The 68,824-nt window shown below is 38.9% G+C and overlaps 2 protein-coding genes and 1 long non-coding RNA gene across 3 annotated transcripts; 1 reads left to right on the top strand and 2 right to left on the bottom strand.

Moving 5' to 3' along the window:
- Positions 1-11,086: 11,086 nt before the first annotated feature.
- On the top strand, positions 11,087-14,829 carry LOC148700393 (uncharacterized). The gene is made up of 3 exons (XR_015971947.2): positions 11,087-11,624; positions 12,953-13,003; positions 14,659-14,829. It is a non-coding gene; the product is annotated as an uncharacterized LOC148700393 (long non-coding RNA).
- Positions 14,830-20,420: 5,591 nt separating this feature from the next.
- LOC103724257 (arogenate dehydratase 1-like) lies at positions 20,421-22,683 on the bottom strand. The gene has a single exon (XM_008815461.6). The coding sequence runs from the start codon at positions 22,260-22,262 to the stop codon at positions 20,847-20,849; it is 1,416 nt and encodes a 471-aa protein (XP_008813683.4). The 5' UTR covers positions 22,263-22,683; the 3' UTR covers positions 20,421-20,846.
- An 8,752-nt stretch (positions 22,684-31,435) lies between these two features.
- On the bottom strand, positions 31,436-66,867 carry LOC103718385 (pleiotropic drug resistance protein 2-like). Its single transcript, XM_039116559.3, has 21 exons — positions 66,456-66,867; positions 65,936-66,313; positions 65,682-65,802; positions 65,144-65,232; positions 64,390-64,474; positions 63,980-64,270; positions 63,785-63,875; positions 57,608-58,508; positions 57,301-57,461; positions 56,992-57,095; positions 56,652-56,817; positions 56,432-56,566; positions 55,587-55,735; positions 54,480-54,812; positions 52,828-53,118; positions 52,646-52,729; positions 51,279-51,412; positions 50,969-51,196; positions 50,071-50,242; positions 32,172-32,426; positions 31,436-32,088 (listed from the first exon to the last, which is right to left on the bottom strand). The coding sequence occupies exons 2-21, from the start codon at positions 66,289-66,291 to the stop codon at positions 31,819-31,821; spliced, it is 4,416 nt and encodes a 1,471-aa protein (XP_038972487.1). The 5' UTR covers positions 66,292-66,313; positions 66,456-66,867; the 3' UTR covers positions 31,436-31,818.
- Positions 66,868-68,824: the final 1,957 nt, after the last annotated feature.

Raw genomic sequence — 68,824 nt, 5'->3', positions numbered from 1 at the left:
TTCATCCAGATTGAGTCGGGCCCATATTGGGTCCAATCTAGTCTGCATCATGTTTTTTTTATTGCCTTATTAGTTGCTTTTGTTTGAGTCGATTTGGTTGTGTTTCTATTATTTTGGAGTCGATTTGGTTGTTGAGTCAAGTGATTGGATCAATTGGTCAATGTAATACCTAGTTATAAAGGTCCAATTTTCGGTATGATCAATTGGTTTAATGTTCTAATATTAGTAAGATTTAATTTGGTATGTAATCAATTAATTGACTTAGTCAATTAATTGAAGGGTCCAAGTTTGGTTAGTTGTTAAATATTTGACTTGGTCAATTCATAATGTAAGGCCTATATAAGGGCCACCCCCGCTTGTGAATTAGGAATGGAATGATTGAATCAAAAAAACCCTAGCCTTCTTTCTGATTCTTCTTCTTCTTCTTCTTCTTTCTCCTCTTCTCTTCTTCCTGCGTCTCTATTACCTCTTCTTCCTCTTCCTTCCCTTCTTCTTCCTCTTTCTCTCTTCTCCCTACAGTGGTCCGCCATCAGTAGATGCAGATGAAACAAGAGACTTGATTAGTTGCCTTAACTCATCCCGAACCTCCTTGAGCATTCCCTGAATCTCTGCTCCAATCCTCTGTGCTTGAGAAGTAAAAATGCTTGACGTCCTTCTCCACAGAGGTCTATAAGGTCCTCGTCTCCCTCTCAATATCTTCAATCTTTCTGAGTTGACTGGTCACCAAGAAGCGCAGGCCCGAGATGTGGTGCCTCAATTTTGCTACTATCTGTGTCAGTAAATATATTTGAGGCTCTAATCTCTATGTCTGAAGGCATCTCTGTGGAGGCAGATGGCTCGGTACACTCAACAATACTATAAACATAAGTTTTGAGTGTCATTTAAGTATCTTAGGATTCTTTAAACAACAATTAAGTGAGATTCATTTGGATTAGCTTGAAATCTAGCACATATGCAAACACTAAAGAGAAATAAGTAAAGTAACGAAAGAGATGCGCAATGCAAATAATCAAGGCACTACAAACACAAAAGATTTATAGTAGTTCGGTGCCGAACCTAGCATCTACTCCCCAAGCTTCCTACTTGAAAATTTCAAACCACTAGTTCCCAAATGATAGCACATCGGATACTACTGACCAATAACCCTAGCTTTTTCTAAGCTAGTCACTCATTTTTCAAGCACAAGAAAGCCTTGCACGCATTGTTTTGAGGTATGGATCAATCTTTTCCTAAGTTTCAGCACAACTAAAACTTGTTCCCCTAAATATAAAGAGATACAATTGATAAAATAGTGAATAACACAATAAAAAAGTCCTTAATGAGCAGAAATAAAATCAATTGAAACACTTTAGAATTTCTAGGAGAAGCATTTCGATGTCCACTTCAGCTGGAAATACTTAGTGAATACTCTTGGAGTAGATGTTGAAGTTGTATTGAATGTTTCTCACTCAATGAATGCTCTTCAGCTTTGAATGTGTTTTTCCCTCTTAATGTCTCTTATTCTTGTTCTTGTTTTCCACCTTTTGGAAGCCCATTTACGACAAAAAGTTTCTAGAGAATGATTACTAGCCGTTGGTGACTTTTGGAGAGTGGTTAGAAGTCATTAAATGCACCATCTTCATATCAAACAACTAGTCATTATAGCCTATGCAAATAGAGGGGTCGACCTATAGGTCTGACACCTATCTTAGGGGTTGACTGCAAGGTCGACTTCTAAAGAAGTCAGAAAGTGCATTGCTTTGTTTCTCGCCTGTGGTATGTTAGGGGTTGACCTGCAGGTCAACACATGGCCCAGGGGTTGACCTATAGGTTGACTCTAGGTTTGTGCCAAAAGTGCCACTCGGCTCCAGGGTGCAGGAGTCGACTTGGAGGTCACCGCCCAGACCCCTAAGGTTAACTCATGATGCCCAAAGTGCTAAATCTTCATTACCAGTGACACCATGAGATCGTTTCTTGGCCAACTAGAGTCCACTCTCATGCTTCAGAAACTTTTGAACACCTCAAAACCTATCTCTAACTTAAAAATTTTATCTTTTGAGCTTCTTTATGCTTTGCTGGATGCTCAAGCTTCTAAGACTTTCTTGAAAAACAACTTTAACTGCTCCAAAACATATAAGCATTAATAACCTACTCGAAGGTTTTGTCATCATCAAAATTAATCCCAAGGTCAACATATACTAACAAAAATGGGATTAGCCTCTACTTTGATATGTGGTTACTTACCATGCTAGCAACTCATACTGTTGATAGTGGTCAGTGTTGGTTTTCTCACCTCCGCTTTTTGATCATGGAGCGGCCTCTCTCTTATCACCACCAACACTCGTCATGACATTAAAAGTACTCTTGTCAACAGTGTACTGTGTAAGCTCATCATACCACACATAATCAAAGTGGTCACCCATTGCAAATTTTAAAATTAGTTTCTCTTGATTAGCTTAGATGTCTTCCAAAAAAATAGTGAGACCTCACATGTCATCAATGAAACATACGCTAAGAAAGTTTACTTTGACGAGTGATGTAAGATTCATCCTTCTATGGCAGAGTGTCAATATACTGGCAAATAATCTCCACTGGCAGGGTGTCGATGTACCAGCGAATAACTTTCACTATCAGGGTGTCGATATACTAACGAATAACCTTCATTAGTAGAGTATCGATACATAGTCTGGCTGCGAGTCTAAATTCATTTCAAATCAAAAACTCTTTTTTTTATATTCAGTATTCCAAATCATAAGATACATAAATTTATACGAAATCAAAATTAATCGAAAATAAACTATATCGAAATCAATACATTCAATTAATAATCATACAATATTCTAGAAAGAGGCACATATAATAATAAAATATTATACATCAACTTCATAAATCAAAAATAATTTGATTAAAAAAATATATATAATTTGTCAGGGATCTAAAAAAAAAGAGTTTCATTACTTATCTTGCGAATGCAATCCAACTAATAAATCCAATTAATTTCAAAAATCCTTCTCGGAGCCTAATTTTTCAAAATATATATTTTTCATTAAAATTTTATTATATTTTTTTTAAAAAAAATCTTAAATCCAACATTCTCACAGGGCTAACTAAGCAGGGGTGCCCGATGGGTCGATCCGATCAAAATGATTTCATCAAATCTTTCTTGGATTAGGGCACAAATAGTTCAACAGAGATGAAAGGTGATCAAATCTAATAATATCCAAAAAGGGCCAAGATGGGGTTGGCGAGCCACTCGCCGAACATAGATCAAAGCTCTTTATCAGAGTCGATCCAGAATCACGAAGAGGAGTATCATACTGGATCTATCATCTCTAGAGAGAGTAGAGAGAGAAAATTCAGTAGAGAGAAATAAAAGAGAGAAAGGATGAAAAAAGAGAAAAGAGAAAGGAAGCTTCTCTCTCTAACCAAGGAAGAGAAAAGGAAGAGGGTGGTTGCAGGTGATGCCTGGGGTCAGGAGACCCATGGCCAACCAACGGCAACTGGCGGCAACAAATCTATCAAAAAAAATAGAGATTCTGACCCCTTAAATGGCGGAAAAAAGCATCCCGACAGTTGGTACCTCAACCATGGCCATAAGCCACCACAGGGCACTAGAGAGAGCCCCCAGCGACAAGCGTAAGCGATGGAACCAGCCGAAAAATAGAAGAAAAAGACCGAGTTTTAAACAAAAATAGGGGAAATAGGGGCTTGGCCTTTTTTTGGCCAAATTCTGGTGATCATCGGTCGAAATCGGATTTCCAAGGGTCATGGAAGAGGGAGAAGAAGGTCGCTCTAATTATTCAAGTCCTTACATCAACCTAGATGGGCACTATGACTGCGATTTCGGCAAGCACAGTGACCTTAGGTAGACGACGCACAAGAAGAAGAAAGAGAGGAAAGAGGCGACGGTGGTCGGCAATCATCAGTGGTGCTTGAAGGGGAGTTGGGAGGACCTTATATAGAGCGGAGACTAGGATTTTCTAGTCTCCGGCAGAGTCCGAAGAGGATGAGGACTCGTCTTCCTCCACTATGCTCAACTAGGGCTCTGCCCTATTTTTGGTTTACATGGGCCTTCGAGCTGCGATTTGGATGCTGGCCATGCCACCAAGCCCGCCCAATGAGGTTGGGCTCACATTCTCCCCTACTTTAAAAATTTCGTGCCGCAAATTTTCTTAGTTGTGCCTGTAAAATGTTAGGGATACACAAGTCTGATCTCATCATCAAGTTTCTAATAATTTTATTTATCAATACAACTTCATCATTATAGATGATGCAAATCAAACTTCTCTCTTATAAATGAGAATCAATATGTTAATTCTGAATAAGAATATCAAGTTTCTTTGTCAACATATCAAGTGCTCTTGATTATTCGATCTACCATAATATTAGATTATAAACAACTCCAATCCACCCTTAGTAGAATATTTATTAAGGTCGATAGATAACCTCAATCTCTTTCAATCAAATTGAAGTAGTGTAAGCTTCAGATTTAGGAGGAAAAAGATATACACCAAAATATTTCAGATCCAAAATCCAAAATCTATGATCCATTAATTCTAGTCTCAAGATGCTAAGATAGCACAACGACATAAAATCGAAGAACCTAAGATAGCACAACAACATCTAAGAATCAAAATATTTTTCTTTCGTTTATCAAGAAAATCCTACTGTACAATGAAACAGATTGTCTTTTATTATTAAAACTTGTCGAATCAAAGATATAATATTTCTAACTAACTTAGAAAAATAATTTATACTACTATGTTTTCGCTACATACTCGAATTCAAACCACCAAAATTCTTTAGATTCACTAGTAACTTTTGATCAAAATACTACTTTATATTATAAATTAAAAATATCCAAAATTTTAATTTCCAGATAAAGCCTAAAAAGGAACCTTTGATTCCCGTCCCCTAATTTACTTCGGGCACATCCATCTAGATCGAGTCAATTAATACATTCAGAATCATCATATAGGCCAATTACTATAATTCAAACATAAATTTACCTTAATTCTCTTGGCAATTTAACTAAATGAGTCCAAATCAAACCCCTGTGAGGAAAAACAATCAGTAGAAATTTTCAATGCTCCACCAAGCTAGAAGGTTTGAAATCAATAGACATGAGTAAAACTGACTTAATCATCTCTCCTAGAGTTTTCTTCATCAAGATATTTAGCATATATCTAGAACTTCTATAATAATCATGTAAGCCTTGAAAATTCAAATTCTTAATGCAAAACTAGATTTCTCGAGGAATCTCAACAACATTGGTAAAAAAATCTCTAGATCAACTTATAAACCCAAACTTTGAAATGAAGTTTATTACACACCACGTAGTCTCTGATAGACATAAATCAGATCTATTATTTTGATCCAAAGATGGGGATAATGATTATTAATAATTCCACTAAGTTGAATACTTTATGATCTCAAAATAAAATCAATTCCTTAATAAGAAAATAACCTTTTTGCAGTATCACCTTGCATATTTTATTTCTACATGCTAGTTTTCATTCATAATTTACATATAGGTTCAAAGCTCAAAGAATATTCCAATCAAGTACCATAAAAATATTTCATAGACCAAATCTTAAACAACTTTGTATGAATAGAGCTTAATTTACCTCTAAAAATTATCTTCAAAATTAAGCAATATCACAGTATACCTCCCTATCAATTTTTGAGTTTCCAGGTTCACTTAAATAATAAATAATCACAATGCATGATAATATTTCATGGTCAATCATCTTATACTTAATTTAGATCCAATTCTAACTAATTATATATTGATTCCCAAATTTCTCAACCTTCCATTATGCATCAAACCTTATAAATAAATTTTATCATAATTCTCTAGTAACCTTTTCATACATAATCACAAAGGCTTAACAGAAAATCTTTAAAGTAGTTTACAATGCAATTGATAAAGATTTACATCCCAATATCTCTAGTGTCTACCCACCCACACTCATTGATGACAGACCACTGTAGGGAGAAGAAAGAAAGAGGAAGGAGAAGGAAATGAGGAAGAAGAGGCTATAGAGACGCAGGAAGAAGAGAAAAGAAGGAGGAAGAAGAAGAAGTAGAAAGGAGGCTAGGGTTTTTTTTTATTCAATCATTCTATTTCTAATTTATGAGAGGGGTGGCCTTTATATATGCCTTACATCAGGTCAAATAATTGACGACATACCAAAATTGGACCCTCAATCAGTTGATTAAGTCAATGAATTGATTACATACTAAAATCGATTCAATCACTCGATCCAATTACACGAGTTAACAGCTAACCCAATTAACTTGACTTAAACAAAAGCAGTTAACCAAACTGACTTGACCAATAACAAAAACAATTAACCAAATCGATTCGACTAATAATAAAAACAACTTATTGACTCCATCATCTGAATGAAGAGCTCTGATGTTCCCATCAACTCCTCACAGGTAGAAAAAACTCGATCCTGTCGAGTACAGGTCTGGTGATGAAAGATGAAGCCGGATGGTAGATGAAGCCGTGAAAATGCGTAAGGGTCGTGGACCTGAAGAGGGAGGGGAGGGGGGGGGGGGGGGGGGGATTGTGGATCTGTTGAAGAAGAGGGCCTGCTAGGCCTTGAATTGAAGAAGGGGTGATGTGGATCTGTATAACAGAAGGCCTATTGGGCCCTCAAATTAAAGAGGGGGACAAGGGGCGGATTGGGTCAGTGTCAAGGGTTGGTGGCGCGTGGGCATGGCCCGTGAGAAGGGAGGGTGGGGCGATCTGTTGTGTTGGGCCCGAGGGCCTGCAAATGAGAAGGAAGTGGCCTGGGGGGGGAGGAAGGGGAAGACGACAGTGGTAGCGCACGGCGGGGGGTGCGGAACGGGGGGAAGCGGGGCGCGGCGGAAGGGGGCGGGTCTGCGAAGGGTGGCGGAACTCGGCGGAGGCGGGAGGCGGCGAGGCGGAGCGGCAAGGGAAAAAGAACTAGGGCTTGGGCGGCTCGGCGGAAGCGGACACGAAAAAAAGGAGGAGAGGTGGTGGCGGAGCTCGGGCAGGCGGCTTGGCGACGGAGCTTCAGGACGGTGGTGAGGCAGAGGCAGTCGCGGCGAAGGCAGAGGCGGCGAGGGCGGAGCGGCGCCTGCGGTGGCGGCTGAATGCAGGGCGACGGGGCGCTCGGGAGCGGGTGGCGACATGGGACGGCAGCATGGCGTCGGGGGTGCTCGGGAGTGGCAGTGCTCCTCCCTCAGTTCTGAATGAAGGGCGGCGGAACATGGGTTCTCCCCTTCTCTTCCTTCTCGTGCGGTTCCAGCCAAGCGTTGTGCGGTGTTCTCGGTGGGGAGAAAAGGGCGCACGAACAGGGCAAACCGAGGAGGGGGAACGAAATCGAGTGGGAAGGGAAAAGGGGTGGAAGATGGCGGCGACGGGGATGCATGCGTGGGCACAGCCTAAGGGGCGGGGAAGATCCGGAGACCGGAGTAACAGCGGGAAGTGTAGGGCCACAAGATCAAAGAGCTTTGGCGACGGAGGCAAAGGCGTGGCTCTGATACCAAGCTGATGGAGGACCACTGTAAGAAAAAGAGAGAAAGAGAAAGAAGAAGGGAATGAGGAGGAAGAAGAGGTTATAAAGACGTAGGAAGAAGAGGTTATAGAGACGTAGGAAGAAGAAGAAGAAGTAAAAAAGAGGCTAGGTTTTTTTGATTTAATCATTCCATTCTTAATTCATAAGCGGAGTGACTCTTATATAGGCCTTACATAGGGATAGCAATCGGATCGGATCAGACATAAATGGGTCGGGTCAGATGCAGGTCGGGTTAGAAAATTATAAACCTGAATCCGACCTGTTTATTAAACAAATCAGAAAATTACAACCTAAATTCGACATGTTTATTAAACGGGTAATCCGACTCGACCTGTTTAACCTATTTAATAAAAAAAATAAAAGTTAATAAGGCAAAGAAGTCTCACCACTCAGATCGGAGGGCTGGGGGAGTTGGAGGAAGCGTTATCGACGACGCAGGGATCTCTACGGTGGCGGAAATCCGGAATGGCGGCCGCAGAAAAGTCGGTGGTGGTGGAATTGGGCGTGAGCCGAAGAAGTCAAGCCACGGAGCGCGGCCTTGTTGCGGTCCTTGAAGGGGCCGAGAGAGGAGCCCGCGAAGGAGGTGGCCTCGTCCTCGGCGATGGGTCGAATCCATCATTCCGATCTTCACCGCCATCTCAAAACAACGATCGCAGTGAAAGAAGACGAAAGGAATCACCGCGCGAGAGCAAGGGGTTGGGGATTTCTTTGGGGTAGGGTTTTGAAGATAGATTTCTTCGATTTAGGAGGAGGGCGCCGCAATAAAAAGAACTTTGGAGAGTTGTCGATTCAAGGTGCCAGCGAGAATGTGGCCGTAGTGTGGGAGGCCGGTGGCGAAGGGGGGGGGCGTCATAGAAGATGTACTCGAGCATGGACTCAGTGCGCTTCAGCTGGGTCTCGAAGGCGGCGACTTCCTTCCACCATTGGAGGATGCGCTCCTCCTAGTGAGGGAAGGAGAACTCCCTCCCCTCGCAGACGTCGTCCATGGTGGAGGGCAAGAGGATTTGGAGATTTTGATGGCTGGGGGTCCGGAGGAGGCCAGCGCGAGGAGCGAGGGGAACGAGGGGAGAAGCCGAGAAGGGTTTTATTTCCACCTAGGGTTTTGCCTTTGTTTTGGTTCTTCAAGGATCCGTTGGGCTGAGGGCATGAGGCATTTGTTCCCGGATAATAAAAAAAGCCTGGCCCATATATTAAACGGGTTAAATGGGTTAAACGGGCCAGACATTTAAAACCCGTATCCGACCCAATTAATAAACAGGTTAAACAGGTCGACCTGTTTACGACCCGAACCTGTTTAGGCCAAACCCAAACCTGTTTATGGCGGGTCGAACACGCGGGTCATATTTTGCCACCCCTAGTCTTATATCATAAAGTGACCAAGTCAAACAATTAACAACTAACCAAACTTGAACCCTTCAATTAATTGACTAAGTCAATTAATTGATTACATACCAAATTAAACCTTGCTAATATTAGACATTAAACTAATTGAACACACCCAAAATTGGACCTTTATAATTAGGTCTTACATTGATCAATTTATCCAATCACTTAACTCAACAACCAAATTGATTCTAAAATAACAGAAACACAACCAAATCGACTCAAATAAAAGCAACTAATAAGGCAATAAAAGAAACATGATGCGGACTAGATTGGACCCAATCTGGGGCCCGACTCAATCCGGATGAATAGATCTGATGTCCCCATCATCTACTCTCATTGAGATGATTAGTCTCTTCCTTAGGAAATGGGAGCCGGTTGACCCATTCATCCCTCATCTACTCAGCCTGGCCCCTCTAGACCATCTTCCTATAGATCAAGGCACTCTACTATTTACCATCCCTATCAAAGTTTATCTTCATCTTTATCTTCATCCTCTGATTAGTCACCTAGAAAACCTTCATCTTCTTGTTCTGTATAGATTCCAAGATATTTCAGATGTAGGACTTATTGATGTATCTTTAAATTCAGAATGCAATGAAGTTATCTTTTTTGTGTGTATGTCTCTTTGCATAGATTTACTTCAAGTACTTACTTTTCATCATCTTATCTTTTTGATTATGACAAAAAGGAGAAGAATTATGGTTATAATCAAATAAGAAAGAGCAAAAGTAAAATAACATGTAGATAAGAGTTTATATGAACACAATCAAAAAGATTAATAAGATACAAAGTTTTAAGGAAATACAAGTCAATAGAAATTGAAGCACTATTTATGCATGATTCAATTAAGGGTAAAAGTGACATTTCATAAATTACTTTAGTATCAAAAAAAATGTTATTTTTATCAATACTATTTTCTTTTGATACTCAAAGGTTTTGTCATCATCAAAAAGGAGGAGATTGTTGACACAAAATATTTGATTTTGATGATACAAAATATTTAAATTAAAAAATTTACTAATCACTTGTTTAGAGTGTACAAGAATGTCCGCAGGAAGCCAACAATATATCGGTTCAAACACTTGAAATGGAAGAATGAAACTCAAGTTTATGACGCTCTATAGTAGAGGAGTCAACCTCAAGAATGCCAGGAGCTGACCCCTAAATGTCTACGGGCTAAAACAGAAAACTTCAATTTTGGGCAATTTTAGGAGTCGACCCCAGGACAACACGAGTCCACCCCAAAACATTAACAAAGAATGGCACACTTCCTCGAGTCGCCCCTAGATCAGCCGAGTCAACCTGAGCACAGTTCAAACGAAAGATAGAAAGAGGTGAAACATTACATATTTTTGAGTCAATCCATGAAGACCATAAGTTGACTCATGTAGAACAAGAGTCAACCCCAAAATCTAACGAAACGACTTAATAATGGCCACAGACAAAAGACAAAAAGCAACCAAAATTAGCTTTTAACAAGTTGACCCTGGGGGACAATGAGTCAACCCCGGTCATGGACTAGTCGACCATAAAGACTAGAAGAGCTGATCCCACAGTGACCACAGGCAAAAGATAGAGCGTAACAAAAATAAGTGTTTTCTCGAGTCGACCCCTAAAGATCACGAGTCGACCCCTGAGGAAGCCGAGTCGACCCGTTTGCCCCTAACAATAGTAACAACTAATTTTTCTGCAAAATCAAAATGGTTGTTTCGCCTCATAATTGCTCTTTTAGTCTGTCTAATGGCTAAAAAAGTCTTCCAACTACTTTTTGAAGCTATAAATGCAAGGAAACACTTAAGGAAGACAAGGGACATACAAAGAAAAAGAAAAACAAGAAAAAATCAAGTCCATTAAGTGATAGGTTTGAAGATCATATCTTCTGCTATCAAGGAGAGCTAGTGTAAAGCATTCAAGTCAATTTAAGTCCAACCACTAATTCCAAGAGGTCCATCAATTCTTAGGCCCTATTTACGAGAACTTTTGGAGGGCTAAAAAATACTTTCTAGCCCTTCAAAAGTACTTTTAGATAAAATAGGGATGTTTGGTAAAAATTTCGAAAAGTTGTTTTAGCTTGCCTAGAAAGCTAAAAATAGTTTTTTGGAAAGCTAAAACGGCTTTTTGAGAGAAGCTTCATTTTGGAACTTTCCAGAAAAATACTTTTAGGGCCGGTCGGAAAGCTGTTTTTTAACCAAAATATCAATGATAAAATATAACAATTACACAAATTGTCCCTTTAATAATTGTTTAACCAATTTCATCACCTACCTAGAAAATTTGTTATATTGTAGAAAATTAATTTACGCCAATAATTATAATATTTTATATCTTTGTTATTGCATTTGACTATAAATATAATATTATATTACTATATTATAATAATATTATATTACATTACAATAATATTGTAATATCCGGGCCCAATCTGAGCCCAATATCCTTTTGGGCCCATGGTTGGCAGCCCATTTGAGGGCTGCCACCTCATTTAATTGAGAGGACAGAGGAGTCCAGCTGTCGGCACCGGGTGCAGCTGAAGCAGTGCTACTAAAACGGTGACTACCGCTTAAGAAATCCCAAAACCCCCCTGCCTTCTCTCCTCTTGATGTATTCGAGATAACAAAGAAAGAAAGAAACAAAGAGAGAAAGGAAAGGGAAGGAAGAAGACTCACCGCGTGCGGCCGCGAGCGTCGTCGGCGCCCTGGAAGCTAGGTAAGCCCCCTTCCTCCATGTCTTCTAATTTATTCAAAATTTAAAAGAAAGAAAGGAAGAAGAAGAGGGAGAGGGAAAGGGGAGGAACCAATGGAGTTGGAAAGAGAAGGGGAGGCACCTGTGGCCGTCGGCAGGCCATCGACCACAGGCATCACCGGCTCTCGGTGGCGGCCACCTTGAGGGCTGGAGAGCACTGCTGTCCTAGGTTTCTCTTCTCCATCCCGTAAGAAAACAGAGATGGAAGCCTCGGGATAACAAAGAAAAGAAGAAGAAAAGAAAGAAGGAAAGAAGGAAAGAAAGAAGAAAAGAGGAAGAGGGGACTCACCGGCTCATTGTCATGTGCAGTGGCCGCCGGCTTCGGCCGCGAGCACTGTCGGCACGAGCGTCGACCGCAGGCACGGCCGAGAGCGCCGCGGGCTCGGCCGGGGACGCCGCGGGGCTTGGCCGCGGGCATCGGCCGCAGGCGCGGCCGAAGGCGTCGCGGGCCTGGCCGCGGACGCCGCCGGTCGTGGCCCGGACCCCCTTCCGCTCGCCGTCCTTCCTTCGTCGGAGAAGAGAGGAGGAGAAAGGGTGAAGAGAGGAGGGAGTCAGGAAGGTTCCGGAGAAGAGAAGAAAAAGAAAAGAAAAGAGAGAGAAAGAAAAAGAAAAAGAAAAAAAAAGGAGAGGGAAAAGGAAAAGAAAAAAAAAAGAAGAGAAGAGACCCTTAACGGGTCCGGCCTAACGGGACGGATCCGGGTTCGGGTCCGAAATCCGTTAAGCCCAATAATTAGAAATTGGTTTAGCCAAGTGAACCTAAACCCGAGCACAATCAGATTGGGCTAAGTCTGGACGAGCCCAAACTGCAAATTAGGTCAAATCCAAACCGAATTAAGCCCAAATTAATTTGGGTCCGAATCCAATTAAGTTGAGTTAGTTCCAGCAGACCCAATTGAATATGAATCAGGCCCAATTTAGACTCAATTCAACTAATTTGAGGCCAAATTGACCCTGGGCTGACCTTGACTCAGGCCCAAATGAGCCACATTGGCCCTGAACCAAAATTAAACCCAAGTAAACTTAGGACTAAGCCTATTGACTAGATCAGAAGACCGAATTGGCTAGAAAAGGCTGGACTCAATCATGAACCAGGCCCAATCCTTTAATTAAAAATTAACCTATGTGGACCCAATCTGGTTTTAAATTGAGCCCCAAAGGCTCTAAATTGGATAAATTGGACTTAGGCTGGATCCTTGGATGGGATCCAAGCAAGTAAGTTTATAGTATGATGAACTAAGAAATTTTATAATAAATAAATGGAGAATAATGTGATCCCTATGATGTTGTTTTAGGTGATTAAAGATTTATCACCAGGACTTGAGGAATTTGGAAAGCGAATTGAGGTAAGTAATCTATTTTAATCTTATTGTGGATCTTGTGAGTACTAAGTTTATTAAGATTTTAAAGTGTTATTTGTATATATATTTCATGAATGGGTGTATTATAAAAAGTAAGTAACCTGTCCTAATCTTCTATGGATCACGCATGTAATTAACCTGTCCCAACTTTATTGTGAATTATGTATCTTGTGTTATGAATTATGCATCATGTATATGAGTGGTATGTTTTAGCCATATAATGTATGATTATGCATGTATTGAGCTTATGCAGATTTTATTATGCATGCAAGATGAATTGGGTTACATTGCTATGTAATTGTGATATCCATATGAAATAAGATGATGAACTGCATCTAGTTGTGTGCACTGCTTGCAAAGGGTACCTAAGGGTTCTTATTGGTACGGGCCGAATGCAACTGAGCCGGCCTTGCCAGTGGCCGATAATGACTGAGCCAGCCCCGTCAGTGGCCGACTAATAACTGAGCAGGCCTCGCCAGTGACCGATAATGAATTCGCCGTAGCATCCATGAGGTACTACCTACAAGAAGTAATGTTTACGGACTCTTAAGAGCTACTGATCGAATGCAACTGAGCCGGCCTTGCCAGTGGCCGAGAATGACTGAGCCAGCCCCGCCAGTAGCTGCCTAATAACTGAGCTGGCCCCGCCAGTGGCCGAGAATGACTTCGCAGTAGCATCTGAGAGTATGACCACGGCATGCCGGAGGCACGGTTATATATGTGCATTTCATGAAAATTCTTGATTGATATAAAACACTGAATTGTTTACTCAGCATGAATATTTTATCATGATGATTTGTTATATAGTATACATGTCAGCTTCTCAAACCCTATTAAGACATGTTTAGTATTTTTGCATGACCAAGCATATGCTAGTAGATGTGCATGATTTACCAAGGTTAGCATGGTTCAAGTGTATCATTATATATGGAACAACGGACATTTGATGTATAGGTTAGCCTCTCAAATCCTGCATAAACATGGCTATCATATTTGATGTAAGTGACCCTGCACAAATCTTATTGATTGCAAATTACTGTTTAAGTTATAAGTATGAAATGATGAAATAATATTTGATATGGTGTATTCTCAAAATTAGGATCAAGCATATGATTGTATGTGATTCATGAATTTGGTTAAATGGTATTTCTTTATGAATATATGATTGGGTATGAATTATGATTATGATATATTGCATGAAAATGATATTTGAAGCATGATCATGAGGCTCGATCCAGAGCCTGGGTATATGAGGCGGGTGTTTCCAAATCCTGCAGATGCATTTTGGGGAGAAGCAAAATCGGTGAGGGGTTAAGTGCGGCGCATGCGCGCACGTATGGACTCCGGAACCGGCCAACATCTGGCAGGGAAGCCCCATGTTTTCTCCTCATGTGGGCCCGATAGTCACGTGCCCTGCGCAGGCGGGCCGTGACATTTATGAACGTGCCTGGCCAAAGCATACATTATTTTACGACGGGTTTTTGAATATATCCTCTATGAAATGTTGTATTTTGCTATAACTGCTATCTCCTTTAAATGATGCTAATCGCATGAATTATTATGTTTGATCCAATAAGATTATGTATGATTACTTACTGAGCCGTGTAGCTCATATCCGTTCATTTACATTTTTCTTTTAGATCCTCACCACTGATAGGTGTCAGAGACACTTTAATTTGGTATCAGGGCTTCTTTCCTTTGGGGTAAAATAAGTATACTTTGTGTACATAAACTACATAGAAGCTCTGTATTTGGATACTGACCAGCATGTTGTACTAAGAATGCTTTCATATATAAAGGTTTGGTTGGTTTGACTACCCTGTTATCCATGTATGAGGCTTCGTGCTATTGTGGGCGATAGTCGGCAATAGCATAGCCGTGTCACAGATCCGAATCCGGGGTGTGACAAATATTACACTATATCATATATTTATGTATTAATATATATTATATTTTTTTGTGCTCTGTTGTATAATACTATGCAATGTTCTTTATGGTCATTTTGTCATACCAAAAGTACTTTCTTAATTTGTTTACCAAATACATGTTAAAGTGGCACAGCACTTTAGAAATGTAGTTACCAAATAACAAACAACTTTTCATAAAAGCTCTATTTCCAAAAGCTCTACTTCTAAAAGTTCTACTACCAACAGCTTCTTTAAACAGACCCTTAGTCAAATTGTTTTTAAGGAGCTTTAGTTTATTTTTATTGCAGATTTTTATACTTTGTTGTAACAAGTTTCAAAAGTTGAAACTTCAGAAAAAAAGTCCATCCAAAATTTGAAATGGACTATATCAAGCTTAGGGGAGGTGGTTTTGGTTGATTTTATGTAAAAAATCAATTAGGTTGATTGTGAACCGTTCAAAACAATCTTGTTGGGATCTTAAAGATATTATAGTGAAAATTTCCAATAAAAGTGTCTTGAGGAGTAGACGTAGGTATGAGTTTGTTGCTTGTAATTTTTGTCTTATTGTAGCATTCACATTTATCATTCACAATGCTAAACTCTATATCATCACCTTGTTTTTTTTTTTTTTTTTCATTGATGGAAGATTTTGGACCTGTTTTTATTATTTCGTATTAGTTAGACTTTTATAAAGATTGTTGTAGTTAGCTTTGCGTTATCATGGGTGATACCCTATGGTATCGTGGCTATGTCATGTTCTAGATTTGGAGAGTGATAGAACCAACAATCACCTCCCTAGTATGCAGGCTCCATATGTACCTGCAGCATACTGCATATGTATACCTGCAGTATAGCCCAAGTGATTAACGATGTTGTTTCGTGCTACATGTAGATAGTTTTTTGCCTACAAATATATGTATAAAATGTTGGAATTTCAATGAATTTTGAAAAGTTTTAAAGAGGTGTAAATTAAAAGATTTGTAACCCCCAAATTTGTAAAAGAGTTGTTGCAACCTTTAAGTATTTTAATTCCATTTGGAAGTTTCAAAACTTTCCATTATCTCTCATTATGGCCTTAATGAGGCCATAAGTATTCAATCATTATGGTTGAATTGCAAAAGGCCTATAAAGGAGCCATTCCTTGCATAACAACATATATACAATACAAGAGTCTTCTTCTTGCTCTCATTGTTTCTCTCTACCACTATTCTCTCTTTTACAATTTTCTATATTATTTTATATTTTTGGGCAACCGATATAGACTAGGTAATCTGCCTACTACAGACGTGCACTGTAGATTAGGCCCGCTGTGAGCCGTTTGGGTTGTATCTTGGAGCCGTCGTTGACCGCCAATACCTGCACGTGGGGAGGCAACAACGGCTTTAGGACAGTGCGTCTCTTGGCGTGCCTCTCACACCTCACAAGCCAGATATTTTCTTACCACTATTTTATTATAATTGTTAGATTTCCTTTTTTATGTGATTTAAATATTTTACAAAGTATCTTGGTAATTCAACATAAAACACATAATCCAACATGTTATTTTTGACTTGAAAACTTTGAAGTAGCCAGCCAGCCATTTTGAAGAGTTATTTTCCGCATTCTAGTAAATTAGCACATCAAGCTGGGTCAGACTAGGTGGGTTTGATGGTTTCAGTTACAAGTTTCTAAAGATTCTTCATTTAATTTTGAACCCTGAAGATTCTCAAACACTCATCCATGCTATTCGTTGGGAATTTAATTTAAAGTTCAGTAAGTTCACATAAGATTTAATATAATATAAAGGTGATTACCTTTATAACATAAAAATCTTTAATATAAAGGTTGGCAAAAAGGAGCACACGGGAACGGTTTTTTAATGAAGAAAGGAAACTGATGGTTGGTGATTGTCGGCATATATCTACTATATGCCGTTGCAACAGCATCGTGTCTAGACCTATTAGGCTAAGAGGGGCTCAACCAATGGTGTAATTGAAATTTGTCGGGCCTAGGCTTGGCCTTTAGGGCTAGTTTCCGAGCACAAGCCTGGTGCTTGGCGTTCAAGCTTTCGAGTCAGGCCTCTTCCAGGCTCTTTTTTTAGTTTCAAAACTATAAAAAGAAATAGTTGCAAAAATTAACAATTTGAATGGATTGATAAGGCGCATGGACTTTTGTTTATGATGGTTCATAAGGAATACTGTAGCATGGGAAAGAGCTATTAATATTTTTTTAGTTACCAAAACTGAATTTCTAAGGCATAAAAATAAATTATATATTTTATAAAATTCAGGTGGAATCAGGCTCGGTCTGGGCTGAAATAAACCCGAGCCCTAACTGTTTTACTAAGTAGGCTCATATTTCGCTACGCCAAAAAAGTAAATTTCCGACTCTTATCTTATTCCAAGCGTCGGCAAAAATTTTTCCCCCGTCAACATAAAAAACGTCGGCTAATGACGACGCTTAAATAACGACGCTTTTTAGCGTTGTTAAATAACGACGCTTTTAAGCGTCGTCGGAAGCCAAAAAACCACCTCATTTTAGTCCCACATCGGCGGATCTGAAAAAAAAAACTGTTTATATAGCCAAACCCAACCACTCTGCATGGATGGAATGAAGGTACCGATCGGGAAGGTTGTTTATATTTCTCTTTGTGTTCTATCAGCACCATGGAATGGAGGAGAAGATGCAGACCACCAATGGTAATTTTCTTGGCAAATGGTAATTAGCGACGCTTTAAAGCGTCGGGAAAGAGCGACGCTTAAAAGCGTCGCTAAATTGTAATTAGCGACGCTTTTGAAAGCGTCGGAAAATGTTTTTTCCACTGTAGCATAGGCGACGCTTTACCGACGCTTTGTAAAGCGTCAGAATGGTTTCTACCGACACTTAAAAGCGTCGCTAATAGCCAAAAAAAGCGTCGCTAATGTTCAAATTTCTTGTAGTGTTTCAAGCCTGTCCTGACCCACCAGGCTTAAAATCGGAGCTTATGGCCATTCGAAATGCTTTGGGCTCAAGTAGACCGTCTGACCCATAAATAGAAGTTTAATTGTATCTATTAAACTTCTTATCATAATGACACTAGATGATCAATTATAGCAAAAAAAAAGAATATAAAATACTGGACAAAGTTTAAATTGCCAGCATTTTTTACATATGCTGGTAAAACCCTGTTGTTGTTTCAATAAACCAGTGTAGTGTAAACAACTATGATAAAGGTTAACAAACTGATAAGGATTGATCATAAAAAGGCCTATTCAGAGTACAATTCTATTTATTTATACTAATACACAATAACTATCCATAAATACAAGAACTGTCCTCTTTAATAGTTGCTTCCCATGTTGGATCTCTGCCCCTAATAGTTATGGTAATTGCTGCCAATCGTCTTCTGACTACGAACAAGTAGGATCATTCTGCAGCTATTAAGCTAATAGTTGGCCTTTCACTTATCCTAATATAATTTGTGTTGGCTGTCTTCCTTCAGCCTACAATATAGTTTTTAGTTCTTGAAAATCTAAGACTGGTATATTCACTTCGGTCTTTTGTTAGACCGACTCAGGACTTAATCAGTCAGCCTAGTTTTCCACCTTATGACCAAATTTTATCTTTTCGGCCCCGGTCTTCACCCATATGTGATTTCACAAGCGAACTCTATTTAATCTTAACAAAAGTCATGCAATTTGCGCCTACTTTGATTCGATCAACCTAATCCACAAGGCACTTGTTCTTGACCGTTAGCTAGATTGTTAAAATGTGGTGTAAACAGTTGCTAGAACTACTAGAGGCGGAAGCCCAACATAGATAGAAACTATCAGAGTAGGCAATTATTATACTTTAGTATAAATAGATAGAATTATACTCTATGAATGACCTCACAACATCCAATTCAATGAATTTTATCTTATCTTAGTTTTGTCTACTTATAGGTTTACTCTAGGAGTAGTTGTAATTTAATTATTACTATCATATCCCAGTACGATACCTCTTCTCCAACTCCTTTAAAAAGTGGTTGATGGTAGCAAAAATTCTTAGACATTAAGGTATCTAAATCCATACTACTCTCTATCCTTTGTTTTCTATCATTATTTTTTCGGCTAATCCAATGCTAGTGACATAAATATACATACCTATTTTGGATGTTTGGCTTGTTACCGCTCTTCTCTTTTATTTGAGAATGGGATCCCACCAACAAGTTCTGTGATAATTAAAGAGCGCCAATAAGTTTCCTCAGAAATTGTTCTACACTTCGCAGCATGAACACCAGCTTGTGGGGTAACTAGACAGCTCTTGCAAAAAGTTAAAAAATTATAGAAATTGAAGGTATGTTCAACTTTACCCATACACAGCCCCATAGCATTACTCTGCAAACTTTAATGACTCACGCTTTGCCCACCAACGACGTACGGATAAAAATCAAAGTTATAATTACGTCACGTCTGACGTTGGCACCATACTTTTTATTATTTAGCTTTGGCAGGGTTTAATATAAGTACTCCTGTTGACTCTTGGGGTCATTTCCCCGGCCTACCTAACACCACGCGTTTATTGATGCAGAACCCACCGTTCCGTTCCCACTTCTTTTTCTCTTCTTCCTCAACTACCACCGACAAGGTTTTGCATTTAGGTAGGAATCAAATGCGTTAAGGAAACTTCACACCAAAACGTGCCACACCTACCCTGCAATGGTTCCAAAATAGATAGAAATGATGGTAAAATCTATCTCGAATCCCATCGAATATAAATCTTTTTGCAAATCTCTTTTACCAATGCAAGAAAAAAAATTATATAGAAAAATATTTTTATAGCTTTATCATATCCGATTTGTCCAACCAACTTGATCTAACACTACCAATCCCCTTTCGTTCGGAAACCCTAATCGCCCTACCCCACTCCGAGACAAATATAGCAAAGATATTCATAATGACCTATCCAACTTAACATATCTCCGAATCGGCCATGCCATAAGGTGAACCAACCAATAAAAGCTTGTCACCAAGTGATGGGGTGACCATTCAAAACTTGGCATATGGCCCATGCAAAGGGCGTGCGGAGAGTTCTCTGCATCTCAAACTCTTCTCACAATTAGTAACAACTCGATCATATAACTAGCTATTTTCTAACAAACACAGTATTGGTGATGGGTTCCGACCCAACCCTATGCTTTGGGAGATTAGGAGGTTCCAAAAGCTCTAATGACGGTCACCAACTTAATGCCTAGGTCATACCGATTTCCAGCAGCAACACAGTCCAAACACAATCGATTACTATTTTTATAAAGAAAAGATCCATGGACTCTCTCATTAGGTTAGTAGGCACAAAATATGCAAGTTTAGTTTTACATCACAAGGTTCACCAATTTTCCTGCATTCAGAGTTTAGGCGTCACGCTTGCATTCCCATAGACTGCATGCCTACAAACACGGTAAGTTGTGGGGTTTAATCTTTCGTCCACAATGTTTGTTTGTAAATGAGCTAAGAGAAGCATGCAACGAGATTGATAACTCTGGATCCTATGAAATCTAACGAAAAGTGTTTTTTTTTTTTTTTTAGCACCAGATCATACAATTATGCAAACTATACATCATGATAAACTGTACTATATAAAAAAAACACAGACGGTTGGTGATGATAATAACAGATCCGAGTATAAAAAAAACTAACGCATTTGCCAAATCCCGTTTGACCAATCTCACCCATTGTATTGGTGGATCAGTTTTGATTTGTTCATTCATCGCAGAAACAAAAAAAATAAAAGATTTTTTTTAAAAAAAAGATTCAGATGGGGAGGTAGTCCGGTGGAGCTAGCGCGACACGAGCAGCATGACTGGCCCACCACCAACCACGCCCACCAAAAGTCGAATTAATTGACTGATGATGGACCGGCGATCCAGTGGAGGAGCTAAATGGACGGACGGCGATCCGGCGACGAACCAATCAAACAATCAATCAATCCCGGCGAGGCGGAGAAGACGACGAGGAGGAGGAAGACGACGAGCAGGAGGTGGATGGGGGTGGCGAAGAGTTGGCGGTCCATGGAGTCATGTCCATGGGGTAGCTCCCCAGGACGCGGAGGAAGGAGGTGAATTCCTGGATCTCGGCGAGGGCGTTCTGTGCGCGGACCTCCGCCATGGAGGCCTCGAAGTCGACGTAGAACATGTACTCGAAGTGCTTGGCCGTGCCGACGTTGGCGTCGTCCACCAGCCGGATCGGGCGGTGGCGGTGCGGCCGGCTCTCGATCTTGGTCAGGCTGATGTCCCTGAAGGCAAAGGCCGAGAGCACCTTGAAGAGAACGGAGGTCCCTTCGCGGTCGTGGGCGAAGACGATGCTGGTCTTGAAGGGCCTGTCGGTCCTCGGGATGATGGGCTCCCGGGCCAGCATCACGAAGCGGGTCACGTTGCCGGAATCGTCCTGGATCCCGTCGGCGAGGATCTGGAGACCGTAAAGCTCGGCGGCACGGGCGGAGGCGATGGCGGCTGTGTCGCGGAGGCCGTTGGCGGCGACGTACTCGGCGGCGCCGGCGGTGTCGTCGAAGGCCTCGCGGGCGACGTTGAGGCCCATGCCCGTGAGAGTGAGCTCGCACTGGGAGAGGGCCTGGGGATGGCTGATGACGCGGGTGAGGTACTCCTTGCGGACGCCCGGGAGGGCGAGGAGGCAGTGGTGGACGGGGAGCTGGACCTCTCCGACGATGTGGAGGCGATGGCGGAGGAGGAGGTCGTAGTTCCGGTGGATGCTGCCGCCGAGGGAGTTCTCGACGGGGAGGACGGCGCGGTCCGCGATCCAGAGCTCCACCGCCTGGAAGGCCACCTCGAACTGGTCGCAGGGGATGGCCTCGCAGTTGGGGTAGGCCTTGCCAGCGGCCGCCTCGCTGTAGGCCCCCGGGACGCCCTGATAGGCCACGCGGAGCTGGGACCCGTGCATTGGCGCCGGGGAGAGGTCGGCGATGGTCAGCGGCCGTGGGAGATTAGCGATCGGGACCAGATCCAGTGTAGTCGAAGCATTGGTGGGCGGCTTGTGGCCGTTCACGGCGGCGGGGGCGGAGGACAGGTGATGCTTTCCATTGGCTTCCCCGGCGTCGGGAGCAGCATCGCCGCCGGAGACGGCGTCGGATGAGGGCTTGTTGTCGTCGGCAGCCTTGCTGGCGAGGATGGCGCAGGAGGTCTGCCAGTCGGAGCGGCTAGATCCGACGGCGCCGGGGAAGAAGGAGGCCGAAGGGTTGAAGCCGCCGGAGGCGTCGTGCCGGTAGACGGACCGGACCGTGCGGAGGGCAGCCGAGGGGATTCGGATGATCGGCGTGGCTACTCTGGATCCAATCTGGACCGTCGGATTGGTAGTTGGGGATAGAATAGCCGCCATGGAACACATTAGGTTAATCTAGTGTCCTTGGATACACTAATTATTTTAGATCCTAATCTTCTAGCCTCGCTAATGATAACAACTACAACTAATATAAGGATCGTAGAGGGAGAAGAAGGATAGAGATAAGAAGGGAGGGAAGAAGAGAGGGGATGGAGGGGATTCGGAGTACAGCTTGAGAAGAGAGATCCTTTCAAGCTGAGAAGAAAAGGGTGGGGGTGGGAAGGTGGGGATTTTATATGGTTGGGGTAAATGGAGGGGTTGGTGGGGACGAAGAGAAGAGAGGAGATGAGGGAAGAGAAGGAAGTGTTTGGTTTGGTCAATCTCGCACCTACCACAAAACTCACAGCCCCTTCCCTCCCCCCTTCTCCTTTCTCTCTCCTTTGCTCTTATTTTTGCCTTAATCCGGAGGAGGTTTAACCGACACTTCTCCTCTGGTCCTGCTGGCAGCGCACGGTCTTAGGAGTAGACCTCAAAAGGATGTGGAAAAGTATTATCTACGTGGATATTCAGCCCTGCTGCTGTACCAAACAAATAAAAATAAAAAATAATACGGGTGCTCATTGGCCGGCCTCGTAGTTACGGAATTCAAGTGCAGGCGCATATAATTTCTATACGGGCTATCGATGTTAGGGCTTGGACCCGTGATGATTCGCTACCGTCCCCCTGACAAGCGTAAACCCCCCTTCGTTTGGCAATTAAACCGTTTTCTTTGCGGCGACGTACAGCATTTGAGGGTAGAAAATGAAATTTTTTTGCATTAATATCCTTCTAAATATCAAATTTTATATAGATATCCTTCTAAAATTGATATTTACATATATACCCTCATAAAACTCTGTTATAGTACAAATATCCGTAATATAACGGTTGTTCTAACGGTATTAAAAAAAATCATATTTACATTAATTAAAAATAAAATAAAATTATAAAATTACGCTATTATTCCTGTCTTCTTTTTCTGCCATGGGATCGCGATCTATTTGCATGTCTGCCCGTTAAGAATATTTTAGTCATTTTAATTTGAAACCATTAATTTTTTAACGTCGTCAGATAGTATGGGTACATGTACAAAAATAAAAATAAAAAAAAGGTAGAATGGTAAAATAAGTGTTTTATGAGAGTATACATGCAAATATCAATTTTGGAAAGGTATTCATGCAAAATTTAATATTTAGGAGGATATTCATGTAAAAAATTTGTAGAAAATGTTTTGGTGAGATAGCCAACGAGAAAGAGTAAGCGAAGGGCAGAATCATGGCTGACCGAGTCCGAGTTGGGCGCCGGCACTCAACAAAGAGAAACAACCAGTCCACGCGGAGTAGTAGGTGGAAGGGATCGTGGTGGGATCTGCCGCGCTTCTTCGCACTTGTCCGCCGCAATTATTATTATTTGGAATGAGACACCCTTCTCCTCGGCAAGCGGTAGTAGGTGGAAGCGGTTTTGATTGCAATACTGCTATCGCCGGTCATTTGCCGCTCTCCTCTAACACCCATCAAGATTATGGAGTCAAATACACTTTTAGCTCTCGAAGGACTAACAAAAAGAGCCGTTCCGTTCACTATTAAATGCACCAAATGCTGAAGCATCGAAATCTTTTCTTTTTTTGATATCGTTATTATTAATTTTCTTGGTTGTACTTCTTCACAATTAGATACACCAAATGCTTCTGCGTTCGCCGGCTTCTAAGGTTTTACATAACCTTTTTTATAATTTGATACATACATAATCTTCCATTTCATCAAATAATTGCCCTCAATTTGAACCACTCCGTTTGTTAGGCCTCTGTGACCTAAAATGTTTTCAATTTAAATCTGGATGCATGGTAGAAAATAGAATAGAAGATGGTTGCGGTTATTGCAATATATTATGGTCTAAACATCTTCCTTGTTGGAAAAAAAAAATGGAGAGTTCAAGTACAACCAGAATAGCTCCATATATAACTTGATATCTAATTCAACTTAAAAGCTTAAGTTATAAAGTTTCAAACCCAATCATCAATTCATTTACCCTCCACTAATTAATTTATGTAAAACTAAACTTCACCATGCAAATCTTCAATATTCTCCTCCTTCACATGTGAGCCAATTTCAATTCTCCCTCGAGTGCAATCTTCCACTCCCCAATCAAGCTTTATATCCGATTACAATTCTTGAGTGCATAATATGTTACCATTCTAGCCAAAGCTCACTCTCCAAGAACCACATTTTCACCATACTCATATAAAAGTTTGTTCTTCAAAGAATCATACCCAAGCCTGTGCTTAAACCAAGCCAACATTGCTTCATCAAGTCCACTTGTCACACTACTCAGCACACCAACGGCCATCATATTAATTAATCTACACCGACTAAAACCTCATACATAATCCTCAATATTGTCCCTTCATGTGTGAGCCAATTTCAATTCCTTCTTAAATCCAATCCACCACTCTCTCGTCAAGCTTTGCATCCAATTCCCCTTCTTGACTATGCCACATGTTATCACTCCAGCCCAAAAACCTATTTTCCAAGAATCACACTTCATCGATGTATTAGCACTCAAGTCCAAAAGTCACCCATTCTCAAAGAGCCGTATTTTCACCAAATCCCGTATAAGAGTTCGCTCTTGTAAGAACTATGTCAAAGTTCGTGCTCAAACCTAGCATGCTTTACTCCATTGAATCTACTTGTCATACCATTCAACACATCCATGGACCCCTCGACTCCATTTATCATCTTATGTTACCACTCTTCACAAAAGTTACTGATGTGGCAGAAAATGAGCCTAGTGATTTGGCATGACTGGACTTATCAAACTCAGCTAATATAGCACTCTGCATAGTTAAACCAGGTCTACCTTGACCTATCTAGGAGTTGGGATAAGTGGATCAGAAGCAACTAACTTCCAACGTCATGCATTGCCCGGTGCAAAAATCTTGTAGTTCCAACAGATAGTTATTCATCTCGACATCCATTCCAAACATACCTGACTCCTTTTACCTCGAGTGATAGCTTTCCACTTTATATGGGAATGCACTCCTATCACGCCAAGAGATAAAAATTATCATAATGGCCCTAAAAGGCTACATCACGTCCTTGTATGATCACATCGAACCCTAAGATGGTTGTGGCACAATTACAGACGGTTATAACACGATCCTTAGGAGATTCTGGATCTTGTGGCCACATATAGACTCAGCATCCCTCCATGAAATGTACAATCCTACTAGACTGAGATTTTTATCCACCTCTTCTTCCACATCATTGCTATACTCTTTTTGGCTGAAGCATCGGAGGGCCTAACTGCCAGCTTCGACGAGTCCTCTAATTTGTTCCTGTTTTCCAAATCAACAAAGACTATCCACATCAGCAATTCAAGGATAGGCAAAAACAGCTACCTATTTCTATATCTTTATAGCTTTAAGATTGTCTAAGATCGTCAATTATCGACTCTACCAGGAAAAAAAAAGAAAGAAAATGGAGAGTTAAGTTCCTAATTATTGGATCCAATCATTTATATCAGTCAGTCCATCTGTCATTAATTATTCTATTTAGCTTAAATATCACGTGTGATTCCCATTACTCCCCTGTTCGATTTCCCAACTCCTAGAGTGGTTGGTAAAGGTTGGCCGCACCCAAAGGCCGCTGTCCTTCAAAACAAGAAACTCCAGATCTCCCTATGCGAGGTTGCGCACACCCACGAGCACTGGCCATTTTTGTTTTTGCCACGTGGCCATGAAGGTAGGTATAGAAACGCCACGTAGCAACCAAAGGCTGGTTTGGTGTTATTTATAATTGCCTCACGTCACATTACAGCTCCCACCTACCCAGCTAAATTTGACCAGGATGCGGGCTATGAAGCCCACCAACAACCATCAATAGTTTATTCCACACCGGTGTGAACACGCCTTTGCTTCCGTGAGAAAATTTACAAGGATAAATCTCGTCAGTCTGCGATCTTGGTCCTTTTTTTATAAATTTTCCTTCATGTATGATCACATCTCAAGAACAAGGAGAACTTTATCTTCCACACGAGTCCGGTATATATTTGGGTTTCAAAGTTGGTAATTATGGATTAATTAGGCTTCAAATGGCTTTAAATAGGTTCGAGTAATTCGTTTAGTTGAATTATGAGATTTTAAGGAGAAAAGAGACAAATAATCGTTATACTCTTTACTAGTCTTCAAACTACCGATCATTTTTGATGTTTTAAACTTTATAAAAATTATAAATGTTATGTGATATGAATGATTCTATATTTTTTAAAAATTAAGAATTGGGCATATGATATTGTGAAATCATATTTTATCATAAAAGAAATAGTTCCATGGATGATTTAATGTTAATGACTTGTTTATGGATATTTGTATCTGGTTATAAGTAGAAAGATTTCATGGCTATTTTACTGCTAATGACTTGTTTATGAATTATGAACTCTACAATACAATTTAGTACTTTTTAGCCAAATTATTTATGTATTTGAAAGAAAATATGATTTAAGAAAATTTGTTTTAAAAAAATATGGCTAAAGGCTCTTAGATAGCTATATACGACCCTGCCAGCGGGTGTGAAGTTGGCATACGAATTATAGCTATGGATTATGGCTATGAATTATGGCCCCGCGAGCGAGTATAATGTTGGCAAACAAATTATAGTTATGGATTACCACTATGGATTATGGCTATGAATTAGGGCCCCGTTGGCACATATACAGTTGGCATACGAACTATGGATCATAATTATGTCCCTATTGCAGATATAAAGTGACATTAGCATTTAGTTTGAAAGTAATATTTTCAAGCATAATGGCTAAATGGCAAATAATTTCTAACTTTATTAATGCCATACACTTAAAACCATAGTTATGAAATTTGCGTGATTTATGCATATTCAATAGCATGATTGGTTTTATGACTTGTTTTGTCGTACTGTACTATGAAATATTCTATTTTGCAATTGAAGTTATTTTTTCTAAATGATGCATTGATTCATATAAGAACTTATGCTTGTTCTGGTAAAGTGTAATGCTTACTTACTAAGTTATGTAGCTCACTTTTTTTAATTCTTTTCTGATAAATAAGGTTGCTAGGAGTAGGAAATAATTTATGCTCGGAGTACATGCTAAGAAATTTTTATGATAGAATTTTAATTTACTAGTTGACTATAGATTTGTAGTTGGTTAATTTATGGATTTTCGAAGTTAAGAACTTTTGAATATTTGAATTTTGGATTTAAAAGCTTCGTACCAGCACTTGTCTCTTTATTTAATTGATGGGAGACTTTGGACCCTTTTTCTTATATTTTATTTGAGATGGATTTTCATACAAAGTTATTATTGTTGGCTTCATATTATCATGAGTAGTACTCTTTGGTAGTATGGTGTATTATTTTCCAAATTTTTACTATTGTTGGCTTCATATTATTATGAGCGGGTACCCTTTAGTAGCATGGTCATATCATTTTCTAGATTAGGGGTGTGATATATGTAAATGTTAACCTTCGGGTAAAAAAGCTCAGCTCAAGTCCAGCCCCACTTGGCCAGCCAACCCTTCATAGAACATTTCATGGGCCTAATGAGCAGCTCTACTATTAGTTCCACTCCTTATCCCGTTCTCCTTAAAGAGGCACCTCATGAACTTGAGTCAAGCCTCACCATCGTGCCACATATATTATCGCCATTTATGGTGATCTCATTATATATAATTAGTGAAACTAAAACTATGCAATAATTACAGGCAATTAAAAGGGTGCTGAAGACTTAATTTTAAAAATCTTGCATGTCCTTGAAAACTGAAATCAAACCCTATATACAAGCAAAAAGGTCTAAAACTTCCATAATGTTTTCTTAAACATATTAATGAAATTGCAAGACTAGAATTGCATATTAAACAGCTTAAAAGGGATGCCCCAAAAGCGTTTCTTTCTCCCCTGAGAGAGAAAATGAGCCAGAGCACAAAGATTCATTTAAATAATTAAAGGATTTTTTACATGTATATCGTCCTAAATATATAAAATTGCATAAATATTCTTGTAAAATTACTATTAACATGTATATCTTTTTTTTTTTTACTTTTTATATATGTACTCATACCATCTAACGTTGTTAAAAAATAAATGGCTTAAAAACTAAAATAACTGAAATACCTTTACTGGTAGATATGCAAAAAAAAAAGTTATAAGGGTATACACGTAAATAGCAATTTTACGATAATATTCATGTAATTTCTCATATTTAAAAGAGTGTACACTCAAAAAATTTATCGAAAAAAAAACAAAATCCGGCTAGAACTTGCTACGTCTTTTATAATTGAGTTGGATCGACAAGTGAAAAAAAATTGAGCTACATTGTCAATTTTCTTTTTTAATATCATAACTCGGTCAAGTTAGAATATTAGGTGATCATTTTGGTAATGTTATTCTCTATTTAATTTTGATATAATTATCATTATTGAATTTATAACATCTATATATTCTTCATTATTTTTAAAAGATTAAAGCATATCAAATTTAAATTAATTATAGATGCTTAGATTAGTAAAATATTTTTTAGTGATTTATAAATGTTGAGTTGTTTGTTTTTGAGGCAAGAATTTTATAAAAGTAATATAATTCATTCTATAAGAGTTAATATTAACATGGGATCATGTGATATGATAATATTAATCTTTTTTTCTATTTTTTTATTAAAAACAACTAAATTATTATTACTGAATTTTGATCATTTTTTTATTGAATTTTTTTAAGTGTATACCCTCCTAAATATGCATAATTGCATAAATACTCTTGCAAAGATGCTATTTGCATGTATATATTTAGAAAGTTTGCCTTTTGCGACCTATCTGTAAGGGTATTTCAGTCATTTCAAATTTAAATTATTTATTTTTTAACGGCGTTAGTTGGTATAGGCATATATATATATAAAAAAAAAGAAATATATGGGTATACATGCAAAATAAGTATTTTATGAGAGTATATGTGCAAATAGTAATTTTACGAAGGTATTGATACAATTTTTTATATTTCGGAGGGTATACATAAAAAAGAACTCATAATAAAATGTGCATCCTCTAGACCAGAGGGTACATCCCATAATAAACCGATCAACATTACAAAAGATTCATCTAGATAAAAAATAGTTAACGGCTGCTCTCTGACCTTCTAAGAGCAGATGATGTCCAGTCTTTCATGAGGAAAAGGGCATTGAGTAAGAGGTCTTCATGCCAAGAATATTTATTAGAGACTATCCTACAGTTGGGTTCTAACCAGATCCATAGTCTTTGCTTCTGCACTGTAGAGGCAGCGTGATGTAGGACTTATGCACTCCATCTTTTTGAGATTTTCTCCTATAAGAATTCCATCCTTAATGGTGAGCTAAACAAAGATTAAAATTTTTGTAGGCAAGGGGCATTTCCATAAAAATTGTGTACCAAAGTTATCCTGCCGTTGTTAAACATCTTGTAAGCACAGGTACAATCACCAACCACCTAGTATGTTCAATGTTGTCTCTTGTAGAAATTATTTTAGAAAGCTAGGAATCTGCTCAAAGCTATACGAGATGATTTAAGGTGAGTGATCTGCCTCGCAAAATACAATCGTCATATTTTAGACTTTTCAAACATGTTTGGTTGGGAGGAGTTGAGCTCTGGAATGAGAATGAGTAATTCTTATTCCAACCATTTGGTTGGGAGGAATTCCATTCCTTTTCCGATTTCAGACGAGAATGGAAATACCCTAATCCTCAAAACCTTAATATTGACTCTCTTCTAGTATTCAGATCCCATTCCAATTCTGATTCTAGTCACGAACCAAATGCATCGGAGAATGTCGCTCTTTCGATTTTCATTCCAATCCATGCCTATTTCAATTTCGGTCGCGAACTAAACACGCTCCTAACCCCTCTAATGGTGTTGCGAGGACCCATACTCATTATGTCATTCAATCTCATGCTTTTCTCTATGAACCTCCACTTTAATATTTAATCCCCTTGCTTCCTTGATGTTGAATAGAAAACTTGAATCAACTCTCTGAAGCCTTTTTGAAATAAAGTTATACAAAATGCCCGTTTGGTTATGCTACTTGCAATGATTGAGGACTTGAGCTAGTATGAAGCTTTCATGAATCAACCTCCCTTTCATGAAAGCAGACTGAGAATCTCCAATCAAATGAGTTATCAAGAGAAGGCCTGGACCTGAGAAACTGTTCAACGAAATAGGTCCGAAGCCGGAAAGAGTTTCATTATTCTAGGAGTCCAGTCAATGTAGTGTTGCAGTACCCGGATTTAGATCCTCAAATGGCCAAATCTAGTCACCAGTGATGGCAGAGAATTAAACTTATTTTTGGATTGATACCTGGTTTTAGGATACTCCCCTTCTGCGCTGCTTTCCCAGTCATTTCGGGGCCTCTTTAGATCAGAAGGTTCTTGCGGAGCTCACTAACCCATGGAATCTTTCTAGCTAGAGGCCAAGGTTTAGCGATTCTACTGGTGCTATTCTACATGCATGATCAATTAATTTACTGAGGGTTATTTCTCATGTTTCTTCATATGACAGCCAGCATCAACTGGTTTGTACGTGGAGAAAGAATTGAACTTTTCAAAGCTCAATAACTGTTAAGTTTGGTACCTTCATTGCAAAATTTGTCTGGATTTCTCCAATACAAGATCAAGGTACTGGTAGTTCTCGAGTAAAAGGAAGAACCTGACAGCAGAAATTCTGGGGAAAAGGTATTGGCCTACAACTGTATGTTGTGCTCTTTGCAATGCTGAGGACAAAACCATGGATCATCTGTTTGCTAGTTGCTCTACATTGGGAATACATACCCAAGCTAGAATCTCTTCAACAAATATGGTTTGGCTGGCAGGTTTCTAAGCTCAGAAAGGAATGGCGAATGGATTGTTTTACTCTTGCTGCAGTTGTACGTCGGACCCTTTGGCTGGAAAGAAAATAACAGGTTGTCCGACAACCAGCCTGAGTTCATAAGAAGGTGGATCAGATGATTGTTTTTTTTCTTCTCATTAGATCTTATTGAAGTTAAAATCTCTCTCTTCATTTTTCTGTGATTTTAAAGTAATGGTTTCGTTTATTTCCTCTCTTCTTTTTATATATTCCTTTTTCCATATGATTTTATTTAACTGTACTGCTGTTAGTGTTCCATTGTGTTTCTTGTACTTTTGCACTGCTTTCATTTGATTAATTAAAGCGATTAGGCTCCAACTGATCTTTCTATTAATATAAAATCACCAGTCCAATAATATCAATAATCTCCACGTATCTCTTTAACAGGCTAAAATTTCTAAAGAGAATAAGAAGCCATCCAACTCAAATGACTCTAAACCGTAAATATACACATCTTACAATGATTGCGTTTGTAATGTAGAGTAATACTCGCATCACGTACCGAGCTAGCGAGGTTGCCTAAAATCTAGTTGTCCCTTAGATGAAGAATACAAGTGATCAGCCAAAACACCATGAAAGGAAATGGCGATTCAACTGCTATGCAAATCAGTCATGAGGCACTTCCTTCATCAACCGATGAACAAAACTTGAGGACTGCTTACTCCATTCATGGTTCTTCATCGTTGCTCCCTACCGCTTCTGGAAGTTGAGAAATTTGATAGAATAGCCGAAGACCAAAAAGAACGCAAGGACGAAACCAAGATGGGCTAGAGCGACATAACCAAGGAAGTCGTGCTTGAAGCCTAGATTGTCCTTCAGGAAAGCTTTCACGGTTGAACTATGCTCACCAGGTATCCCCATTTTGTTTTCCTTGTCCCCAAGCTGTGATGTTACAACACCATAAATCGTCCAAGCGACGGGAGAAGCCCAGTAGTACCACCTCCACCATACCGGAATCAACTACATAAGGCAAGATATTATCAGATTTCAGTAGTAAATAGTTGGGTAAGCATCAGTAATCCTTGTTTTGAACTATCACTTACTGGTCTAAATATAAGGAATCCTGAGAACAAGTTCCAGAAGGTGAGGAAAAAGGAGGATACAATGCCAGCAACTTGGTGGTTGGGAGTGAGTGCTACGACCATCATACCGTAGAGTGTAAAGTAGATAAAGCACATGAAAATGAAGTAGAGGAACCAAAAGAAATTGCTGGCTCGCCAAGTAAAGCCAATCATTGAGAAGAGGAGCAGGGTATACAGAAGACTCTGTGCTGCTATGTATATGACCTCAATGCTCACCTGTGAACCAAAGAAAAGAATGCATTTTGTGTCTGTCACATATAGGAACCATAACCATTCCAAGCTGAAATACTGGCACACGTCGATGAACAAATAAGCTTTTCAAAATAAGTGCTAAAACTAAAACCATATCAGTATAATTTGAGAGAGAGTAGGAAATTCTGAATGTCAAGCGGTTGACAACTCCGCCTATTTTTAATGGGTCTTCAGTGATAGAGAACATCTTGCCTAGTTCTGATCTTCTGATTAGTAGAGCATTTGTATTTCATGAATTTACTAGAAGTTATGTCAGTCATAAATCATATATAAGCATGAAAGAGATGTTAAAACGATTTTCTACAATAACTAATAGAATTTCAGGAGATGAAATCTGGGGATATGGGCATAGAATGTTACCTCCTAAGTACATTTCATTAGATGGATTAGATTCATCAAACTTATTCTTAATCCAAAAATAATACTCAAAACATACTTCCAACAATATCATTGTTTAGCATCAGTATGAGAATTCACCATCAATCAATTAGTCCAATTGAAGGATTTGATATCAAAAGTTGCTCACGCACGCTATCCAACATTCAGAATTGCCAAACCTTGGATGGTTCATTTGTGACTTGGATGATCCATTATTGCTGCTCATAGTCGATAGTATATTTTGCTTTTTTCGTGACTCCAAGTAGTTTCCCATGACCTTTTGCACAGACGCCAAATTTTGATCATCTTGAATTTAATTCTTTTATCTAAATCTAGAAGATGGTATTTGTAATAAACCAATCTGTGCATATACACTGTATGTTATTATAAATTAATTACCACGTTACAAGGACAATCTAGACTTATACACGCCTAACTCAATAAGTTTATTAGGTCTAGTGGACAAGTCTCTATATTGGAAAGAGAAAGGATCCCAGGCATTAAAATGTTCATATTCCGATAATAGTGGTTTGACCTCTCTCTCTCTCTTTGTGTTCGTGTACACTCTTCTATTCACTCTTTCTTATTCACTTTGTTCTTTAAATTATACTTATTATTTCTCTTTATTCTCCCTCTAAGCTTTGAAAAGATTGATGATTTGTCCTTTATAGTTGCAGAGAGCTACCATAATTTCTAAATCTCGAAGCTTTATCATTAGAGAAATCAAAAACAACTCCAATAAATCTGGCTCTCAGATATTTCAGTCTCCACATTTTCACCATATTAGCCTAGGTCATGAATTGCCGAATCGATCTAAATCGGGTAGTTCGGTCCATACCGAACTGAACCGACACCAAGTCGGAATGGTTCACAGGCTCCTTGGGTTTGCTCATAATAACCTCCACCACCTCCTCCTATTCGATGCTTTGAGGCTCTCCACCCATGGGTCAATGCCTCAAAAAGCCTTCTAGGCTCGCCCCCCTGCAGTTCGACGCTTTGAGAGCTTTTGAGGCTCTCTCTCTCTCTCATACAAGATCTGTAGCTGGCTGGCATCAGCGGTGGCCTTCCTTATTGATGTCTCCTTCTCCCACTCAATCGGCATGCTTCGTCCTCATCCATCTTAGGCCCCTAAGAACCCTAGCTATTTGTCGAATCCATCCGCCCTCACTCTCTCCCTCTTTCTGTTCTGCATTTGAAGCCATCCGTCAACAATGATGATGGACGACAAGTGACGATGATGATAGATGGTGAGTCTGTCTCTTCGCCTCTCTTTATCTCAATCTCTCTCTCCCTCTCCCCCCCGTCTCATTTTCTCCCCTTCTCTCCGAATAAGGTTAGGATTTTCTCTCCCCCTCCCTTCCTTCCTCCCTCTCTCTCTCTTCCTCCCTCTCCTCCCTCCGTCCTCCCTCTCTCTGTTTTAGTACATCCTAGAATGGCACGGTATGGATCCATACCGTACCAAACCGGTCACCGGTCAATACAAGCTCTGGTACTCGTTCGACAAACCTTGCTCTAAGTTGTATGTCAAATCTACCATTGATCTACTTGCCATGCTCCTCACCCTTTATACACTATAACTTTGCCAACGGTTGTAATCCTAAACTCCTACTCTCTTTGTCCTCTAGAGCCAATCTGTGTAATTCTAGCACTAGAGACATAAAACTTGGAAGTCTAGAGTTAAGGATGGTCTTATCAGAAAAAGTTTAATAGCACAACTAATGGGTAAAGAAGTTCTAGCAGTAGAGACATAAAATTTATATCCACCACACACTATAAAATTCCTCATCTTGAATTTCAGATTCAAGTCCAACTTTAGGTACCTGAATTATGAGCAAGTGTAGGTGCAAATTTAGGTGTGAGCAAGGAAGGGGAACACTTAGAAAAGAACAATTAAGAAAGCATTAAGGATGCAGGTGCCAAACTGCAAGGCATTGAATAGGTTCTCAATTGATTGTGTAGCTAAACAGCAAATAGACTAAAGATATGAGGATATCAAATTTTATATAAGATCTAAAGCTTCCATCCACTTCATCTACCTAGATATATCTGCTCAATAGCTATTGCCATAGTGACCATGTAATGATTATGACAAGTGATCTCCATCTATCCACTATTTCTATCTTGAACAATAATATATGTGCTGTATATTAGAACCTTATTGAGAAATAATATCTTTGCCTTTGCCTCAATAAAAATTTATAGAGCACCGATCTTTATCAATAAGAATGTTGGTGTTGGAATACCCTAGGGTTATGAAAGACCTAATGCTGCCTGCAGGATTCTTCAAGGTGGAGATCAAGTGACAACAAGCACATATTTTATGCATAATTCAATAGGAGAACAAGAAAATAATAAACCATAAGAAAATCATGGAAACTAGGTTACATCCATAGGGCAAGTTGGAAATCTACGATGTAATATAATAATAGAAATACAAAGTTTTCATAAAGGTTAAACCAAGAAAAATCACCTTTTACTAACAACCTCTATTACTACCATATTTCATCATGTTTACTTGAGAGAACCAGAAGAGAGACCGACACCAAGGGACCTTGCGAGAACTAGCAATACAAGAGAAGTCCAATCTGAAAAATATGAGAACTCAAGCCATGTGAATTGAAAAACCAACCCAGAAGATGGGGAGATTCACATAAGAGCAAGTCACTCTTCTTTTCTCTCCTGCTCACTTTCTTTTTATCTTCCATTCCCTATCCCTCTTTCATTTTCATTTTCTTTCTCTATTACTCTTCCATTTAGTCATGCCCCTAATGTCACATCATGGGCCTTGGGGCCTTGCACACCATCTCATGATAATGTGGACTGTACTCTCTCTTATAAAGTAGAGAGGCAGCGCCTCTCTACTTCTTAGTTGTACCTTGTGTATGAGTTCCTTTTGCACTCATGCCGTGCTTTGCTAGTGACAATAAGAGCCACTATTTTCAACATGCTTTACCTAGCCTTCTATTTCCAAACAACCTAAAGAATCACTAGAAGCCTTGAGTTGCCATCTCTCAAACAATTGGTCACCTTGGTTGTATTAGCTTGTTCAACCCTCTTGTGGAAAGTCCTTGAAATTCCTAAGCCTACCACCATAATTGTGAAGACCCGTGCGGGCGTGTGTTTAGTCCCACATTGGTTATTCCCTGGGTAGATCTTGGATACTTATACAGGATCAAGAAATCCAAATAATACCTTCTAGCTAGTCATTTTGGATGAGGTCTTGGGTTCTTACAAATGGTATCAGAGCGGATCCGGCCTATAACCTATGTGAACTAGGGGACACTGCAGCATGGATCTATTGGGGCTGACCACGGGCTGATCGTGGTGTTTTTGATTAGATTTGAATGAATTTGAAGTAGCCTGACGAGGACGTCAGGGCTTGAATGGAGGGAGTATGTGAGAACCCGTGCGGACGTGTGTTTAGTCCCACATCGGTTATTCACTGGGTAGATCTTGGATACTTATACAGGATCAAGGAACCCAAATAATACCTTCCAGCTAGCCATTTTGGGTGAGGTCCTGGGTTGTTACACATGGTTTTAGGACTCTTTTTCTTATTTGATTAGAACTAGTATAGGCCTTACTGGATATCATCTCAAACTACTAGCCAAATCGAATTTGTGAATTGAAGGCTAGGCAATCTCTTAAGATGTCGCATTGCTGACCATCAAGAATCATGGGATTCTCATTTCCTCTTGCCCAGTTTGCCTACAACAATTCCATCAACTATTTTACCGGTTGTTCTCCTTTTCAAATGGTTGCAGGCAAGGTTCGCCGTACTGGTACCGAACCCTGTACCGGTGCCGCACTAGTATAGGCGTACCTGTAGAAAAAATTAAATGCGCACGCGGCCGAGTCTCGGTCCGCGTGCGCGTTTGGTTTTGGAAACAACCGCGCTTTTAAAGAAGGATTTAAATGCGCACGCGGCCGGTCTCGGGCCGCGTGCGCGTTTGAGAAATAAAACGGGCGTGCCCGTTTGAATTAGAAACGCCCAACAAGCGTTTTTGGTTTAAATGGGAACACGCCAGCGGGCGCCAACTGGCGCACGTTGCCCACGTTCGCGCGAAGAGCGCGGACGCGGACGCGGACGTGTCCGCCAAAAAGACCATATTGCCCCTATTATAAATTCCTATATAAACCCCCCTATTTCATCCTATTCAAGTACGAAAAATTTCAGAAAAATAGTGGAAAAATTTTGAAAAAATTCTTCTCCCTCTTAGCCACTTCCAAATTTTATTTTTACATTTTTATTCAGTTTATTTAGTTCTTTTCATTCCGTTCTTTGCTGGATCTGCAAGTCTGATCGGGTTCGCTTTGACTTTTTCCGAGACGTGTCGAAGAAAAAGTTGTAGGGTCGTCGTATCTCCGAGAAGGATTGCCGGGTGACCCGTACGTAGGGGCAAATACTTCTTTGGGACAGCGTCTACGCGCTTCGACCTGCCTTCAATCAGGCTACTTTCTTCTACTTTTATTTTTAATTTAATATTAGTAGATTTGTAGGATTTGAATTTCTATAATATAAATTTATTAAATGCATAGATTTATTTTGTGCTAGAATAGATTTATTTTGCATTAAAATAGAATTATTTGGATGCCGAATAATATGCATGTATATTATTCCCTTTAAGATTTTCCATTAATTGAATTAATAGATTTATTGTTTATTTATATGATATATTGCTAACAATCCAAAGAAGTATATGCCTTTTGTTAGTAATATATAATTAATTAAATTCTTTATTACAATTGTGGCATATTAGATTTTAATTGCAATAATTGTTTTTGCTAGCACATCATTAATAATAAATTATTCTAAAGAGATAATAATTTGGTTAACCTCCAAGAGGTTTATTATACCTCCATTTGGACTCCTCAAGGAGTAATTTCCAGATCCTATTCAAACAGAAAATTCGGAAATTGGTTGATACATAATAATTAATCTATTGAATTGACTTATTAGATCTCAATCAATTATTTTAATAAAGGAATAAATCTTATAATTCATTGAATTGACTTATTAGATCTCAATCAATTATTCTAATAAAGAAATAAATCTTTTAATTCATTGAATTGACATCTTAATTACAATAATTGATTTGCTACAAAATTAGTAATTAATTATTCTAATAAGTAAATAAATCAATTCTAATATATATAATTCATTGAATTGATAAATTAGATTTTAATTACAATAATTGTTTGCTAGAATTAAATTTAGTAATCAATTGTTACTAATTCGGAAAGGTCAAACAAAAAAAAATCAAAAATTAGTTAATCCGTTTAAATTTACATTTAGGTTATTTTAAATATTGAATTTGTGTGATTTCTAGTGATTATATCCACTAACTAATAGTGTCTAAGAAAAGCTTGTCAAAAAGGCATACGTGCCTAAGAAAGGCTGGTACTTAAGTGAGCCTAGAGCTCCACCACCGATCTGGAGCTGATCTGGCTATTAGTTTTTTGGATATATCAATTAGACATCCAAAGTTCAATATAAATATTAGTGCAATCTTTTGATATAGATTTTTTTGCCTTCAATCAGGTTTCTGTCTCTATTCTGTAACCCTGATCCTATGGCCTCAAACACTAGTGACCACCTTAGTGCCAAACCTGAAAAATTTGATGGCCATAACTTTAGAAGGTGGCAGAACCAAATGCGGTTCTGGCTCACCACATTAGGGTTAATCTAGGTGAAAGTACTACCGAAGTTGATAATGGGTCCAACCCAACTACCTCTTCCAACACTGAACATTCTGCCTCCACTGGCACACCCTCTAGGACACCTGATGAGATAGATTATCATTGTATCCATAGAATCCTAGGTGCTCTTTCTGAGAGGCTGTATGATATCTATTACACAGCTAAGAGTGCTAAAGAACTCTGGAACACCCTAGATAGCAAATATGGTCTTGATGATGCTGGGATAAAGAGGTTCACGGCCTCCGATTTCAATAAGTTTAGGATGGTGGACTCAAAGCCTATGAATGACCAAATTCATGAATTTGAAACCCTGATCTACCAGCTTAGGGCTAATGGAACCAATTTGGATGAATCATTCCAGGTAGCCTGTCTGATAAATAAACTACCTACTTCCTGGTCTGATTTTGCCAAGACCCTGAGCCATACCCAAGTTCTCACCCTAACCCAAGTCTTAAACTCTATTAGGATTGAAGAGCAGCATAGGCTCAGAAATAATATCTCTACTGGACCCAAAAATAATGCATATAATGTAGAGGCTCCTCCTAAGAAAAATCAGAACCGACCCTTCCGTAAGAATTTCAAGAAGAAACCCTACAACCCTAGAAACTCTAACCACCACTACAATGGGAAGCCTACTCAATCCCAGGAGCAGAAGAAGAAGAAAGAGGAAGGTGGTGCTCGTTTCTGTTATGTGTGTGGTCGGACCAACCATTTGTCTCCCCAGTGCTTCTATAAGAAGACTGCACCTCTTCAATCTAAGAAGAAGGGTCCACACACATCCAGTGCTCAAGTCAACATGGTGACTTCCGGCGCTGGCTCCTCTGAGACAGCTTTCAGGTCTGTTTCCTTTACTCCTGAAGTTAACATGACTTTACAAGCACTTGATTGGTGGATTGATACCGGAGCTGGTATTCATATTTGTTCGGATCGCTCCTGGTTTTCTTCTTACCAGATCTCAAGTAGAGGAGCTGTGATCATGGCAAACAGCTCGGAGGCGCGTGTGTTAGGAGTAGACGTGTGGACTTAAAGCTTACATCTGGGAAAGTCCTGTCCCTGCACGGCGTCCAACATGTTCCAGTTGTTAGGAGAAATCTCATTAGTGGTTCTTTGCTTGTCCAGCAAGGCTTTCGTCTTGTTTTTGAGTCCAATAAGGTTGTAATTTCTCATGGTGTAATGTTTATTGGAAAAAGATTCCTTAGTGAAGGATTGTTCAAGTTGAATGTAATAGCTCCTTCAATAAATGAAAATCCTTTGATTATGAATATAGAACCCCTTTCTATTTGGCATGGTAGATTAGGTCATGTAAATTATAATTCAATTAAGCAACTTATGAACCTAAATCTAATACCAAAAAGTAATCTCAAGAACCACGAGAAATGTCAAACTTGTGTAGAAGCCAAACTCCCTAGGAAGCCTTTTAAATCTGTTAATAGGGATCTGATCTATTAGAGTTGATCCATAGTGATGTTTGTGACTCTGGTAAAACTTCTAGGGGAGGTAACAAATACTTTGTAACATTTATAGATGATCTATCGAAGTTCTGTTACATCTACCTAATTAAAACCAAGGATGAGGTGCTCAGCAAATTTAAAATTTTTAAGATCGAAGCTGAGAACCAACAGGAAAAGAAAATTAAAATCCTTAGATCAGATCGGGAAGGTGAATATACATCAAATGACATAACTCAATTTTGTGAAGATCATGGAATCATTCATGAAGTGACTGCTCCCTATTCTCCCCAATCAAATGGAGTAGCACAAAGGAAGAATAGGACTTTAATGGATATGGTTAACTCCATGCTTATAAGCTCAGGAGTACCAGAGAATTTGTGGGGGGAAGCTTTATTTTCAGCCTGTTATATCCTTAATAGGATTCCCTCTAAAAATAATGATCTAACACCATATGAAGTTTGGAAACATAGAAAACCTAATCTTAGCTATTTGAAAGTGTGGGGGTGCTTGGCAAAAGTTAAAATACCTGATTTTAAGAGAAAGAAAATAGGGCCTAAAACAGTGGATGCCATATTCATAGGTTATGCAGCCAATAGTAATGCCAATATATTTCTAGTGATAAATTCAGAAGAAAGTGATATTAGTAACAACACCATCATAGAAGCCAGAGATGCAACATATTTTGAAGACACCTTTTCACTTAAGACTAGAGTAGATAGTGGTATAGCTAGTAGCTCTAGTAGAATAAGGACAAGTGAAGTAGAAGTAGAAGCAGAACCTAGAAGGAGTAAGAGATCCAGGGTAGAGAAAACATTTGGAGATGACTTCTATACTTTTCTTATAGAGGACTCTCCAACTACCTTTGAGGACGCAATGAAATCCTTAGATTCACCTTTTTGGAGAGAAGCTATGGACAATGAGATGCAGTCAATTATCCAAAATCATACTTGGGAATTGACTGATCTTCCTCCTGGTTGTAAAACTATAAGGTGCAAATGGATCTTTAAGAAGAAACTTAGGCCTGATGGCTCTGTAGATAAATTTAAGGCTAGATTAGTTGCCAAGGGCTTTACTCAGAGACTTGGGGTAGATTTCTTTGATGTTTATGCACCTGTAGCTAGGATAACTACTATTAGGGTCCTTATAACATTAGCCTCCATTCATAGATTAGTGATTCATCAGATGGATGTTAAGACAGCTTTTCTAAATGGAGACTTAAATGAAGAAATTTATATGGACCAACCAGAGGGATTTAAAACCCCAGGCCAAGAAAATAAAGTTTGCAGACTAGTCAGATCTCTTTATGGTCTTAAACAAGCACCCAAGCAATGGCACTTGAAATTTGATGAAACCATAATGACATTTGGATTTGAAATCAATAGCACAGACGAATGTGTATATCAGAAGAGAGTTGGACACAAATTTGTGATCTTGTGCCTTTATGTAGATGATATACTGATCTTTGGGACAGATCTTCAGATAATTGATGAAGTAAAACAATTTTTAAGTCATAAGTTTGATATGAAAACTTGGGACAAGCTGACTTAATTTTAAATACCAAAATAATTAGAAGTGCAAAAAGTATTGAGTTATCCCAAAGTCATTATGTTGACAAGATACTTAATAAATTTAATTATTCCGATTGTCAGCCTGTCTCTACTCCATTTGATCCCTCTACTTATCTTAAGAAGAACTTAGGAACTCCTGTCCTTCAAAGCCTATATGCTCAAATCATAGGCTCACTAGGATTCCTAACAAACTACACCGGGCCAGACATAGCATATGCTGTAAATAGACTTAGTAGATATACTATTAATCCAAATAAAGATCACTGGACAGCATTAGAGAGAATTCTTAGGTATCTTAAGAGTACCAAGTCCTATAGTTTGCACTTTAGTGGGTTTCCTGCTGTTCTAGAAGGCTATAGTGATGCCAACTGGATCAGCGATACCTTAGATGTTAAATCCACCATAGGATACGTCTTTCTTCTAGGAGGTGCTGCTGTGTCTTGGAAATCCACCAAACAAACCTTAATATCTAGGAGTACCATGGAGTCTGAACTGATAGCTTTAGACACTACTAGCACTGAGGCTGAGTGGCTCAGAGATCTACTAATAGACCTTCCTGTAGATGAGTCACCTTTACCACCTGTCTCCTTACATTGTGACTGTAAATCTGCAAGAGATAAGTGCAACCAAGAAAATGCCAATGTAAAAATGAACAGGCACTTAAAAGTGCGTCATAAATCATTAAGATATAAATTGAAAAATAATGTTATTGCCTTAAATTTTGTTAAATCAGAAAATAACTTGGCTGATCAGCTTACTAAAGGCTTGTCTAGAACAGTAGTTCTAGAGTCGTCGAGGGGGATGGGGCTTAGCCCATAAAGATAGATCACCACGGTGGAAACCCAACCTTAAAAGGTTCAATGGGTAGAAACAAACCGGAGTGTGACTAAGAGGAGCACTATTTCATGTTTTCCTCATCCCTATGGCGCTAGTGCTCATAAAAGCAAGCGGTAGGATGAGTTCGTTTGTATAACTCTTAATGAGTCCGAGACCCAAGAGGCAGGAGCTTCCTTGCTAGCTTCCTTATTAGGACTCACCTATATGTGCAGTCGTGAGGCCGCGATTATGGAAAATGGGCGATTCCCTAAAAAGCACATGATAGATATCTGCGCATGGCCATAACAGCGCAACCCGCTTAGAACCCAGATCGGGCTATATTATGTGTGTTGTTGATTTAATCTGAGCCATGGACCGAGGTTCAAGGTTAAGACCGCCTTGGCTCCATAGATGTAATCAATTGTCACTAAGTGAAGGTTCAAACCGAAAGGTACCTACACCTATTACATAATATAAGATATCCAGCATTTTGTTTTGATTTTAAAAATTATTTTTAAAAAAAAAATTAATTTTTGTGGGGGATTGTAGGAAAAATTAAATGCGCACGCGGCCGAGTCTCGGTCCGCGTGCGCGTTTGGTTTTGGAAACAACCGCGCTTTTAAAGAAGGATTTAAATGCGCACGCGGCCGGTCTCGGGCCGCGTGCGCGTTTGAGAAATAAAACGGGCGTGCCCGTTTGAATTGGAAACGCCCAACGGGCGTTTTTGGTTTAAATGGGAACACGCCAGCGGGCGCCAGCTGGCGCACGTTGCCCACGTTCGCGCGAAGAGCGCGGACGCGGACGCGGACGTGTCCGCCGAAAAGACCATATTGCCCCTGTTATAAATCCCTATATAAACCCCCCCTATTTCATCCTATTCAAGTACGAAAAATTTCAGAAAAATAGTGGAAAAATTCTGGAAAAATTCTTCTCCCTCTTAGCCACTTCCAAATTTTATTTTTACATTTTTATTTAGTTTATTTAGTTCTTTTCATTCCGTTCTTTGCTGGATCTGCAAGTCCGATCGGGTTCGCTTTGACTTCTTCCGAGACGTGCCGAAGAAGAAGTTGTAGGGTCGTCGTATCTCCGAGAAGGATTGCCGGGTGACCCGTACGTAGGGGCAAATACTTCTTTGGGACAGCGTCTACGCGCTTCGACCTGCCTTCAATCAGGCTACTTTCTTCTACTTTTATTTTTAATTTAATATTAGTAGATTTGTAGGATTTGAATTTCTATAATATAAATTTATAAATGCATAGATTTATTTTGTGCTAGAATAGATTTATTTTGCATTAAAATAGAATTATTTGGATGCCGAATAATATGCATGTATATTATTCCCTTTAAGATTTTCCATTAATTGAATTAATAGATTTATTGTTTATTTATATGATATATTGCTAACAGTACCGAGTGTCGGTACAGTACGGTATGCGGTACGCCAGACGTACCGACATTGGCGTACCGATACCGGTACCCATCGGTACGGTTACTGTACGCCTGATACCGACCTGTACCGACCGGTACAGCATACCATGGTTGCAGGTATAACTTTATGAATGCTCATGGATCTTTTTCCTCTGCCTTAACATTAAAGTTTTTGGTCAGGAGGCTGACAATTTTGCCAAACACATCCATGACATCCATGCTAATGTATGGAAGAAGTTAGATGAGCAAGCACACAAATACAAGCTTCAAGTGGATATAACTAGATGAGATGTGCATTTTAATTAAGGAGACAAGGTGATGGTTCGAATACATCCCAAGGTATTAGTTCCAGGGGCATTTCATAAGTTGCAGCCTAAGAAGATAGGACTATTCAAAATCCTGAAGAAGATTGGTGACAATGCCTGCATTCTTGAGCTACCAACTGACATGTAGATGAGCCTAATCATCAATTTGTCCGAATTAACAGCCTACTTTGGCCACCATGAAGACGTTTTATGAGGAGATTGATCTTCAACTTTCACCCATGTCCCTTCACCATTAGAAGTCGATGACATCCTTGATGATGTTGTTGCCTCCGCTCACAAACATGGCTATAGAAATTTCTAGTTCAATGGAAGAACAAGCTCTATGAACACAACATGTGGATCACCTACTTGCAAAAGCTCAATCCAAACCTTTATGAAGAGTATATGGATTCATTAGGTGTAATAACCCAGCCCGTTTTCGAATTGGGCTAGTGGGCCGTCCTGAAGAGGCTAGGCCCAATTGAAGCGAGCCCTGTTGCTCACGATGGATGAAGGAGAAGATTCCCGATCAGAGTCTTCTTCCTTCGATTCCAGCAAAAATCGAAGATATCTAGGCAATCTGAGTTCGAGTAGAACTCTAGGATTTCACCTATTTAACTCCACCATTGAAAGCTATCACTGGTTTCTCCAAGAATCGATGCCGATCTCAATGATTCTTCTCCGAATCTTCTCTTTGATTCATCGCCGGAAAGGGCCCCGAGAACCTCACTGGACCGAGGTGAGTGTCTCCTGCCTTTCTCTCCTTTTCTTAGGTTTATTGCCACTGTTCTTGGTGATTTGGACTAGTGAATCACCAGATTACCTTCCGAAACAGAGATGCCCTATTTTGGTTTCTTCTTTCGGGTTTTGCCATTGCCGGCCACCTCGCCGCAGGGTGCCATCACACAACAAAGGCCACGGCCTCCATGACAACAACCCCACTGCCCAAGCCTCCCTCTCCCTCTTTTCATCTCCTTGTGGACCCGTAACACCCGAGCAGAGCTTCTCTTTCTTCGGCCATCATTGCATGGCCGCCGTCACTAGCAATGACTGCGGCTGAGGGCCGTCACTAGGCTAGCCGTCATCATCAGGGTTGGATCGTCTTGGTGGCCGCGCCACCCCCTTGATTCGAGAAGAAAAAGAGAGAGATGGGCTCTCCCCTCTTTTGAGAAAGGAGAAGAGAGTCTTTTTCTTTCTAGGAGATCTAAGGAACCCAGAATTGGGTCCTATTGACCTGACCAGCAAACTTAAGTTGACCTCTGAAAAGATGCCCTAAATTGTCCTGGTGCCAAAGTTGTCTACTGGACCGATCATCCAGCCTTGTCAAGTGTCCATGGAACCCACTGATGATGAACAATGTTAAACGACCTTGGCCCCGATCGAGTCCATGCCCTATGATTTATTTGATCGAATCGCTCGAGCCTGACCCACCCAAATCGTCGGACAATTATTTTTGTTTATTACTATTTTAATTTGATAAAACCTTCAAACGGAAATTGATTTTGCTTTTAATATTTTTATAGAGTTAATTGAATTGCCTAGTGAAGTTTGATGGTCGAAGACAAAAGAAATAAGTAGATCTTGCACTCCTTATCATCTTTTAAATGATCATGTCTTTCGTGCATAAAATTTGCTTGTGGAAATATCATGCTTTTCTTAAAATTATAGATCAGCATATGTGTTATGAAAATCATGCTTTATTATGAAAAATAGTTTCATGAATGATTTGATGAAAACAACTTTGTTATGAAATATAAATCTGATCATACCATTTAGTATTTTTTATCTATATATGTGTATGTTTGAAAGAAAAAGATATAAATTTTCTAAAAGCTCTTACATTGCTATGACCGCCTCTAGAAATAGAGGTCAATCGACACCTTGGAGCTAGCATCCAACAAAAACAGTTCTCTACCAATAGGTTAAAATTGGTAATGAATATGAACTATGATATCTTGTCGATTACGATGATGGCCCTATAATGGGTTAAAGTGACCACAGTACAAATATCTATGATAGGTTTATATGACAAAGAACGATTACGATTTATTTGCAATAACGAACTTGGTACTATGTTTATGAAAGATGGATGATTTGTTCATGCATGATTTGCTTTATGACCTATTTTTAATATACTGTATTATGAAATGCTTTTGGAATATCTGTATTTTTCTTAAATGATGCATTGACATGAAAAACATATACTTGATCTGGTAAGACTTACTTTACACTTGTCGCTCATATACCTCTATTTTTTTCTCTCTCCAAATGAATAAGAATGATAGAAACGAAGGATGGTCTAGGCTTGAGGTTCGTGTTAGCAAGCTTGACAATTTATAGAGCAGAGCAGAACTTTAGTTCTTCAGTTGATTATGAATTTGAAGTTAGTGATTTTCTTAATTGTAAAGATTATGGTTTGGGTTTTATGTTTGAATTTAGACTCTCTGAACCAATATTGGTTTTATTTAATGGATAATGAAATTAGGCTTTTAATTATTACATAGTGTTTGTGATGAATTTGAAAGCTAAAAGTAATATTGGCTTCGTGTTCTCGTAGGTTGTACCCCTTGGTAGCACGACCATGTCATGTTCCGGATCTAGGGCGACATTAGGAGCTGAATTTTCCAAGCTTGGAGGAATTGATGCAGCATGGAAGATTCCAAATTGAACAAGCAATGCTGTGGCTAGTTAAGGAAATTCATAGTTTTAGAACAGTTTTAGAATTCTTTTTCAATTAGAATTCATAAAAGGTTGACCTATACCCTAGATCTTAGTTATAATTATTTTAGGACTACCCTGGATCCTGTTTTAGGACCCTTTTTCTTAATTGATTAGAACTAGTATAAGGATTGACCTATGCCTTATAAATAGGCCTTAGTTGTATTCTTTGATATCAAGTAATCATCAATAAAGTTTTTTAAGTTCTTCTGCAATTTCTAGCTTGGACTAATTCCCTTTTTGCTACAGTGTGAGACCATACTTTATGAGAGTTAACTGTTGTGAGGTTGGAAACTGCGAGCATTCCCTGGAGAGGTTGGAGGCCAAAGACTCTCAAGCAAAGTTAGCCGGACCATCCCGAGCTGAGTGATTCGGGCCATATCGAACCGAACCAGTCAAAAGCCAAAATGCTTCAGGTGGCTAGGATGGTTCAGCCCTTAATAAACCCCTAAGCCCCCTTGCAGTCCAGATCATCGATTATTTCTCTCCCTCTCTTGTGCGATCTCTCTATCTCTGCAGCTTTCTTCAATGATGGGCTCCACCTAGTGAACAAGGAAGAAAGGTTAAGAAAGAAAGAAAGAGGCTCACCATCACACCCTCCTCCAATAAGTTTTCCATCATCCATGGCCTCTGCCGCCAAATCCATGTTCCACAGGCCACGATCTCGACCGTCTTTGATGATGTTGGGAATACACGACACTTGCGTGGTGCTAGTATTGGCATCATCATCACTACTACCTATCTAGGAGGGTCTTTGCGGTAGCAGGTCACAACATTGGAAGGTGGGTCCCATAAGATCTCTTTCTCTCTCTCGATCCCCCACTCCCCCCTCTCCTTCGTCCTCACCCCCTTCTCCCTCTCCTTCCCTCTCTCTGCTTCTCTCTCCCCCTGTTTCAATACGCTCTAGCATGGCACGGTATGGACCCATACGGTACCATCCTGTAGCCAACCGATACAAGTCACAGTATCGATTCGGTTGTCCTCTCAAGGACTTGGCATGAGGATATCAATTATCCCATCTTTAATTAATTTTCTGCTTCTAGTTCAAGTTTCTACTATGCTACTTTGATCTCATGTGGGATAAGGAATCCTATAGGGTCCCTTGAATGCATTATAATTCCAATATAAACTTATCGAAAATATTAATACTAATAGATGCACAAAAGAAGAATGGGTAAATCTATGAACATGATGAAAACTTCAACTCCAACCACATGGAGGGCACTCATAACATGCTTGAAGGGATTATGTGCAAGAAAATGCAATGACTATGGCCCCGTTTGGGGGAGCTATGGACAGTAGAGCTTTTGAAAGTAAAGCTTTCTGAAGTAGAGCTTTTATAAAAAAATATTTTCTATTTGGTAACTATATTTTTAAAGTACTGTGGAATATTTTTAAAGTACTGTGGCACTTTAATATGTGTTTGGTAAACAAATTGAGAAAGTACTTTTGGTATGACAAAATGACCATAAAAAATATTGCAAAGTATTATACAATAGAGCATAACAAAATATAATATGTATTAATACATAAATATATGATATAGTATAATATTACTATAATGTAATATAATATTATATTTATAGTTTAATACAATAATAAAGGTATAAAATATTATAATTATTGGCATAAATTAATTTTTCATAATATAACATAATATTAAATTATTTAACATAACATATTAATGTATTCTGATATAATATAATATTATATTATATTTATAGTATAATACAATAATAAAGATATAAAATATTATAATTATTAGTGTAAATTAATTTTTCACCCTTCTACAGTTTTTCAGAATTATAAAGGGACAATTTGTGTAATTGTTATATTTTATCACGAGTATTTTGGTAAAAATACAGCTTCCCAATAGGGCCTAAAAGTGATTTGCCGAAAAACTCCAAAATGGAGCTTCTCCCAAAAAGCTGCATTTAGCTTTCTGGATAAGCTAAAACAGCATTCCAAAATTTTTACCAAACTCCTGTTTCATCTAAAAGTGCTTTTAGAGGGACAGAAAGTGCTTTTTGGCCCTCCAAATGCTCTCCCAAACGAGGCCTATAACAAGGACTTCAACCATGAATGCCAATGGAAGGCGTTATTAGTAACCTTAGAAGGTATGGTGCAAGATTTGCCGCCCGCTATGAGCCTCCAAACCGATATCAAGGCTCACACCAGTCGGCAATCAACACAGTATGGTATGAATCTGTACTATGCCATTATAGGATATACCGAAACAGCGAGAGGGAGGGGGAGAGGGAGAAGGGGAGAGATACGCGGGAGGGAGAGGAGGGGGAGAGAGAGGGAGGAAGCGAGGGAGGGAGGGAGAGAGGGAGAGAGAGGACTTCCTAGGTCGGGAGAGTTCTTCCAATGGAGGAATGAGTAGAGAAAGCATTCCATGGTTGGCAAACAAATGTGCCACACCCTCTCAGGCCTTGGCACTACCCTTGTCTATCCTTCGGTGTCTACCTTATTGACGAGGTCGTCTACAACCATAAACCTCAAGCGGCTCCACTTTTTATTTGTGGTGATGCTAGTAGCAGCAGCCAGGCAATGAACATGAAGGGCAGACAGAGAGAGAGAGAGGACAACCTAGGGCTTCGGTGGGGTGGGGGGGGGGGGTGCGGGGTGGCCTCAAGATGCTTTAAAGGGCCAAACGAGGCATGGGAGGGGCCGAACGCAGGAGGGGGTGTTGGGAGAATTTAAAGGGCCGAACTGACCCAACCACCCAATCCATTCCGATTCTTGATTAGTTCGACTCGGTATGGCCCAAACTGTCCAGTTTGGGTTGATTTGGCCTTCCTTGGTACTGTGCTTAAGGAAGAGAGCACTAAAGTCCTTTTAAGTATAAAGGTAAGTTTGCAGGGATAATGCATGTTCAAGAGGGAAGTCCCATTATACTTTTTGTTGATAGTTTCTTTGTGCACTTCTAAAATGTGTTCTAAATCTCCTATTTTTTGAAATCTTAGACCTAACTCTTGTAATTTCAATAGGCTTTGCAAGCACTATACTGTAAATAAAATTAGATGGAAATTAAAAATATTGAAATGAAATATATTCTTATATTAAATTATTCACCCACAAGATTTTAGGCTACGAAATTGCTTCCCTTATTTCTTTCTATATGAAGTTCAAACTACGATAGAGTAGTAAAATTTGAAACAACAATCAGAAAGAGTAAGACACATTTACTTCACCATAATATATCATGTAATCAAGAAATTAACAAGGGTTGTGGACATACTTGAGCAAATGCATAGGACAACGGTGAGTACATGCCTGCTGCTCTTTCACGGTAGAATACTGTCCTCTCAATGGCCACAACAGGCTGCACTGTGGTAGCGTTGGAGGCTCCCAGGAAGAAAACAGCGGCATATATGGCTCCAAGTAGATTGAGCACGTCTTGTTGCATGCTTCTGTTTATGTGAAAAGAAGATCGCACTTAGAATCAGAGAGTATGCATAATTCTAACACTGCACAGAAGATGACACATTACAGATACAAATTACACTGTAGAAGTTAAAAGAAATAGTGTTGACGTGGTTGACTTCAGAATTGCGCTGTAACCAGCTGGTTAAAACTGAAGGATGAACAACTAGGTTTCTGCACATGCAATCAATGCTAAACTCAGTGATGGTAATAAGAGTTTAGTTGAAGGTCTGAGAGAACAGGGAGATAAAATTTTGAAAGGATGTTCTAGAAAAGGATTAGTCAAAGCAAGGCCATTATGAGAGTAACCTATGCAAGTAGATATGAACCTTTGAAGGAAAATTTTTGCAAATACTAGAACTGAAGGGTTCGGTCACATTTCGATTTTATAGGCCAAGACATTCTAGAATGGTCTTCCTTAATTTTCTTCAACAAGAAAGATAACAGATTCATATTTAGTTTCAGAAAATGAGAACCAGTCGCTCACAAATGCTAACTGGCAGCTCAATAAATAGGGTAATCATTTGCATTTTATTATGCTTACAATTGCAATTAAAAATATGTGTATTTAAAATTGAAACAGATGGATCTCATTTGTTCGAAATAGTCATTGTTCTGCAATATATAGCATTTCCTATTAACATTGTTTATCAAAGAAAACTGTTAAGAAGCTGCATCAACATTGATAAAAGAGAGAGAGCTTCACAACTTACGTTTTTTCACCCTTGTTCCAAAACATTGTGCCAAACAGAAGGCCAATTACAAGTGTCAAGAAGAACCGGATGGCATTATATTGTGGGTTTCTCCAGTAAGACCAGTGCTGCTTCCAGAAGCAAGCCATACACTGAGTAGTAAAGTTCTGGGAGTACTTGGTAGGAAAGGAAAGATCCTTGGAACCTGGTGTAGGAATGCTCAGTTGCTTGATAAGTTCCTGATTTCTCCTGAATAATATCAAGAAAAGGAATGTGAACGGCTGACTTTGGTATAAGTTTGCTTACAACAAATAATAAAACATCCACTTACTGATAAAGAGAGGAACTGGAATAAATTTCAGCAAAGTCCACGTTCATGCGAGCCTCAACTGAAGGGGAACTTACTTCCAGCATCCATGTTGCAGGATTATAACCTTCAGTAATTTTGGGAACACCTGGGATTGCCTATAGGAGAATTTTCTTGGTTAGTTGAAGCAAATTGGATCTGAACTCTATGGAATTACAGTCATTCGGACTGTGTATGCCACTGTCGTTTTTAAAGGAGACGAGAGCATCACTAGATTCAAGGCATATAGTTATGTCCTCATTGTGTACCATTCCATATATCAAGAGCAACTCGAAGATCAAAAACACAATCCATGCATACTCCCTAACTGGAAATGAGAAACCCAACAAGCCAGAGAAAGAAACTGGAGACCTAGACAAACCAATCAATTTACCACTTTATTTCAGCTCAGAGTTGCACATATAATGTGATGCAACTGGATTTTCTAGAATGCTTTGAAAAAGATAATAGAAAGCAAAGTAAGAAGAATGGAAGAAGAAAATATATTAACTTGAACATAGTAGGGAAAAAAAGCAGCAGCAGAACTCCAGAATAAAAGAGAAAATATACTTTCAGTGAGGTGAATTTGTAACAGAGAGATTGAACCTCGAAAACTGAGCCCTAATCAAACTAAACTCTACTATTATATGAAAGGCTATTTTTCAAGAATATGATGCTGGACTTTTTCCTTGGGCTATAAGGAGCCTATTTTAGCATTCTTAAAGTTCCCAAGAATTTAGCCCATAAATAAATCATAATTTAATTAAAGTAGAGCCTGTTCCAACATAAAACTCTGTAGCAAGGTCCGCCGTACCGGTACCGGTCGGCGTACCGGTGGCGTCCCGAACTGGTACGAAACCGGTCCCGTACCGGTGGCGTACCGGTCCGTACCGATGGCGTACTGGTCCGAACCGGTCCCGTACCGGTCCGTACCGATCCCGTACCGGCCCCGTACCGGTTCTTCAACAATAAATTACCGGTACCGGATTTCACGCTGATCCGGTACCGGTCCCAGGCCGGACCGGTACGTACCGGCCCATACCGGCCGGTACGGACCGGTACGGCAGACCATGCTCTGTAGTGTTATAACAATAAAAACAATGAATCATGGAATGCAATTATAACAAAATTGGGTAATATATGGTTTTCCTTTTTCCAAAACTTCAACAATGAAGTAACCTGAGGTCCTAGGTGCAGAAAATACCAGAAAATTAAAATTGCCTAAAACTGCAAAATATGACTTGTGTATTTCTGCAATCCCTCATCAAATGAGACATCATTAGAAAACTAAGTTTAATTCATCATTAGAAATCTAGGTTTAATTATTGTGTACTATGGAAAATGAAACTCACTTCAAAATATTCTATAAGCTTGTGAGAATAGCGACCAAGTTCTCCAGCATATATGACTTGTCCTCCCCTCTTCATCAACAGTAACTGGAAAAAAGAACAATATCAGGCTTCTCCAGAATGTTTTTTGGTTCCACAACAGTAAGAAGGACCAGATTTTGCATGAAGTTATAAGTATCAGGAACCTCATCAAAAGACTCAAATATATCTATGCTTGGTTGGTGGATTGTGCACACAACAGTTCGTCCCGTATCCACTGTATTCCTGACTGTCCGCATAACAATAGCTGCAGCTCTAGCATCAAGGCCAGATGTTGGCTCATCCATGAAGATAATGGATGGATTAGAGACCAATTCTACAGCAATAGTAAGCCTCTTTCGCTGTTCAGTAGATAAACCATCAACCCCAGGAAGGCCCACCAATGCATCTCTCAATAGATTAAGCTCAACTAACTCCATTACCTCCTCGACAAACATCTACATTTTGAGACAACAAAAACTTTGGAGTTAATCTTATCTGAGAAAGGAGGAAAGAAAAGGATATAGTAAGATAACTAGAAGTTTAATTACATATTTATGATTTAATGGGTAACATCAGCATGAAGAAATTCTTTTTCTAGACCACTACGAGAAAGAATATCTGTGGTAGTGTTCAGATAGTGATGCATGATCGAAATAAATAAATCGATTATCAACCTACTCTGTATGAATAGAAAGTTCAGATAATCCATAAGCATTAATCTCCCAATTTATGGTATAGCCAGGATGGTCCTTTCCCTAGGTCGCTGCATGAAGCAAGGAAATTACATCTTCATCTAAGTTCTCCCTGCCAAGGGCAAGATATTGAGTATCATAGGGGAAATATGAGAAGGGAAATTCTGCAAGTATTTTTTACCATATCTCCTAAGTCAATAGAACCTCTTGTACCACCCTCAGACCTAGTCAAATGTTAATTAAACATGATGTTGATCTTGGAAATACAGATACTTCAAATCATATGTCATGTCCATTTTGTATTCATATTGGATATCGATGGTCGTCAAATACTTCTCAGAGACATGTCCAGTACTTTGAGCTAAGTATCCTACTTTCAAAATAAAAAAAAGGGTTACTTCCCGAATACACTTTAGACACTTCCTGCTAGATCCAAAAGCGAGGGAAGGTGACATATGGAGTCTATCATATTAATTTTAAAATAGAAGGTATGGATTATAGTATAGAGAATAATGACTAAATGAGAAGCTTGTAAAAGTTTGCTATCGTAAAAAGTATGGACTATATTATTTTGATTGCCTACTATGCTTTATGAATGTTTATGTATATACATGTGCATGTATTTGTGTGTATCTTTGCGTGTATGTATTTTATATGTATGCACGTACATATATACATATGTATAGATATAACATACATACATATGCATACAGACAACACACACACATATATGCCGTGATGTGTTCTATCTGTACTGTATCCTACTTTTTCAAGATATATTCATATCCCTTATCATGCTTTATCAACGTTGATGTTGTAAAACAAGATTTAAACTAATTGTTGCTAAAAAATACATGTGATAGATAGCGAATATGCACTCTCCACAAATTTAGACAATGATCAAAGAAGTATAAAAATGCAAATTGTATATCCATGAATGAACACAATGATGGTAGGAATTATAACATCGCGAGTACAGAATGTATATATAAATTGGGCACAAATTGGAAATTTCCATTCATGAAAGAAAAGATTGATGTGATATTTAGATAAAGCATAAAATGGACTATCTGCCAACTTTGAGAAGAAAGATAATCGCAAAATCCAGGTAGTAAAAAACGTGCCTTCCTTTGTTGTTGGTCGATATCTGGGGAAAGACGCAGCCAAGCTGAGTAAACAAGTGATTCATAAACGGTGACATGTGGTGAATGAATATCATTCTGTTCACAGTACCCACTAACCCGAGCAAACGTCTCTTGCTTTTTAGGGTAACCAGAAATGATGATACTTCCTTCAATATAACCGCCAGTTTTCCTTCCCGCCAAGACGTCCATCAACGTAGTCTTTCCAGCTCCACTGACACCAACTAATGCTGTCAGAACACCAGGTCTGAAAGCACCACTCACATCACATAGTAATTGCAAACGATTTTCTTCAACTCCTTGACTCTTCATCTCCTGATAGAGTAGAGAAAGATAAGCATGAGATTTCCTTTTTCGCATTGCAATTTTCCAACCACAATAGTCAGAATTGAGCACATAAATGACAGGAGTAGGGTTTTTCTGGTTGAGTGAATTGATTGTTCTCAAATCCCTTTACACACGAAAAGATATATAAGAATATAACCTATTGGAAATCAATTGACAATTCAGTGGCCTTGATGTCTAATATAGAGCAGTAAGCAAGGCATAACTTCTTAAACAAAATTTACAAATTTTACAATGCTTGTTTCTTTATGTTTTTGTTCACGTAGTCATGCAAGATTTTAAATACCATGGGATAGGGTCATCCCGGTGTATCCATGAAATGACACGCCCTGCATCATGACACTCAGGATGGTGGATTCCCATCCCATCCTAGTCCATTTCTCAACTTGTCTTGTCCCGACAATGGGAACAATTGGAACTGGTATTTAAACCTTGTAGATGAACAACCTTTTCTCAAAAACTACGCTCTTATTGTGAAAAATAAAAGGGTCCTCTTGCACATGTAGAAAAGAAAAACAGTTTGGAAAAGTACTTAGAAATAATCACAAATCAACAGATTTATAAGACATGGAAGTGGAAATGTAGGCAGCAGCACAGGGAAATGAAAATTAGTCAGATTTGATATGTAAATCGATCACCCATGAGTTGGGGTGAGGAGATGGAAAAAACAAAACAAACTAACTCAAAGCAAACAAACAGAGCCCTTGAAGAATATTTGGTAGTGTGTTAGGATTACTGACTTACAGCAGGCATGTCCACATAGTAATTCACATGGTTGAAAGTAAGAGAAAGAGGCTGGAAAGGCAAAACCATTCCTCTCCTAGCTGGATGGTCTGCATTATTTGCAATCTCAGAACTGTTCCTCCTTACAGACGTAGCTACGTTAGTACCATCTGCAGTAACAACAGCAGAATATATAAAACTAATAGATGGTAAAAAACATCCAGTTGAAAAATGACATACGTATCCATGTAAACTCTTAAGTAACTACAGATAACTACAAAGCAAAAGGGACCATTACATGAATGAACCCAATAAGGGACTGACTTATCTCTATGCTAGACTTGGTCTCATCAGCCATATGGAACAAAAACAGGACACGAGACTCCGACCACTGCAGGGTTTGGAGAGGGACAGATGTATGCAGCCTTACCCCACGTGTGGATTGATTAAAAACCTAGAATATAGTGGAGAGACCTTACCATTGCACCAAGGCCTGCCCTCTAAAAAGGATATCCTGGCACATGAAGCTCCTACAACTACGGGGTCTCGAAAGGGTCAGGCATACACAACCTTACCCCATTGTGCAAAGAGGCTATTTCCATAATTCAAACCCCTAAAACGCAAGTCAGAATAGAACAACCTTACCATTACACCAAGGCCTGCCCTCTAGCCATATGGAACAAATATTTGTTATTTTTGTACTCATATTACTCAAATGACTTAAATTATTATTGTTTGTGTACATCAATATTTGCTTCATGCCAACTTCATCTGGCATTTGATCAGGAAACATTAACTTTAAACTGCACATCCAAGATACTATAAAGAATGAAGCTGCTATCTAAATCAAAGTGTGATCAGCAAACCTGCAATAACAGGCATAGTAGATGCTCTACCACTCTCTGTAAATTCAGACATCTCTTGTGCGATTGATGTTGAGCCCTTTTTATTTTTACTATCTGAATCGTCATCAATTGTGACAGTTTGAGAATTTCCAATAGCTACATAGCGAAAATATTGTAGACGTGAGAGTCTTAACCAGGCATCAGAAAACTTAGAATAATAAATAAAAAAGTGATGACTTACGATTCAAGTAAGTTAGTGCTAGAATAAACAATGCATTGAACAGAAGAGAAAACCCAAAAAGGGCAGCAACAGCAAGCCAATACCAATAGCCATTCACAAACATGCCTCTAGATTTAAGAATTGCCTGTCCTACTGTTGATGCATCAATACTGGAATCAGTGTTTGGCTGTAAAAGAGAAAAGCAAAAGCATGTAAAATTGGAATATGGCCTGGCATTGAGAATGAAATCTTAGTTTACATACTGTAGGTACATCAGCATCCTACAAGTAGATAATGACACAAGCATAACTATAGCATTCAGACAAAAAGGACTACATAATAGGAAAAGGAAAAAAATTACCTTGCTCCATCTGTGTGCAAGAAATTCATTGATAGCTACAGCATTCTGCCCATACATCATAGGAGAAATCCAGTAGCCCCATATCCACCATGATTGGATATCATCTGCTCACAGACAGAAAAAGAATGAAGCAGAATACAATCCACCATCAAGCTTACTAGTAAAAGAACCAAATCAGTGGCATAACATCAAATGTTAAGCTCTGCTGTAGGTGATGAGAAATGAAAATGTTTCTTACAAATATACTGAAAAAAATACAGTTAAAAAGGGAATCCAAACAGAGACTTATTTGTTACAAATGATATACACCTTTTGAGATGACAAATCCTCCAAGCACAAAAACAATGAGCAAAGCAAAAGTCCCAAATGTATTGGATATAACCATTGTTCTTCCAACAGCACCAAGAAAGCGAAACAGAGAGAGTGCCATTTGATGAATAAAGAAGAATGCCAATAATTGTCGAAAGAACCTGAGGAAGTTGGAAAACTGTCAACATATTGTCTACTATAACTTATACACTGCATCATCACAAAAAGCTGAAGACTAAATCTTCCTGTACAACGCAAAAGATGACAACCTGTGATAGAACTCAGGGAGAAACTTAGAAGTGCTTACCGGCTGGCAGCAGGCGCAAAACCAATCACATAATATGTGAGAATAACCCATATTCCCGATTCTAATAGTGAGAGAGGAATCTTGAGGAACCAATATGATAATCCGAAAGCCCAGGGAGGGAAAAACAAGAAATCTCTTTGTTTATAGAACACTGGGAGCTTCATAACAGTCATTGCCAGCTCTGCAAATCCATTGAACATCACAGTAATCAAACTGTAAAATAGTACACCAAAGTACTTGTTACCATCAGAAATTGCTTCATGGTGCATTTCTGTTCTCAGAAACACAGTCATAGCTATCAGTGACAGGACAGTTATCTGTGTAGTCTTAAATACATAGATAAATGAATTGCGTTTCATAAGTAACCATTCCCTTGCTAAACATGCTTTGAAGAGCTCCCAATTAGAGATGCCATATCTTTCTGTTGCCAATGCAGCAGGATGTGTTTTAGATTTATCATAAGGAATTTTGAGATCTTCTGAAAGCTTCTGCCCCATATGAAATGACTTGAACAACTGTGCAAACTCAGCAACTGAGATATACCGGTAAGTTTGGTTCTTGTTAAACCAGTACTGTTCTTGATCCTTTTTTGACGTTACCTCTTGAAGAAAGTCTGCGACTCCTTTTCTTTCAGGACATTTGAAACCAACAGACTCAAAGAACTCAAGAATGTTGTCACAAGGACCTTGGTAGACCATTTGTCCCTCAGATAAAAGCACAACGTCATCAAAAAGTTCAAATGTCTCAGGTGCAGGTTGAAGAAGAGAAATGATCACTGTTCCATCCATGACATGAACCATCTGCCTAAGGAACTTAACAATCTGAAAAGTGGTAGAACTATCAAGTCCAGTAGATATTTCATCCATGAATAGTGCCCTTGCAGGACCAGCCAACATTTCTCCTGCAAGTAAACAACAGAGAGCTTCAGAGTGAGCTCATTGAGATAGATCAAAGACAAGCGTACATCAAGAATCCCCATGCAAAACTGAAAAGGAAATAAAATCATTAACTTCACTGAAAGATTATGTCATGGAAAGGAATTCATGAGAAAGATTATTCAATAACGTTAATGACAAATTATGGAAACCTGATGCCCTGAAAATGGAAGAAACATGTTAATGAAAGTAACAAGAATACTGGAGCTGAGACTCATGCACTATGTGTACTAAACAGAAAAGGAACAATCATGGATAAAGTTCTCATGTTTATCAACATGTTAACAGTATCTTCTTGAACTATTTCTTTCATCAGATATATGATTCTTTTGGTCCTTCTCATATTCAAAATGTTAAAAGAGCAATGGTTGTCTCAGAGAGATAGGAATCAACCAATGTGCGGAAGTAACATATTATTTTCTTCAGATGAGGGCACAACATATTGTATTAGAACAAAAAGTTATATTATGATGCTTATGCTGCACATCATCTTTATCGGTAAATCTTTAGCTATGGCTCTTCTTCTATATATTTCAAAAGTGAGTCAAACATTGTCCAGATGTCCTCATAATTGTAATTGAACCCATTAAACAATGGTTAGTTATCCAACATTTGATGCAAGCAAGCCTGCATGAAATTAAACTAGCACGTCAGAAACTTGAACTAAAAGCAGAAAATAAACCTAAAGAAGGGATAATTGATGGCCTCATGCCAACTCCTTAAGGATCCTCGGTCTTTGACCTCCAAGTTCTCCATCGAATGCTCGAAGCTTCTAGCCTCACACCGGTCACCTCTAATGTTATCACAGTCTCACACCATGGCAAGCAAGGAATCAATCCAAGCAACAAATTGAAGAAAAAACTTCAAAACGTTATTGAAGGTTATTTGATGTCTAAAGAGTATAATTCCAAGTCTGTCTATAGGAGAAATCTCCTAAAGCCGATAAGCTTTACTGGTTCCCATGGGATATAAATGTCCTAAAAAGTTAAAGAGACAAATATTAAATAACCAGCTAAAAATAAACGAAAGCCAAATTAAAAATTTGCACAAATAAAAGAAGAATCATCCTATAAATTATGGGCCACAAAACGACATTTTCATAACTTTCTAGAAGTTCACCAGCACTAGCACATCTTTGATAAAATCTTCTAACCACCATTTTGCATGATTCAACATGCGTTGGAAAGCTAACTCAATGATAGACATCATGGAAGTGACTTTATACAAAACTTCGAATTATGTTGATGCTAGTGAAGCTTGCATTTGGACTGAGAATGTGTCAGATTGCCTTTTCCAATACAGATGGAGAATGGTGTTTTCATAATTTTCTAGAAGTTCACCAACACTGACACATCTTCGATAAAATCATTCATAACTTCCTTATCTAGCCTCCATTTTGAGTGATCAACATGTGTTGGAAAGTTAACTCGATCCTGGACAGCTTGGAAGTGGCTTTATATGAAAATTGGAATTATGTTGATGCTAGTGAAGCTTCCATTTGGACTAATATGCAGTAGATTGCCTTTTCCTATATGGCTGGATATGTACTTCAAAATATTGACTTTTCATCTTTGACGATCTTCCATCATATATGTTGCACTAATAAGACTTCTTTTTGGGCATCTGGATCCTTGGTTTAGACAACTAATAAATATGGCGATCCATGGTTGCATCAAATCCCTCAGCTTGAAAAATTCAGCTCTAGATGAATTGACATGGGGTAAGATATAATGGTCTTCTTTCTCAAATTGTCTTACTTTAAAGACGGAAGGCCATATGATGGTAGGAGCTGGAGGCTTCTTCTCGACTACAGGCTTCTTTGGATCAGCTTAACTTTCTTCTTGATGGGAACAAGAAGCTCCTTGACTGCTATACTTGTAAATAATACTTCAGACCCAACATAAACGATCTATACTTGTAAATAATACTTCAGACCCAGCATAAACAATCTTATTATCTTCGTAACTTTCGCAAATATGCTCTTGAGTGGAAATCTCATGAATCTTCAATAAGTCCATGATGCATCAATCAAGGCTTTGGATCTTCCAAGATAATTTCAGAATCTTAATGATTTCCTTCTATGTATGTCTCTTACCTTGCTTCGAGGAGCTTCTTGTAAGTCTCGATATTGCAGCTTCTAGGATGGTATTTCTTTATTATTTCACTTCTCATCATATCCCATTTTCTGATGGTTATCTTACAATTCCAACAATGGTCTTCAAGTGTTCTCCATGAAATCTTGGCTTCAACTTTGAACTTGCTCTTAGCAAATTCCAAACAAATTGATCCATTCATGTGATAGGAAGAAAGTAATCTTTAATAGAAAGGAGCTAATCAAGAAAGGCATCTAGATCCAATTCTCCTAGAAGTCTTCTACTTTGAGTCTAACTATGGTATGAGTTATTAGTTGTCTGATTGATTTTAATGTTTGCCATCTCCGTACCAGACACTTTATCAGTACCATGCTAGTACAGCGTCGATATGCCTAGTTTCGAGATCAGTTCGACATAGCAAGACTCAGTATGTGCCTCATATTGAGTTTCGGTTCAGTAAAGGTACGGTATAGTCCACCCCGTATGGGGCGGTAATACAACCGCGGTATGCACTGACACTGCAGACCATGATTATAGGGGTGGAACGACCTCTCAATCTAGTTTATTCCAGGATGGGCATTGTCATCTAGGCCTTTCTCGTTGCTCTGAACTCCCCTACACCAAGGATGTTGTCTAGGCCAAGAGCCATAGTTTGTTTCTATTTTGATTTGGTTGTTCTTTCTCATTTTTGATACCAGCAAGATCTAGCCAAACGATAAGAGGGTTGAATACAATTCAGCAAGTAGGACTTGCTCCAGTTCCTTATGTCCAGAAAGAGCTCTTTAAGTGTTGTGATGAGACCGCGTTCCATCAGGTTTTCTTAAATTAAGATAAGTTTCTAGTGCAAATTGAGATCTTTGAGCTAGGATGAAATATTGTCAGAGAGTGGACTCAATTTGTCAAGAAGTGAATTGTCTATGGTAGGATCAATTTTTGAGCTTTTCTACTTCTTGTTCCCATGAATCTACTCTAGGTTTGAGACTAACTCCTATTTGGTTGCTCATGTTGGATCAAGTATTCATTCTCTTAGTTCGGCCTAAGATGGTAAATTTTCAGTAAAAACAATGCTCCAAAGGTATTGGAAGTTGACTTCGGCTTAACCTAAGAATTTCCAAGTCAAACCTACTAGGGAAACCGAGTCTGACTTGTAGTATATGGCCCCATACCTAAAGCAATTCAGAATCAAGATCAGATGGCAATAGGTACGCCATCTGAATCTTATCCCTAACTGGCTTGGATTGGGCCTAGGTATTGGATGGTATAAGGGCAAAAACCAGAGATGATGCCAAAGATGAAGAAGATGAGGGAACAAAAGATTTGGTTCTATTTTTTTTGAACCAACTAGAAATCGACTAGAAATTTGAAAGAAACTAGGACTTTTAAATCAAAAAATTTTTAGATCAGAAAAGGAAGTTCTGATGCTCTTAGGAATTATACAAAAATTCAAATACTACGCAGCAAGAAGACTTGCATTAGTAACAAGTTTGATAGAATCAAGGTTGGAGTCAAAGTTGAAAATAAACTCCTTTATTTTACATTTTAAAATTCTAAACTGAAAGGGAAAGATTGGGATCTGATACCAAATCTGATACAGGCAAGCTTGCACAAGATTAGTAGCACAGGAGAAACTTAAACTAGAAGTAGAAAATAAACTTGAAGAAGGGATAGTTGATGGCCTCACGCCAAATCCTTGAGGGTCTTTGGTCTCTCACCTCCAACCTCTTCAAGGAACGAAATGCTTAAAGCTTCCAGCCTTGCACTGGTCATCACTCACGCAATCGTGGTCTCACACCACATCAAGCATGGAATTGAAGAAAAGCTTCAAAACTTTATTGATGATTACTTGATGTCAATAGAGTACAACTAGGTATCTATGTATAGGAGAGATCTCCTAAAGTTAATAGGTTTTCCTAGTTCCTATGGGATATAAATTTCCTTAAAAAATAGATATAAATATTACATAAATAGCCAAAGATAAATTTCTAGCTCCTGCAGGACTTATAACTCATCTAACATAAGTTTCTAGAAGAAATAAACATAAAAGTTTGGAAAAAAATAAAAGAAGAATCATCCTATAAATTATGAGCCATAGGATGATATTTTCATAATTATCTGGAAGATTGCCGCCATTGACACATCTTCAATAAATCATTCATAACTTCCTCATCCAACCTCTATTTTAAGTGATTCAAATGCGTTGGAAAGCTAACTTGATGCCACATATCATGGAAGTGCATTTAAATGAAAATTTGAATTATGTTGATGCTAATGAAGCTTCCTTCTGGACTGATGTATGCTGGATTGCCTTTCCTAATGCAGCTGGATATGAACTTCAAAATATTAGCCTTTTGAGCTTCAGCTATCCTTATATGGGTTGCTATGAAGATATCTATTCCTGGGTATCTGGATCCTTGGTTCAGAAAGCTGATAGATATGGTGATCGATGGTTGCATCAGCATTACCTGTCAACACTCACAAATTTTGCATAAAGTTAATTCAACATATAAGCATATGTTGTCGGTATGGATACAAATTTATGAGCTTTTAATGTAAGAGATGTAAGTTCCAAAAGTGTAAGCCCCATCCTTACAATCAGCTGTGTGTGGAAGAAGTAGAAATTTCAAACAACCATGGGATTCAAATTTTTAAGTAACAGATAAACTATTATGTCCGGAAGTGCTTGACTTCTGGATGCACGCATGCACTAATGACACCAACAATGACAAAAACAACAACAATAGTGTGGCATTCAAAATTTCAAGTAATAGATAAACTATTATGTCTGGAAGTGCTTGACTTTTGGATGCACACATACGCTAACAACAACAAATAGTAGTAGTAGTAGTAATTTTTCATTGTGATGACAAGGTAATTAACAATTAAAACTTGCATGAAACATTTTGTTTTCTGGCAAATGGATATGGTTCCATCCTACAAATTCAATGAGAATATGCTCTTAATTGCATATAGCACTTCTAAGTACATCAATGAAACAGAAGAGCATATGCTGGTTAACATTAAACTTTTTTCTTGATAGCAAAATTAAAGATTGACTGGTCACCTACAAATGTATTAACAGAATCAGGAAATATAGTTTTCCCGAAAGGATAAGTGGTTATTCTTTATTTAATATGCATAAAGAGAAGTACCGGTTGTCACACGCTTCTTTTGTCCACCAGATATGCCTCTTCTCATCTCATCACCAACTAGGATATCTGCACAGATATCCAAACCAAGTACCTGGATCATAGTACTTTAAATAATTAGAATCACCGGACATGACTCATACAATTACAATACGGAGCTAAATTTAATTTGTACATGCACAAGATGGAGGACCAAACCTTAAGAATGTAATCTGTTACAACATTGGTTTCCTGCCCTTCCACTGCAGTTGCCTTCATGAAAGCATCAATTTCAGGATCTGGTTTAATACCTGCAGCCCTCTCTCGTCTTGACAATTCTGAAAGCATCTCATATCTGGTTCCCACACCTAAACACCGTCCTGAGAAATCTATGGTCTCTCGAACTGTCAGCTCACCATTGTGAAGGTCTTGCTGACTAATGTATGCACTTGTTCTCTGGGGGACAAACTCTGATAACTCATGACCACAATATGTGATTTTACCAGATACCTGTTAACAAAGCAGTAATAATAAGCACATTTGAGAACATACATATGAATGTATATATGCATACATGATTACAATCACTTGCATAACCTTGCATATAGGCAAATACAAATGAGACATACCCTTAGCTTTTTATCAAGCTTCCCAGCAAGGGCCAGCAAAAGTGTTGTTTTCCCTGAGGCCGGAGGTCCAAGAAGCAGTGTCATCCTGGATATATATTGAATACCAAAATATGTTTTACTGAGATATTTTCTGATAAGTACACAACGGTCCTATCTTATCAACAAAAAATTGTACATTTGTTCTAATGATTAGTCATCAGCATGCGAACCACACTGATGCTTCATTTAGAAAATAAAACAAAATAATTTTTTTATGCTTCCTATGATATAAGACTTTTCATGTTAACTCAATATGGATACGGACTTCTTATCTCTTTCTACCAGCAGAAGGGAAGAAAATGGGTATTGTTGAGCATCAGATCCTTTTCACCTAAATCATAAGAGAATCTGCTGCTATTTAGTTTTCCCATGCGCTTGTCTGCTAGAAAGTATCTTTCCAGAGAAACAAAAAAGAAGGAATAAATGAAATAAAAGGGGAAAAAATTGGACTTGGAGGTAACATCTATGAGAGGATTGACCACACAAGCATTAAAGCATGGACAAAAATGACTTCCAAAGTGTTAAACCTCTTTGGGAATCTTTTACATGGTTCATCAAGCAAAGTATAATAGATAGGAAACAGAGACCGAATACATGTCCTTTGTCTTCAATCCTTTTACCTTGCCTTTACAAATAATAGTTTTAGCATTTTTACCAAAAGAAACAGATAAGGATCTAATACAAAAATGTGATCTATAAACTTATGTAAACATACCTCGAAGGCTTCAGGATTCCACTCACATCATTAAGTATCTTCATTGTCCTTTTCTTGGATTTAGAAAGCCGCATGAAACCAATAATTTCCTGCATTAAAAATAAAAACTGAAATGAAGGATACATCATCACAGAAACAAAGATTTTCATTTACTTTTGGATTAAATAAAGAAGCTTGTTTTCCATACCTCATGTACAATATCTTTCTTAATTATGCCAATACAGTACTACCGAAAAGTAAAACGAAATCAATATTGCATCCCTTGGACATGATCATGGCTCTGATGAAGAAATTATATTACATAGATGGAGTCAAAAATTTTGAACACTAACTTGCAGAGCCATTCAGAGGTTTGTTGGGGAACAGAATTTTAGTTTTCATTGCCTAAACAACTGAAAACAGATGAAATTTCTTCTAGCCAAAGAGCGAAAAATGGCAAATACAAATTAATAGCTGTGAAGTGGAATGCAGGCAGCCTTCAAATGAAACTAAAGTTTGGAAGAACAAAAGATTTACAGACATTAGATACATGGAATACCTCTATGATGTTCATGGTGCCATTCAGCAGAGTAGGGAGCGCTCTGCTGCCTACATAAACATCTGCCTCCACTGACAAATTCTCATACCGGACTTCGATTTTAGGAAGTTCGAGCCCGACCCTGATTCATTTAACATCGAAAACTAACACATCATTAGAACAAATTCAAAATTCAAAATTAAGAACGGCCAGTTAAATTAGAAGCAGAGAGAAAGAACAGATGGAAACGGACAAGAGGTAGAATTTTCCATTACCGGTCGATCCGGTCTCTAAGCCGGAGAAGGAACCGCTCGTTGTCATCCTCCACCACCTTGAGGACGTGCTCCACAAGGAGCTTCCTGTCCTGAATTCCGAGCTCGCCGACATCGACCTCATTGCTGACGATCTTGCCGTTCTCGATCACCTGCCGGATGATGGCTTTTCTCATCCGGTCGTAGGTGGGGAGCTTCTCCAGCGCGGCCCATTTCAGGTTCTCCTCGTCGTCTCCCTCATTGAGGTCCCGCCGGAAGGCGTCCGACGGGTCCCGGAAGCTCGACGCCAGCCAGTTTCTCCGGCCACTGCTCCTCCGGCTGCTGTTCTTGCTGCTCGACCTGCTCAAATTGTCCGCCATTGCCAAAATCCTCCCAAATTCCCTAACCAAATCAGGAGATAAAAAAATTTTGACGTAAGAACTCATTCTCCAACATTTGAATCAGTGTTGGCGACGTTTCCCTCCATTTCGGAGTCGATATGAAGCAGCCAAAAAAGAAAAAAAAAACACTAGCATTCAGCTACCTCTCCTCCTCTTCCACTCTGCCACCTGCTGGAGGCTGCCGCCGGAGTTACCGACGGCGCTGCGGAGTGCTTATGTTTCAAGCACAGCAGGGGGCGGGAGGAGTCGCCATTGAACTCTAGATTCCAAAGGTGAGGAGTGGGAGAGGGAAGAAAAAGGAGGAGGAGGAACTCCTGGAGAAGAGAGGAGAGAGACGGAACTAGTGGAAGGCTTATATAGAGGGAGTAGAGGGAGAGGGCGCAAAGCGGTGGAGGGAAAATGTCATAAAATATTGAGATGGAAACGTGAGGCTGCCGTTGGAGCTTAGTCCAAGATTTTTATTTTTTCTTTCTTTCTCCATCTCCTTGATGTTTCCTTCCATGATGCGGTGGCGCTCCGTCTCTCCGGAACTCTCGGGTTTGCAAAGCTTGGCACGCTGACAGGTCCCGTGGAGGGAGGTGGAAAAACAAAAAGATTTTTTTTTTCTTTTCCTTTCCAAGCAACTCACACATCCCAGACCCCAGAGTACAATTAATAAAATTAAAAAAAATATAAAAATAATTTTAAAAAAAATAACATGAGGACTAAGACAGTGTGGCCTACGAGAGACCATTCACATCTAAGAGTATGTGAACATTGCGTAGCAGCAGGCTCGAACTCGCATCGAGATTCCGGCCCTATATCCACTCTATCACCATATCCGAGTACCTCTCAAGCAGAATACGGTCCGCACCCAGTACTTATCTCGTATAAGTAATTCCTATCATGTCGCCCTGAGCTCAGCACCAACCACAGATACGTCGAAAGTCCACCGGCCCCGAATCTAATTTGAGTTGAGATATAGTTAATCCATAGGTGTGTACGTACGAGCATGGAGTGGCCTATGATTTGCACCCAACAAATGATATACAATTGTCAAATACGGTGATCTTGTATATGTTGTATAATTTATTTTGTTTTATGATCATCTATCTTTGGACGATATTAATATTGTAAGCGGCATACCGCAGATGTTCCTAAATCGTGTGCATATTTCCGTACCCACAAGTTAAAATAGTTATAAAAAATATATGGTATATAAATAGGTAGAAAATATAAATATAAATATAAATAATTTCTAATGGAAGAGAATGATAGATTTATAAATATATAATTTTATTTTATATTATTGCTGATAAGAAAGTTTATTTGACTATAATCTAGTTTGGCCGGTTAAATGGATTCTTTTAACAAAAGATATCTTTTAAACGCTAAAGCGATGCGTAGCTAAAAAGTACGAAAAAAAAGAAAAATTCTTCACACATCTGAATTTTCGTAGTCAAACAAGGGTGGCCATAAGTTTTTTGTGGAAAGACTTTGGTACCCTTCAGTGGTTAAAAGAAAAACCTGCTCTGGTGTTGAAGAATAGATTAGGAGACTCATGATTATTGCCCTAATTACTTTTATTTTACCATTTTACCATCGAATTTTGTTTCGCATGCTACAGTCCAAGGTTGTATCATTGCTGCAAAAGAAGGATTCATGTTCCTTCATGCAGATGTGAATCCACCATCGGATCATGCAATGGCAACTTAAAAATCTATGCAGGCGGATGAATGAAGAATTCAGAGTGCTTTGAGATCTACACAGAACATGATCTAACAGTCGACGTCGTAAAAAAATATTAATCATTCTTTCACATAAAAGATACAACCCAAACTGTTGCAAGAGACGAGTATTCGATTATGAAGAGTATTAGCCAATATTCCAACTCTTCTATATATAAATCTTCAGCTCCACGAATGGTGGCACTATTTGGCCTCAATCATTCTAGGTGAGATTTTTAGTAGGGTTGGAGTGGATATAGAGTAAAGAATGAGAAATAATCGCTCTAAATTTTTTTAAAATAATATTTTTATCATTTTACTAAATTTTTTTTTCCCTTCCCTCTAAGGCCCTTCATATCCTTTTCTTCGCCAATTTACTAGGAGAGAACGCCACATAGTTTGCTTGAATCGCAATTTATTTGTGATATCCATAAATTTTCAAATAAACTGGGAGCCATTAGCAAATCAATAGATAGATAGCTGAATAGTTCCACGAGTTTCTATATCATGAATTATTAACTTCTAAAAATTCGGTGACTATGGTTAGGAATTACTATTTCACAGTGAAAGTTTGGGGTGGTGATACCATTTTAGAACCGCCAAGTTCACCAATTTGCTCACAAGAAATTAGGCTATCTAGAAAATTTTGGTTAAGTGAAACTCAACCAAGTAGAGTTAAACGATAGGCACCCTGGTCTAGCATGTTTGTAAGGTTAATCTAACTAAAGCTACAATGAGAATTTCTCCCCATCTAAATCTAGCTTAAAAACCTAGCCCAACTCCAAAGCCACCCAAATTTAACAATT

This window comes from Phoenix dactylifera, chromosome 12, assembly GCF_051530095.1.
Source record: "Phoenix dactylifera cultivar Ajwa chromosome 12, Ajwa_hap1_PhDact_Kaust_v1.1, whole genome shotgun sequence".
Taxonomy (NCBI): domain Eukaryota; kingdom Viridiplantae; phylum Streptophyta; class Magnoliopsida; order Arecales; family Arecaceae; genus Phoenix; species Phoenix dactylifera.
The sequence above is the reverse complement of the archived record's forward strand: the minus strand, read 5'-3'. Positions and strand labels throughout refer to the sequence as shown.

Bases quoted from the DNA above. Each gene is read 5' to 3' on its own strand.
- LOC103724257 (XM_008815461.6), bottom strand. From the start codon at position 22,262: ATGTGTTCCATGGCGGCTATTCTATCCCCAACTACCAATCCGACGGTC.
- LOC103718385 (XM_039116559.3), bottom strand. From the start codon at position 66,291: ATGGCGGACAATTTGAGCAGGTCGAGCAGCAAGAACAGCAGCCGGAGG. The intron at 52,730-52,827 runs GTTCCTGATACT...TCTTTTTTCCAG, and splicing joins TATTTGAGTCTTTTGATGAG to TTACTGTTGATGAAGAGGGG. The intron at 32,427-50,070 runs GTATGTCCACAA...TTTGGTTCACAG, and splicing joins TGTCCTATGCATTTGCTCAA to GTGAGCATTGAGGTCATATA.